The sequence below is a fragment of the Daucus carota genome, chromosome 2 (assembly GCF_001625215.2).
Source record: "Daucus carota subsp. sativus chromosome 2, DH1 v3.0, whole genome shotgun sequence".
Taxonomy (NCBI): Eukaryota; Viridiplantae; Streptophyta; class Magnoliopsida; order Apiales; family Apiaceae; genus Daucus; species Daucus carota.
The window spans coordinates 28672320-28743889 of NC_030382.2; the positions used below are offsets into that span (position 1 = coordinate 28672320).

At 33.7% G+C, this 71570-nt stretch overlaps 7 protein-coding genes across 11 annotated transcripts; 3 read left to right on the top strand and 4 right to left on the bottom strand.

The window, feature by feature from the left end:
* Positions 1 to 879: 879 nt before the first annotated feature.
* On the top strand, positions 880 to 5267 carry LOC108206581 (auxin response factor 18). 3 transcript variants are annotated; one of them, XM_017376927.2, is made up of 14 exons: positions 880 to 1057; positions 1922 to 2037; positions 2125 to 2220; positions 2318 to 2374; positions 2444 to 2596; positions 2772 to 2856; positions 2933 to 3023; positions 3109 to 3273; positions 3387 to 3500; positions 3575 to 3647; positions 3737 to 3884; positions 3963 to 4549; positions 4626 to 4813; positions 4898 to 5267. In XM_017376927.2, the coding sequence occupies exons 2-14, from the start codon at positions 1924 to 1926 to the stop codon at positions 5037 to 5039; spliced, it is 2013 nt and encodes a 670-aa protein (XP_017232416.1). In that variant the 5' UTR covers positions 880 to 1057; positions 1922 to 1923; the 3' UTR covers positions 5040 to 5267. The 3 variants fall into 3 exon arrangements, with proteins under 3 accessions (XP_017232416.1, XP_063943142.1, XP_017232415.1); XM_064087072.1 differs by lacking the exon at positions 880 to 1057 and adding an exon at positions 1109 to 1480 and having other exon boundaries at positions 3987 to 4549; XM_017376926.2 differs by lacking the exon at positions 880 to 1057 and adding an exon at positions 1112 to 1480.
* A 1957-nt stretch (positions 5268 to 7224) lies between these two features.
* Positions 7225 to 8289, bottom strand: LOC108207299 (glutathione S-transferase T3-like). The gene is made up of 2 exons (XM_017377757.2): positions 7587 to 8289; positions 7225 to 7439 (listed from the first exon to the last, which is right to left on the bottom strand). Exons 1-2 carry the CDS (start codon positions 8287 to 8289, stop codon positions 7225 to 7227), a joined length of 918 nt encoding a protein of 305 aa, XP_017233246.2.
* Positions 8290 to 15657: 7368 nt separating this feature from the next.
* On the top strand, positions 15658 to 17907 carry LOC108206656 (uncharacterized protein At4g00950). The gene is made up of 2 exons (XM_017377027.2): positions 15658 to 16392; positions 17610 to 17907. The coding sequence occupies exons 1-2, from the start codon at positions 15784 to 15786 to the stop codon at positions 17685 to 17687; spliced, it is 687 nt and encodes a 228-aa protein (XP_017232516.1). The 5' UTR covers positions 15658 to 15783; the 3' UTR covers positions 17688 to 17907.
* A 334-nt stretch (positions 17908 to 18241) lies between these two features.
* Positions 18242 to 21468, bottom strand: LOC108206587 (uncharacterized). The gene is made up of 3 exons (XM_017376934.2): positions 21290 to 21468; positions 19352 to 19434; positions 18242 to 18447 (listed from the first exon to the last, which is right to left on the bottom strand). The coding sequence occupies exons 1-3, from the start codon at positions 21366 to 21368 to the stop codon at positions 18412 to 18414; spliced, it is 198 nt and encodes a 65-aa protein (XP_017232423.1). The 5' UTR covers positions 21369 to 21468; the 3' UTR covers positions 18242 to 18411.
* A 1762-nt stretch (positions 21469 to 23230) lies between these two features.
* On the bottom strand, positions 23231 to 26699 carry LOC108205667 (uncharacterized). Of its 2 annotated transcripts, none has more exons than XM_017375671.2 (3): positions 26396 to 26699; positions 24223 to 25267; positions 23231 to 23912 (listed from the first exon to the last, which is right to left on the bottom strand). In XM_017375671.2, exons 2-3 carry the CDS (start codon positions 25245 to 25247, stop codon positions 23444 to 23446), a joined length of 1494 nt encoding a protein of 497 aa, XP_017231160.2. In that variant the 5' UTR covers positions 25248 to 25267; positions 26396 to 26699; the 3' UTR covers positions 23231 to 23443. The 2 variants fall into 2 exon arrangements, with proteins under 2 accessions (XP_017231160.2, XP_063943143.1); XM_064087073.1 differs by having other exon boundaries at positions 24223 to 25285; positions 26396 to 26698.
* A 1969-nt stretch (positions 26700 to 28668) lies between these two features.
* Positions 28669 to 35163, bottom strand: LOC108208085 (kinesin-like protein KIN-14I). The gene is made up of 19 exons (XM_064087074.1): positions 34704 to 35163; positions 34352 to 34518; positions 34122 to 34265; positions 33745 to 33987; positions 33588 to 33659; positions 33223 to 33291; positions 32942 to 33019; positions 32688 to 32810; positions 32532 to 32613; positions 32351 to 32446; positions 32072 to 32248; positions 31867 to 31973; positions 31600 to 31780; positions 31339 to 31498; positions 30872 to 31125; positions 30605 to 30768; positions 29980 to 30111; positions 29211 to 29626; positions 28669 to 29092 (listed from the first exon to the last, which is right to left on the bottom strand). The coding sequence occupies exons 1-19, from the start codon at positions 34810 to 34812 to the stop codon at positions 28960 to 28962; spliced, it is 2907 nt and encodes a 968-aa protein (XP_063943144.1). The 5' UTR covers positions 34813 to 35163; the 3' UTR covers positions 28669 to 28959.
* Positions 35164 to 49054: 13891 nt separating this feature from the next.
* On the top strand, positions 49055 to 54003 carry LOC108209187 (uncharacterized). Of its 2 annotated transcripts, XM_017379971.2 has the most exons (5): positions 49055 to 49176; positions 50025 to 51935; positions 52050 to 52697; positions 52856 to 52904; positions 53592 to 54003. In XM_017379971.2, exons 2-4 carry the CDS (start codon positions 50025 to 50027, stop codon positions 52856 to 52858), a joined length of 2562 nt encoding a protein of 853 aa, XP_017235460.1. In that variant the 5' UTR covers positions 49055 to 49176; the 3' UTR covers positions 52859 to 52904; positions 53592 to 54003. The 2 variants fall into 2 exon arrangements, with proteins under 2 accessions (XP_017235460.1, XP_017235459.1); XM_017379970.2 differs by having other exon boundaries at positions 52050 to 52904.
* Positions 54004 to 71570: the final 17567 nt, after the last annotated feature.

The window sequence follows — 71570 nt, forward strand, 5'->3', positions numbered from 1 at the left end:
TTGTGAAATGAGAACTTAAAAGCATAAGCGGTGCATAACGCATCGGCTCGATATTTGAGACTCAAAGTACTTGAGGTTGATATAGTTTCCGGTGTTTTTAGTTGATTTTATATTGTTCTTTGTTGATTCTTTGGTTTCTTTTATGTTATTAATACTCGTTCGGGAGGGGTACTCATTTTTCGTCATTTGCAACCACTTGCAACTTATTATACAATTTTCTATGATTTGCAACAATTTTTTTCAAAGTTGCATTTATGGTTGTATATAGGGTTGCTAGCAGTCATAAATATAGTTGCAAATGCAACCACGATATTTTTGTAATTTTTTGCAAAAGATAGTATTTTAGCAATTTGTTTTTAAAAAATGACAATATTTTGCAAAAATTCTCTTATATACGGATATTTATGAAAACATCCCGAAATAAATATAAACAATGAGAAGTATACCAACATGTATCTTCTTAATTATAACGTGTTCTCCCAGAAACAAAGACGGAACATCATATAACTCTTTTAACAATAATGTGTTCAATTTGAACACAAACACGTGTTCTTCGCATAAAAATATGAAATATGATAAAAAAAACACGTCTTCTTCGTATAAATATGACTCATGATATCTCTCTTTTTAACTCTGACGTTGTCAACACAAATGTGAATTCAATATATGATAATAATATCTTTTTCTTGTAAAATGAAAAATATGATTTAAAATTAATCGAAAAACACATCATCACACATTAATATTAGAAAAATATTTATAGTTAAAAATTAGAATATTTATTATTTATACTATCAATTTAAGATACAATAGAAATATTGTAAAATAAGTATAAATTTACAAGAAGCCCTCCTGAATCTACACTGCACTTAATTGTAGTACAGTACATCATGGTTAAACTCAACTCCCAACTCACAGAAGCTCAAGGGACGTAGCACGGTCCCAGTAAGCATTTGGAGAGAACTAGAAGCAGAGCTTATACTCCTCCTAGATGGTGGTGTCTTAAAAAAAGGGGTGTTCAATCTGTTACTAACTTGTGAAAGACAAAAGAAAAGAGGTGTTGTTTTTTTGTGTAACTGATTACTCACACCATTTATGTACATACTGCTTTCCTTTTTTCAACCACATCATTATCTTTAAACATTCGTTACATTTTCGATTGTTCATTTATGCTTCGTTTTTCTTGTTGCTCTACTCGCATTTCTTTTTCTTGTTTCATACAAGGCCGGTTTTTTCCCTTGTGGATTAGTGTTATTAATAGATGATGATATACATGTATACTATATGATGATGAGTATAAATGGTGTACAGTTGGTTCAACTCTCTGTGTAAAAAAGAGTTTCTTCTTTCTCCCCTGTTTTTATTTCTTCGTCTTCTTCTTTACTTGTTCTTTCTCTCCTCTTGATTAATTGTGGATCTTGGTTTTCTTTTCTGCAACATTTTGATGTTATCAGACCCTCCTCTGCTTCTCGGCATACTGGTTTGCGCTCTCTCTCTCTCTCCCTCCCTCCCTCCCTCCCCCTCCCTCTCTCTCTCTCTCTCCCTCTCCCTCCCTCCCTCTCTTTTTTGCGTGTGTGTTTGTGCTTTCTAGTTCTGAACTTCTGTCTGTTTAGCTAACTTGCATGTGTGTGTGAAGCAAAGAGTTTTTTTTTTGCTAACCAGCAAAGAGTATTTTGAATTTCGCACTAAAAAATCTAGGGAACTTGGAAACACCCAAGTTCTTGATCACAATCTCAGTTATGTATATCATGTGTTTCTCTTAGCTAAACACAGTAAAGTTACGGTCTCTTGTCAGTTTCACATGTTTTAAGGATTTAATGAGTCGAAGAATGTTCTTTTTTCCTAGTCCTGTGGATTTCCGGGAAGTTGATAAAACAATACTGGCATTTTTTACTAAAATTATTATTTTGATGTTGTGTAGGCATGGAAAAAAATGATCTTTACACAGAGTTATGGAGGGCATGTGCAGGCCCGTTGGTTGAAGTCCCCAGTAGGGGAGAAAGGGTGTATTATTTCCCTCAAGGTCACATGGAACAGGTACGCTTACGAGTTTATATTCCATTTATGTTCACTGTCGTTATGATATTGGTTTTTGTTATATTCATCTTTATGATGTTTCTGCAGTTACGAGCCTCTACAAATCAAGAACTCGATCAGCATATACCCAAGTTTAACCTTCCTCCCAAGATCCTCTGTCATGTTGTTCATGTCCAGTTAATGGTAACTCCTGCTTTTAGACTGCGATTGCTATTTTCTGTATTTGTTTTTGTATTTAAGTCAATAATTTGTTCCCCACTCTTTCCGATGCTATTAATAGGCAGAACAAGAAACGGATGAAGTTTATGCACAAATAACTTTGCACCCAGAAGTAGAGGTAAAGGCTTATATTGGTCTTGTAATTATTCATTTTGCCAGAATTTTTATTTATTGAATAAAATTGCAGCAAGCTGAGCCTACAAGTCCTGATCCATGTGTTCCTGATCCACCAAACCCGCCTATTCACTCATTTGTTAAGATATTGACAGCTTCGGACACAAGCACTCATGGAGGGTTCTCTGTTCTTCGTAAGCATGCTAATGAATGCCTTCCTCCGTTGGTAGGTGACTTTGATTTATTGCTTACATGTTTTAAGTTAACTGCAAAATGAAGTATTAATTAACTAGTATTGTCGGAGTTCAGAAATTATTAGGTTCCTTATTTACCCTTAAGCTGCTTAATGTTTCATAGTGCTGTATGAAGTATCTTATTGTAATCTGTTCAATCCTCTGCAGGACATGGCTCAGGCTACCCCGACCCAGGATTTGGTTGCAAAAGATCTTCATGGCTTCGAGTGGCGATTTAAGCACATATTTAGAGGTAGCTTCAACGGTTGCTTGCATTGATTTGTCGCTTGATTTAATATTCTGTTGTTCACCTTCGCTATAAATATTAGGGCAACCTCGTAGGCATCTGCTTACAACCGGATGGAGCACATTTGTAAGTTCAAAAAGATTAGTTGCTGGGGACGCTTTTGTTTTTCTAAGGTATTTTGTTACCAAGTGCTTATGTATCATGTCATTTAGGATGTAACTGTATATCATAGCTCATGATTTCATCTTTTGCGTTAAGAGATGATGTGGGGGAACTGCGTGTTGGGATCCGTCGTCTTGCAGGTCAGCAAAGTTCCATGCCTCCATCTGTTATATCCAGCTTAAGTATGCATCTTGGCGTACTTGCAACTGCATCTAATGCAATTACAACACATACTTTGTTTGTGGTGTTCTACAAACCAAGGTTTTGCTCTTTATCCTTGATATTGTCTGTTAATCTGCTGAATTTATTATTTATTTCCTAGCACTTGCTGGAGTTCAATTTAGCAATTTGATTTGATTATAAAATGTCAAAAGGACAAGCCAATTCATCATCCGACTGAATAAATATCTGGAGGCTGTCAGTCATAAATATTCAGTTGGCATGCGATTTAAAATGAAGTTCGAAGGGGAAGATCCTCCAGAAAGAAGGTAATGTCAAGTTAATTAGTGTGTTCTTTATTATGAGATACTTCTTTCTTCATATTTGGTGTTTCTTTTGTCAGTTTTGCAGGCACTATAATTGGTGTCGGAAGTATCTCCCCACAATGGTCAGATTCTCAATGGCGGTCTTTGAAGGTTGCTCATAGTTTAAGACATTTAAATTAAGAGTTGACAACATTTTTATATGGCTTTAATTTCTTCTTCAACAAATTATATCATTTTAGATTCAATGGGATGAACCTGCATCCATACATAGGCCTGAGAAGGTTTCAGCTTGGGACATTGAGCCGTACACAGCTTCAAATTCCATAGACCTTCCTCCACCAGCAATGAAGATCAAAAGGCCCCGTCCCATTGAGATACCTTTAACTGGTATATTTATTTATCGTTTATATGACTTTCAATAAATGTACACAACTGTGTTTTTTATGCATTTCCAATTCATTGTAGATGCTACTTCCTGCGCTGCTACAGCACCTTTCTGGTATTCAGGATCAAATACGACTGTAGAACATTGCAACTTAGGTGGTGCCCCCGAAAGTGAACGCAGTGAAAGTCAAGCTGTATGTCCTCCAAAGCAAAAAGATAATAATGGAACTTGTATTATCTCCGGAGGCCTTACTGATGGCAGCTGGAAGAGTTCTATGAATCTATTTCGTGAACCGGTGGGAGACAAAAAGTATGTGATTCATCCTTCTGTCATGCCAGAGTACAATTCCGCTGTTTCGTCAAGGGCGAGCAATAACCTGTTTAAAGACCAATTAGAACTTGATACAAGAACTGAGCCTAGTAATAGTTGCCGCTTGTTTGGAATCGATCTCAGAAATTCCAACATTCCTTCACCAGCAAAGGAAGTCAAAGACTCATCTGCTGCAGCTGATAGTGGCAAAAAAACCTTTTCTGCTGCTCAGTTGGAAGCTAATACAGCTGCAGATTTAGACCTTAACAAGGAAAATGAGAAAGTCTTGTTGGAGACGATAGAAGAGGAAAACATGAACAAGCATGGTACTTGTGCTTCAAAAAGGACCCGTACGAAGGTGGAAAGACACACTTCCACTCATGTTTTTATTCCATTTCTTAATTATATGTGGATGCTTAATTCAACATATTCAGGTGCAAATGCAAGGGATTGCTGTTGGCCGAGCTGTTGACTTAAGTTTGTTGGAAGGGTATGCTGAGCTCGTAACTGAACTGGAAAAGATGTTTGAGATCAAGGGAGAGCTTAAGGAACGAAAAAAGTGGCAAGTTGTTTACACTGACGAAGAAGGTGACATGATGCTCATGGGCGATCATCCATGGCCGTAAGTAGCTTCACACCTTTGATTGATTCATTTGTCTGTCTGTAACAAAAAAATTCTTAAAGTACGTTTTTATGATTTTATCAGGGAATTTTGTACAATGGCAAAGAAGATCTTCATATATACGGGGGAGGAAGTGAAGAGAATGTGTCCCAACAGCAAGGTGTCATCTTTAGATGGTGATAGAAGAACAGTAAGCATAGAACCGGCTATAAAATCTGACATCTAGAGTTATAACTATTTTGTCTTCGGTTATACTAAAGTTGATTGGGCAAAGTTACGTGGATAATAGGGGTTAAACTGTGTGCTTTGGAACTCGAAAGATGACAGTGGTATCTGAAATGTAGTTAACAGGTAAGGTTTGTATTTGATGGTGTAGTGAAAAAACTTGGAGATCAAGCTTTGGATTATGTGAATAGTACTTTCTTTTTGGTTTGATGATCCGGTATTTAATTGATGTGTCTGTATAAAACTGTAGCATATGCTCCTAGATTGCGTTTTGGATTTAGACTACATGTAATTTTCTTCAATGTAAGAGCATCTCCAGCAGCATCTTAGCCTATTCCTTAAATATAATATAAAATATTGGATCCTAGTGACTTAAGATAATAATAGCTTTTCTCACCTCCAACAATATTCCTTATATTCATTCCTTATATACTATTTTATTATTAAAAGTTACCATTATTGTAATAGGTGAAGAGAGAGAACATGTTTGTATTCAAAATTTATTATAAAATAAGATTTAGGAGAGGAGAGAGGTTACCTAAAGATAAGGCATGGCTGGTGGATCTTAGTGATTTAGGGAATCACTAAGATACTGTTGGAGTGGATTATTTTCCCATATTCCTCATATTTTGGTTTAAGCCTCCAAATAGGGAAGCTGCTGGAGTTGCTCTAAGCCTGTGGTTTATATCTTTTGTTATATAATTATGTATGAATGGGAGAATATTTGACTGTGGCCCTGGGGCTTGTCAAGTTGAGCAGGTGTGTTTGCAAGTTAAATCCCCACGGTTATGAAATGATCTTTTATTATAACATTCCGTAAAAAGAGGAAGAGAGATTTCAATAAGAGGAAGAGAGATATCATTGAAGTACTCCCTCCGTCCCACCAGGTTCTTTACAGTTACCTCTTTTGGACGTCCCATCCATTTCTTTACATTACAAAACTTTCCCAAAATAGTTAATGGGTCCCACCACTTTATCACTTTTCCTTCCTTTTCACACTACTTTTACTCCACTATCTCTCTTTTATATATTAAAAATCGATAGGTCCCACCACTTCACCCACTTTTCTTCCTCTTTTTCACTACTTTATACATATTTCTTAACCTCCGTGCCCAAACCCAATGTAAACAATTGGGTGGGACGGAGGGAGTAAGAATTTGTTGATGGATATGATATGATTAGTATTGCAGAGTTATTCAGACCGGAGACTGACCCAAGCAGTAGTTGGGTTGTCCTTAGAGCAAGTCCAACGGTGTCCTAGTTGGATCCCCAAATATAATATAAAAAATTACGTCCTAGTAGTTTAGGACATATTCTACTAACTTCAACTCCAACAATGTGCCCTTTTTTCACTATATGTTTAATATTTTATTATTAAAAGTTCACTTTCATCATTAAAACATAATATAAAATAGAGAGAGAAAGAGAGTGTTAGTAAAAATTTATTATAAAATATGGTATAGGGCAAGGAGAGAGAGTGCCTCAAAAATAGGGCTTGAATGGGTTGTCATAGTGATATAGGGCATCACTAGGACATTGTTGGAGCAAGTTTTTTCATCAAATGCCCTATATTATGACTTAGGACATCAAATAGGGCAGCTGTTGGACTTGCTCTTAGAGCAACAACAACGCAGGGGGCCATTTCTCTGCTACCGCCTGACACGCTTTTGCCACCTCAGCCCCAAGTGGGTTTTTAAAAAAAGTGACCCCCACCCATCCAATGCTATAAGCCCACTTCCCATATTTTGTAGTACCCCATAAATTATTATTATAATATATATGTAATAAGATATTATATAATTTATTTTTAAATTTAAGTTACTAGTGTTAAAATTGTAATAATCAAATAAAAGTGATTAAAAAATTTGAATACATTATTATATTAAAAAATGACTCATAATTAAAATGCATCATATTATTAAAAAAACATGAAGTAAAAACAACACACTAAAAACATCAAATTTAAATGTTACAATATAAAAGAAATTAACGATTGGTGTGAAACTGCGAGATATGCTCAACCAAGTCATTTTGTAGCTGACGATGTGCCCGTCTATCCCGCATCTGCATACTATTTTGAATATAAGTCTCATACAAAGAGATAAAACAAGCACTAGCTTCCAACGGCTAGTTTCTTGCCATAATTTTCTCAAGCAATTTTGCATGAGCCTTCCTCTGAGCATCATTCATTTTTCCAGTATTGCCAAAACGACTTGTAAATCCATTTCAGCTTGCTTCGCCTCAAGCTCCCTTTGTCGCGTCTCAATATCTTTTTGACGAATTTCATTCACAGTTTCCATTATAGTTATTTTCCTCAAGTCATTAGCTTCGAAAGCTTCATATTCTTCAACTTCGGCAGCTGTTGCATTTCCCTTTCCTTTCCTTTTGGCTGCTTTTGTACCTTTAGGACGAATCGGTTCAAATTCATCAGATGTTGGTGTATCATTATTTTCCTCCGATGAGTAAGCTCCAGAACTACTTAATTTAGTTCTTTTAGAACTTGCACTAGTTGTAGGGGTTCTTCACTTGGGTTGTCTACGAAGCTCACGCCAATGATTGTTAAAGTTAGACTTCTTCTTGTAATATTTTAAATGAAGTGCATGAGCTTTCTCAATTATGTCGTCCAAGTTTGAACCGCTCCCGACTAGTCGTTGAGCCTCATCATGACACGATCCAAATTTTTGAGCACCTTCATTTATTCGTTGCCACCTTTTTTTCATTGCCATAACTCCTCTCTTAATGACACCGGGATTATCTTCTTCACAATATTGACGGATTCGGTCCCAAAATGCTTCTGCTTTTTGATCAGTTGCGATTAGTGGATCAATTGACACATTCAACCATGCACTTATTAAGAGTTTATCTTCAACCCACTTCCACTGACCAACCGTTTCTCGTGTCTCTTCGGCTTCTTCACAATCATCATTTAAATCAATAATATTTTCATGACCAAAGGCCGGAACTTGTGTTTCCGGAGAATTTTGAATATTGATAGGTGTTTGTTGTGTTTCAAATTGTGGATTTGAAAATGGAGGAAAAGGAAATTGGTATGGAGAATTTTGAGGATATGAAAATGGAAATTGAGAATTTTGAGAATGTGGAAATTGATATTGAGAATTTGGATTTTGAGAATTAAAGGTAAAATTTTGTGGGTTTGAAAAATATGAATTTGGATATGGATATGGAAATTGGGGGTTTAGATTTTGAGAATTTGGATTTTGGTTTGAAGATGGGGTATTGTTTGGATTCATCTTTTGCTAATATTTTTTTTTTAGAACTAGAGAAGGTAAATGATAGGAGCTTGGGGATTGGTATTTATAGGAGAAACAAATATTACCGTTAATATATACGTTATATTACAACGTTAATATTAATAACGATAACATAACGTATACATTGAACTATACTACTCAGTTACTAAAGCAGTGCACACAAAAGCAGCTTTAACATTTTTTTTGTTAATAAAAAACAATAAAGAAAGTAAAGTGGCCGGGGACACGGAAGTGACCCTGGACCATTTCTGTGATGTTCATCCAGTGGTGTCCAAGGACACTTTTCACCAGCCAAGTCATTTGTCGTGCATCGAGACATAAACTGACCCCCCGCTGGGGGTGCTCTTAGGGGCTCTTGTTGCTGGTCTTGTCCATTGAATAATGTCAACTTTGATAGATATACCATATTTTACAGCTGACTAATGGGCTCTCCTTGCCTGAACTACATAATTGCAATTTTATATATGGGGTGAGATTGATTTTAATCATGATAGATGTGTTGGTTATATTGAAATTTTTTTTAGAACAAATCTGATGCAGACTTAGTTATGATAGATATGTTGGTTATATTGAAAATGAGAACGAATTTGATGCGGACTTAGTTATGGCCGGTCCAATCATCTCAGGAGTCATCGCTTAATTAGTTTGGAAAATGTGAGGTACAAATTAGTAATAAAAAAATGGGTACAGAATAACAATAATAGACCTATATATTTGCATCAATAGATCCCATATATTTGCAATCTCATATATTTACATCAATTCTCTCAGTCAAATCATTCTAAACTGTCACGTCATGTCATTTTATAACAAATTTTATACTCAATTTGATGAACTAACCCTTGCTTAATTGACTTAAGAGACGGACCGGCAAAATTTTATACTCAATTTGAGCTTAATTGACTTAAGGGACGGAAAGGCCTCGACGTAGGGACAGAGATGGGTGGTGTTTGTTAATTGAGGCAGTTGCATAGGGTGTGTTCTTTGTTTGGGGGTCTGTGATTAAAATAAACGAACAGGCATGGTTTGCTTGCTTGCAAAGAAAAGTTTGTTACACTATATTTTTCTACTCCCTTCAAAACAGGTGGTAATGTCAAATGTGTGTACTCACACACACAGCTAGAAAGCCCACGGCCCAGACCAATTATCTACTAGACTGTGAGCCGTTGTTCATTGATGTCTGACTAGTAGTCCAAATATACACTGTGGACCAACACAAAAACTTGATGAGCCCAACACAATGCTCCCTGCATTACCTAGCCCCTAGGTTGGTTTTAGCTGCTGTGACTTGTATAATTCATTTACAAAATACCCCTTCAAACTTCCTTTTACTTTATCAATTTCTATATTGACAGTCCACCAATTTTAAATTCTTACATGTGTCTTCCGTAAACATTCAAAAACAAAGACGGCAGTTTAGAAATAGGATTATAAACCTACCCCCATCAAATTAAATTATTAATATAGTAATAGCATAGATAGATGTTCATTATATAGTATTTTTCAAATTGTTTTAAGCAGTACATGGGAGCATATAGGATCTTCGATCTTTACGTGTCATGTACATTTAACTTTAAAGTTCTAACTCCAGACTACAACTATGGTTGAATTTTCAAAAATTCTGAATGATAAAAAAGATATAATTCCAGTAACTTTTTATTTGAAAATTAGTAAGATCTTGGTAATAATCCAGATGGGCCCCAGAAACAACAAACTTGGAAAATAAGTGTGTATGAATAAGTTGAATATTGATGTATGCATTGCATGCAGCTTTCGAATGGGGTACGATTTGATATTTGCTTTCGGGAGACATGATTTTGAAGAAAAGTCCAACACAGCTTTCTTATCATCACCCTGTTCCGGCATCCTATGCATAGAAAACTTGACAAATTTCGTCCCGTTTATTTCCGAATTATTTAGCAAATCAGTATATATAAAACTACGTTAACGTTACCGGAACCTATTTTTAATGTAGTTAACATATATAAACTTTTTTGAGTTATAAAATACTTACTCTAAGAATTTGTAATTTAATTAATACTGCAAAGTAAGAGCACTCTAACAATTTGTAATTTAATTAATACTGCAAAGTAAGAGCACTCTAACAATGTCCTAGTAAATGCCCTATAAATATAATAAAAAATAGTATCTTAGTGATTTAGTACATCATTTAGATAGATAACCCAACAAAATGCCTCATAATTGTGTCTTATTATTAAACTAATAATTTATTTGAATTATTATCGGAGGAAAGTGAAAAAAATGATGGTGGTGTCTGTTTGCAGGAAGCAGAAACTGCTTCTGGCTTTTACTTTTCTTGACCCGTTTGTGTAAAGAAGAAGTACTTTTAAAAAGCTGGGAATGCTAGCTTCTCTCTCAGCTTCCAAACACTTTATTAACTTATTTACTTGTCACTTTTACTCCATCTATACTATACTATTAAAGCCGAAATATTAAAAGTTTGGTCGGTCGGTACGCGGGCTTTTATACGGACTTTTATAATTAATGAGCTTTTATACGGACTTTTATAATTATTAGCGGGTTTCAAACAAAATTAGTGGGCTTCAAACAAAATATGAACAAATCAAAACATAAAACAAATATACGATCAAAACATAAAACAAATATAAAACCTATTTGACTATCTATCTATACTTCTATACTATACTATTAAAGTCGAAATATTAAAAGTTTGGTCGGTCGGTACGCGGGCTTTTATACGGACTTTTATAATTATTAGCGGGTTTCAAACAAAATTAGTGGGCTTCAAACAAAATATAAACAAATCAAAACATAAAACAAATATACGATCAAAACATAAAACAAATATAAAACCTATTTGACTATACCAAAACTAAAGTCAAACCTTAAAAAATACTGTATTATTAAAGCCGAAACATAAAAAATTTGATCGGTCGATACACGAGATTTTATATGGACTTTTATAATTAGCGGCTTCAAACAAAATTAGTGGGTTTCAAACAAATATAAACAAATCAAAACATAAAACAAATATAAGATCAAAACATAAAACAAATATAAGACCTATTTTATTATACCAAAAGTTAAAGTCAAACCTTAAAAAAATATATACACATCTATACTATAATATTAAAGCCGAAATATTGAAGTTTCGATCAGTCGGTACTTGGGCCAAAATACAGGCTTATCTATATACTAATTATTCTTTTTAACTAAAATATGTTTTTTTAATATTTTCTAACTAAAAAAACTCCATTATTTAAAATAACATCGAAAAACATAGTAATTACCTTTTAACTAAAACACATTATCTTTTTTATATATTCTGACTAAAAAACGAATCTTCTACAATTAACACGGGCTACATATATCATAATTTTATTCTCACAATAATATTAGTTTATTATACTATTAAAGCCAAAACATTAAAAATTTGATCGGTCGGTACTTGGGCCAAATTATGGGCCTACTTATATAATCAATTATCTTTTTAACTAAATTTAATATCTTTTTTTATATGTTCTAACTAAAAAACCTCAATTTTATAAAAATAATACTCCCTCCGTCCCGAAAAGATTGAGCTGCTTTTGACTTTCACGGAGATTAAGAAAAAGGTAGTAAAAAGGTTGAAAAGTTGGTAAAGTGGTGGGACCCATCAAAATTTTAATAATAGATTTGAGATAGTGGAGGAAAGTAGTGGGTGTAATAGTGTTTATATTATTATAGAATAGAGATAGTGGAAGAAAGTAGTGGGTGTAATAGTGAAAAGTAGTGTTCAAAAATAGTAAGTTTAATAGGTTCATTCTTTTTGGGACGTCCCAAAAAGGAATAAGTGTCAATTAAAATGGGACGGAGGGAGTATTGGACAACATAGCAACTATTCTTTTTAACTAAAACACATTATCTTTTTTCAAATCCTAACTTAAAAATCGATTTTCCAAAAATAACACATGCAACATTCATATAAAGAAGATATTATATATCTAGGGGAGGGTTGTGGTACAAACTTACAAACTCTTTTTGTTCAACACATATATAACTTGAGTTCAAAATTTTTTAAGATATTTTGTTGAACGTCGATTAAAATTGTTTTGGAGCAGTACATAAACTAATTTTTCAATGTAAGAACTAAGTAAAATGTATTAAATAACCAATATTTATCTTTCGAGACCCAACCTAAACCCCAGAGCTATAGTTTAAGCATCTCTATAAATATATTCAACACAATGATAATTAATGTTCTACCCACAATGTTGAATCCCGGTTACAAATGTGTTGAATGCACGATTTATTTACGCGTTATTTTTAAAAACTGTGATATTTTTTCGATAATTTTCAACATGGATACTTTTTATAACTAAAGATTAACACGTTGAGAGAATAAAAAAATTCAAAAAAAAAAAAGTTTGTAAGTTTGTAACTTAAAAATGTTTTTATTTGATCCTATCCCTATATATCTATATTATTATACTATTAAATCCGAAATATTGAAAGTTTGGTCGGTTGGTACTTGGGCCAAAATACGGGCCTAACTATATACCAATTATTCTTTTTAATTAAAATATGTTATCTTTTTTTTATATTTTCTAACTAAAAAAACTCCATCATTTAAAATAATATCGAGAAACATAGTAATTACCTTTTTAAGTAAAACATATTATCTTTTTTATATTTTCTAACTAAAAAACAGATCTTCTACAATTAACACGAGCTACATATATAAAACTATAATATTATTATATATAAGTATAAATAAATAACTTGTGATATTTTTCAACCAAAATACAATAACATTATTTTTAAATACACTAATGGACTCACTTTAGAAGTAATATTATAAATCTATAATATACTATTATACTGTTAAATTCGAAACATGAAAAATTCAGTTAGTCGGTAGGTCAGTTGAGTTTGGTGAGCCGGTTGGTATTTGACCCACGAACCTCTTTATTTATAACATGTTGTAATATATTTTTTATTATCTATTAAACCAAAACATTTAGGTTAGTATGGTGGATCGGTATTTGGTTTTACACGTCTTTTTTTAACTTAATATGTTTCATGCTATATTATTAATTATCAATAACGAAATATTAAAAGATTGATTGGTTGATTTATATCTGATTTTATAGATCTCCTTAAATTATAACATGAAAAAAAACGGATTTTAACATTTTCAGTAAAATATATATGTTCGACCTAATTTTTAATTAGCCATTTGACAAAATTAACTATTAAGAATTTATCTTCTATTAAATAAAAAATTTATTTAATCATATTATTCTATCAAAATTTTATTCTCACAATAATATTAGTTTAAGTTAAAATATATACGATAAAATAACAAATATTATAACCGCCTGTGCATTGCACGGATTATAAGCTAGTTTATTTATAATAAGCAAGAAGTCTCTTCTTTTAATTTAACCCCAAACGATCTCATGATGATTTAAGGCACCATTAGAATATTGTTAGAGCATCGAACGATTTAAAATTTTTACTTATACATTAATTTAGGGCATTGATGGACTTGCTCTAAAGCATAATCACTCGGTCTTGTCAGGCTAAAAAAACGAATTGAGTTGGGTTAGGTCGTGTGATTTCCGTTGTAAAAGATTCCAAAACTGAACAGAAGTTAAGAGGGTTCTAAATTCAAAGTTCAAACAAAATTTGGTGAATACACGGCACTACGAATTATATGCAAAACAAAACGAGCTCGTATTTGGCCGCATTATATTTTTTATATATAAAAAACATAAATGATAAAAAATCACCATAGATTAGAAAACTTTTTTTTGTTTTTATGACATAAGCCAACCGACATCTACTTGCATATTTATGATTTTTTTTATTTGAAACAAATTCTGTCTTTTACATTTTTATGATTTCTTTTCTTAATCCAAAACAAATATTATCTACCAATGTTAATTATTGAAGAATATAAATCTCACCGTTACAAAATTACTTTTATCTACTATATTTTTCTTCAACAACACACTAAACAAAATAATTAATATCTCAAAATTGTGTTAATCAAAATAGTTAACATCAATTAACTAAAAATATTTCAAAAATAAAAAAAATAAATAATTAATATCTCAAAATTGTGTTAATCAAAAAATTTCAAAACATATTCAAATTATCTGGCACAAACAGGAAAAGACCTAAGTTGACTGAGAGCCGTTTGGCTGGATAATTTTAACTTATTAATGACTTATGAGCTATTAAAAATATAATAATAAAAATAAAAATGATTTGTAGACATTTTATGTCTTATCAATAATTTTTGTCAAAACAAAAGTTTAAAAAAATTAAGTCACTAAAACAATTACCTCAAACTAACTTTTGACTTTAAGTCAGTTTCTAGCTTATTTTCAACTTTAAATCAGCTTCCGATTTATTGCTAAACAAATATTTATCAGTTTATAGTTGAAAATAGCTTAAAGTCCCGACAAACAGGCTTTAAAGGGGAAAATTATTCTTTGATTTAGAATTAACTAAAAAAAAAAAAATGTGTTCATACATGTGGTTATAGACAGAAGTTCAGCGCTAACATGTGCAGCAGATGTAGGAATGAACACAAACTCATATTCTTAATTCCAAAATAAACACATTTTCTTAAATCCAAAATAAATTTTGCTTCCAGCTCGCATGTTTTTAATTTATTTTTTAATTCAAAACAAATTACGGCTATCAATTTTAGTTTTGAAACCACATAATATAAAACACATTCATAAATTAAATTAATAATCATAAAACACATAATAAATGTAATCTAATAGAAGTTGTCATCATATATATAGAACATCGTTATATGAATCCATATCAACAAAAAAGTGTAAGAAAAAAACGTGAAAATGCCAAGTTGAAATTAGATATAAAATTCACCCACAATAATATAAATCAACTAAAAATATTGCACGAAGTTGAAACTACAATATCCACTGCAACCCCCAAATCTTCCAAATATAAATTTGATCAAGATTTTGAGCATAAATAACTATATATTAGCGTTATCAATTTTTCTCGTCATCTCTGTAAAATCATTATATAAATTTTTGCTAATATCAAAATATGAATATGTCATATGAATAAAAAATACACATACGATTTCATAAAGAATATGTCAAATATACTTAAAAGAATCAACAAGAAATAATCATAATAAACAATGTCGCAATAGATAATGTCGAGAACAATACAACAATTCAACTAAACGAGCACGAAATAAAGGGTCAAAAATATGACATGACTAAAAAACCGGACAAAAGTTTATTAACTTTGAAAAAAATATTATTTTATATCTATGTAATTCAAAATTATAGTTTATTGATAAATATTATGTGTCACTTGTCAGTGTGTTTATGTTTTAGTATGGTTATGAGCTTGTGACTCAGTAGCAGGCTACAAGTCAAGTCCATCATTTCATTTTCTGCACTCCCTCCCCTTCCCTCACTCCATGTCTATGTCCAACTAGAAACACACACAGTCATGACCTCCAGAGCAAGCTCCTCCCCACAACTCCCCCTATTCTCAGCCTCACCAAAGCTCTCAGCTGAGCCCTCAGGGCTCTCAACTCCACCCCTCCAAACTTCAGCCTCAGTTCCATTCCTGTGGGAACAAGAGCCTGGAAAGCCCCTCCCATGCACTGCCTTGATCACTCTACCAACCCACAACAAATGCCTAGACCTCCCTCCAAGGCTACAGCCCACAGAGCACTCTAGGCTAATTACCAAAACACCCTCCCCCACCACTGTTCTTGATGGCCCGTATAATGTCATCTCTTCAGCCTCATTCAGACTGTTCAGCAGCAGCAAGCGCCATGATTCTTTTCACACCCCTTTTGGTCCTGAGAGGCTTCACATGGGTAGAAAAGGTCTGTTTGGTAATTCTTGGGGCCAAAGATACAAGTCTTTCAAACTTAAGGGTAGCAAAGAGGAAATAGGGAGTGAGGCTAGTTCTGTCTTTTCACTGTCTTTGGATGAGAAAGAAGATGAGAATGAGAGTGACGTCAACAGGACATCAGCAAAAGTGAAGAGGCCTAAATTTAGGAGGAGGGGAAGCTTTTCTACTTTGTCTCATGTCAAATCTCACTTTTGGGTAAGCTTTTCTATTTACTACGGAGTATTTATTTACTGCAGTTATTTTTTATAGTTCAATCGCTTTTTCTAATTTAGCTACACTACTTCTTGCACTTCATAACGGAGAGTAACTATGGGGTTAATTAGGTACTCCCTCCGTCTCTCTGATTTATACATTTGGGATGGACACACATTTGAAATGGACAAAGAGATTAGAAAAGATGTGTAAAGTAGTGTAAAGTAACGAAAAAGGGAAAGAAAAGTAGGTAAAATGATGGGACTCATAAATATTTAATTGATAGATTTGAAGAAATAGATGAAAGTAGTGGGTAGATGGGATTTTTATATTATAAAAATTTACTATTTTGAGAAAGTTTTGAAATGTACGAAAAAAAAACTGTATAAAAATAAGAGGGACGGAAGAAGTATACTGCTGCTAGTGATTAGGGAAAGAGGTTATTTATACAGGGATAACATTTGATTGTTGGCAACCATATTAGTTATTTTTTATCAGTGAAAAGAAAATATATTCTAAAGTGGGTATGTAAAGAGTGGATGAACTTATTATTTGAACACATTTTGCTATAAAAAAATGGCTGATTAACAACTAACTGGACCTATTAATATATACTCTATGCCCTATAATATGCCCTTAATATTATAATAAAGTGATTGTGATTCTGTGCGGTCTTGTGTCCTTGTCATATGGTTGGTATCAACAACCTGAAATATGTGAAACGTTTTTCAACAAGTAAATTTGTGTGGATGGACCGAATCAAATTGGGAGCCAGTTGTTTGGATGATGGAAAAGGAAATACTATTAAGGAAGGTCTTCACCCATAATTCCATAAACATTTAAATAAAGATGATCAATGCTTTTCGTTACAGGATGCTCTTTAGTGTTAATTGTAAGTAATTTAATATAAGTAGGTTTTCCATTTTCCATTGCATCAAACAAAACATTAGCACGATGACACTCGACTATCGCATCAAACGTTACGATGACACTTGACCGTCGCATCAAACGTTACCGGTATAAGTTCCATAAGTTCTTTCAGACGTTATAACTTATACCTCAACAAGCTGTATGCATTTAGATCCATGAAAGTGGCCGAAATTTTCTGAGTCTTTGTTTTCAGAGAGAAAGAGAAAAGGGAAGTGTGGTGAAATTAATAAATAAGTCTAGATAGCAAAATGTGAACTCTATTTAACTCTTTGGGTTGGTTTGTGTTGCAGACAGCAATGTGCACGGGAATAAAGCACGCCATACCATGGAAGTCAAGAAAATCGAAGAAACAAGTTCACGTTGTCTAATGCATTCTCTTTTCTCGATACTGCTCCGTTTTCTTGGCTGCATAAGCTTCTGTAACATAAAATCCAGCTTCTACGTGTTTGCCTGTATGTCACATTACTAGGTTCTAAATATATCAACTTTGTGTGTTGGATTCTCTCCACCAAAATTTTCTCATGTCCGGATCCTTACAATCTGACTTACACTGGTCAATTCGAATGTTTAGAGTGTTGTGTGTTATTACATTGTTTGGTCCAAACTCTCAAATTTTCTGCAGAAGTTGAGCACAATGTTACCTACTTGCTAATACCTACTGCAAATTACAAAGATGGACCAAAATGTTTAAACCATGCTACATCAGGAAATGCACATAAAGATTAACTTTCACATCAGTTCTTGACCAATAACCAATCTTCAACATACAAATAGTATATCAACTAGTCATACAAATCTACTTGTGTCACAGTGTTTACGTATAATTCCAAGAAGGAACAACACATGATAGTTTTTATGTAGTGGTTAAGTCATTGTCACATGCAGTGGTGCAATCATAAATTCAACTGGCAAGATGATTATAAACAGAAAATCAAGTAGCACAAACTTGTTATTAATCAAAAAGATGTTTAATTACAAAGTTCTTAACAGGAAACAGAGAGAAGGCGCCGGTACTTATTACTCCTCGTCATCTAAGATTTGAAGAGAAACAAATGGGTGATGAAAACAGATTTTAAACATCTGCTTTCTACATTACCCCTGCTTTTTACCCGTCATACCTGCAACCACCTGCCAACAATACACATAAAGCACTTAAAAACTAGAAAGACTTCAAGATGAGATGGAAAAAGAAGTAAAACAGAACTGTACAAGTTAAAAAATGATACCAAATAGACTGTTTGTCGCATCCGTGCATGCACTAAAGCAGAAAAAATCTATACATATCACATTCAGGAGCAAGTTGCAAGCCTTATAAATGACACAGACACTGAGGTCCAGTAGGACTATGTCTCTGCTCTTTCAGCATTAAAGATTACAACATACCTAATATGGGCCTCACTAAGATTGAATAGAATATATTTAAAAAAAGTAGTTAAGATACTTAAGCATGTGATCTAAATGAATCAGCATATTAACACATTTTAGAGAAAAAGATAGCAGAGCAGTGCGTAAATATATACTTGAATCAACATTTCTATTGTTTAGGTGGCTGCTAGCCCTTCAGTTGTGATCAAGGCAGTGTCATAGCAACAAGTATATTTGCAACAAAAAATTGAGGATATGCCACTTAATGGCATTGCTCGAGTCTTGAGCATCCAGGTTAAAAAGTGCATCAAATCCCCAGAGTTTATATATTTGCCCCACACATCTAATGGAAGAGTTATATCCACGCAAAAATACTCTATCTGTTTCAGAATAGTAGCACTTCAAAAAAGCAAAAGTTTTCAATTAGTTGTCCAGTTCTACTTTCAATGTAACATTTGAAATAAGTTTCCGAGAGTGCCTTTTAGTTTCTATTTGCAAGATTTTCTCTATTCCACATACGATTACTTAATCTATGCAATAAATACGGGTAAAAAGAAATTTCTTTGTCAATATTATATTTTTTGATTTGAGTAATTTTTCCATGATGGACTAGCATTTCAAAAAGGAGTAATGTTAATGCATGTTCCAAATCTTATAAAAGACTTACATCACTAAGAGCAGGTTGAGGTACTTGCTTGGATGATTCATAAGAATCAAGTATGGGCCTCACTACGGCTGGAAGAAAGAGGCCTGAAAATTACAAGATAAAAACTGGTCAATAGAATACTAAACAGTTGGAAGCATACATTTACATTCTAGATTACATAACTTCTTTTCATTAGTTAGATGACTGATCCTAGTGCTATCCAATTTTAAACAAAAATGCTCCAGACAGTAAAAATGAAGGCGCGGAAACGATATGCTAAAACTTTTTAGCTAGGGAATACAAGATGAATTGATGAAAATTTCTCCGCATAGCAAATAATAGTGGAGTCTAACACATCTTAAATTTGACAAGTAAAGGAAGAACAGAAAATCACTATAATGTCTATATCTAAGAGGACTCCACCTTTTTTTAATCAGTAATCAAGATCAAACCTACTTCTATAATTTATTCAACAAGTTGATCATTGTACATATGAGGTCCAAACATGTCAAGTAGTAAAAGGCAAGCGCAAGCCAAGGCGCGACCACAGGAACACCTAGGCAGCAAGCCAGAAAGGCGTTCAAATATAAATATTCATTATCTTCCTAATACAAGCTTTTATACACCACATATAAATGTCCCTCTTCTGCTTGTTTTTCCCACGCAATATAAAATAATTTAACGGTCGACTTTTTTGTTGTATGAGCTTGCATCATTACTAATCAGAGTGCAAGAATATATTATTATTTCTAACAAATCATTTTATTTAGAAGTATGATATGAAATAATAAAAGACGTGTACTTAAAAAAATTAGTTTGAAAGTAAGAACAAAATTAATTTTGTCTAAAATTCTATAAAAGTTTATATATATTTGATTACATTAAATGCTATAATGTATTTAAAGTTACAATACAATATACAAACATTGTTATATCTTTAAAGTAAAACTACTAAAATAATAAATTTAAAACCTCAAGTATTCACCCCAGAAGAAAAAAGTTTATAACATATTGACAGACAGCAACAGCATATACACAAAAGACAACCAAGGAAACTTTTACATTATACATAAAGGAAGGATCGAATCATCAAGATCAATCGTGTCTTCATTTCCCCCTTGTGTACAACAGTTGGACTTACTATTGTTATGTTTTGTTGGGATAAAGAATTAGAGGAGGTGAAATGTAACTTGAACTACACTGATAAGGGCAAAAATTTTATAATTTAATTGTTCCTTTATCACCTAACCACCTAAAGTAGAGCTCAAATCCCCGATTTGGCAAGGAATTCTCCATTATCCCTGAAACCCATTTTCTATGCAAAACTTATCAAAGAAAGCCTGCAGTGAGTCTTTTTTTTTTTTTTTTGGCAAATCTTCACTCCTAGCTGTCCATTACTATTTCTCTCCAATTCATTCTTCCCAAGAAACCTAAAATACAGTAAGACCTCTATTAATTACTAATGTCGGGACCCTTCGATTTGATCAATTTATCCAGCTTTTAAATTAATTGAGGCTAATTATGTACTGTCCCCAATTTAACAGGACCAAACATACAGTAAAACCTCTATTGATTAATAATGTCAGGACCCTTAAATTTGATTAATCCATCCAGCTTTTAAATTAATTGACACTAAATATGTACTGTCCCCAATATAAAAGGACCAAAAATCTGAAATGAATTTATAAAATTATCATGGATTATTAATTTATCGATTGTTAATTAATCGAGATTTTAGTGTCAATGCATTCATCTAAAAAAATGATCAAAGTTTCCATCATCACTATGTCCCGATCACATATGATTTCCCAGCTTAATGATGATATATTCTACAACACATATAATCGAGTCACAAAATTAGGGAAGTAATTGGACGAGAGGCAGCAAAAGATGTAAGTATTGAATTGAAAAAAATTAGGGTTAACGAGAGGAGGGGATTGATGTATAAGAAAAACAAACCGAATCCAGCAATAAGGCAAGAAGCAGCGACGATGGGCTCTTGAGCTACGAATATCCTCAACCTCTCCATTACTGCCATGTTCGATGTATCGATTTCGATGCTCTGGTGGTTCTCTTCGTGTGGAAGGCGGACCCAGATTTATTGGGTCGGATAGTTTATCAGTTTATGTGACCTCATTGGCTCATTTTTTCTTGGAAGTCCAAAACTTACTATTTTTTAGCACTACTTTTCACTGTTACACCCACTGCCTCTATATTTTATACTCTCTTTTTATTAAATAAACACTATTACACCCACTACTTTCTTCCAACATCTCAAATCTACTATTACACCCACTACTTTCTTCCAACATCTCAAATCTATTATTAAATATTCATAGGTTCCACCACTTTACCCACTTTTCAACTGGGTTAATTATCTAGTTGGTCACTGAAGTGGGCTTAATGTATCAAGTTGATCACTGAACTCAAAACGGTATCAAGATAGTCACTGAAGTGGCCATAAATATCAAATAAGTACCTTGAAATATGAGTTGAAGTAGTAAAAATATCATTTATAAAGTTTTACACATTATTTTTGAATGTTACCAATACCAAGTAAAAGGTTATGATTTCTAATATTTATGATAATATATTCAGATTTTATCAAGTTTATTTATTATTTATTTTTAATTAAAACAAATAAATAACTATATAATAAAATATAAATAATATATAAACTTAATAAAATATAAATATATAATTTTAAATACTAGAAGTCATAACCTTTTAGTTGGTTGTGGTAACATTTAAAGATAATGTGTAAAACTTTATAAATAATATTTTTACTGCTTGAACTCATATTTCAAGGTACTTATTTGATATTTATGGTGACTTTAGTGACCATCTTGAGACCGTTTTGAGTTCAGTGACCAACTTGATACATTAAGCCCACTTCAGTGATCAACTTGATAATTAACCCCTTTTCAACTACATTTACTATTTTTTTCTTAATCTCCATAAAGTCAAACTAGCTCATAAAAAATGGGACGGAGGAGGTAATAATTATCGTATTATTTCATTAAATTAAATAATAATTTTTCTATAAATATATCTTTTTCTTTGCAATAAAAATACTTGTTTTTTTCAATTGAATTAATGATCAACTAATACAATAAGAGGAATGAATGCTTGAGGGAGGAAAAACCGGAGTCTTTTTCTAAAGAAATACGTTGAGAAAGAGCATATGTATGGAACCATTCAACGAGATAGGCCTTTTCAACTCTCTCAAAATGGAATCTATTCCAAACATGTATACCATGGTTCCTTACTTCGACAGGACACAAATATCTAAATTGAATATTTTTAGATATTTTTTTCAGGCCTATTGTCGATACACATATTGTCGATACACCGATTGCCAATACTAAGTAGCAGTCAAAAATTGCTCGTGCTAACACGTGAGCCACTACATTCGCAGGTCGAGGAACATATTCATGTAGCACTTCATCATAATGCTTAATTAAATTTCTATAATCTATCATAAATGAAATGAAAATATGTAGTGCTTAAATAAATCTCCACATTCTATTATAATGGAATGAAAATATATATCTCCTTGATCATCTTTTATTTAAATTGTACTGTATCCGTTATCAGAAACGACATGGTAGCTGGTATATCATAATTTTGAATACACCCTAGTCCCTAGATGTAGTTTCATTGTCATTGCAGTACTTTCTTTCTTTTGTAATTTGAGAAATTAATTATATCGTGTGTAGCACCAATATATTATATATTACAAGTTTTGTTAAGAAATAATTAAAAATTCTCTACATTCTTTTTGACTATGACATGTCATATTTACCTCAGAATAAATGTGAATGCTTACATCCCATTTCATTTTTATCTTTTGCCCACATTAACAAACTATAATCCAACTATGCAGGAGGATACAAAAAATAACTAATATAGGCTTAATCCCCCTTTACATTACTTGTTCAAAATATATACATATACTACTAAATTCCATTACAACATTATATACAATAGAGACACCACTTTTCTAGTGGAAATTCTTTAGGGTGTGCCAAAAGATCAAAGATCTACCAAATTAAAGACTATACATTCTACTCCTCCCTAACCCGATTCACACAACGGCACAATGATGAAGGTTTACAAAGCTGGGAGCAGCATCCATCCGATGGTCCAACCCAAGAACAAACCAGCACCTACAAGACTCATTCCTAAAGCAAACATAAGAGTATACTGGCTAATGTTACATCCAGGACGTCCTTGTTTGGAACGATTGCCCTTTTTACATATTTTCTTGATCTTTAGAGGCGTCCATGGCAACACCTCCGGTAAAAGTGAAGAGAGTGGATGGTTTTTGTTGCTCTTAATCTGGTAGTAGAAGTTCTCTAGCTGCAAAAGCTGTAACCATTGTTTATACACAAACAGCTGCGACGCCTGCCTGAAAATAAGCTTTACAACATGCTCTTTCTCGGCATATGCTTGCTTTGCGGCCATCTCTGCTTCCCTTGCACGGGTCTGAGAATGCCTCAAAGCTTCCAAAATCTGAGCCTTGCATGGGTCTTTAGCAGATATCTGTGATTCAGTTTGACCTATTTTTGTTGCGTTATACCTGCTTCCCCGCGCACCAACAAGACTAAAATTAGATATGGAAAGTGTTCACGTGACTTAAAGAATACTTTATTCATCTATCTGTTGTGCCAGAAAGTTTTTAGTGCGAACCCTACAACAATTCAATGTCATAATTAGAGCTAGTTAAAGAAAAGCTTAAACAACCTCGTGCCTTTCTGTGTCAATTGTCAGTGTTAAGGCACAAAAAACATCGACATCATCAAGGTGGTTCATTCTCGACATGACCTACTAGAGATGTAATGTGAAAATCTCAGGGAAAAATCTTAAGCAGAAAAAATCATTGTCAATACCTGATGGGCTTATCTATACCATATTTTGAGCTTCCTTCAACTGAACCATTACTAAATGCACATCCTGAAGTGCTGCTGCCACTTTTATGACCGGTTGGAATATTGAGATCAGCACTTTGAGGCTTCAGATCACCAGATAGTTTGATACTCCTAGCATGATCAGAAGACTCAACACAGGCATATGCTTCACTCTTCAAGTTTTTTTTCTGAGGCTGGGAAAGATCCCTTTTCATGTGAGTCGTCTGAAACTGGGGGAAACCCCTCTTCATGTGAATTGTCTGAGGCTGGGGAAGATCGCAATTTTCAACAAGATCAATTGATCTTTGTGCAACTAAAGAAGCTAATTCAACACTGTCAGCAGTTTTCCACCAGAAATCACTTTTTCCACTCACGCTAAATGGAGACTCTGAATCAAAACACGACACATCGGATGTTTTGAAACTTGCACTATCAACATGATCCATTTCTATGAATTCATAAGATTCTTCACCATCCTTCACCCTAACAGGTTCTTGGACGCTCTTCGTATACACTGCCTTCAGATCTTGCTTGTTAACTAGAGGTTCCTTCTTTATAAAACTTGCACACACTCTACTTTCAGTGGCACAAGAGGGCTCTAAGTTTGAATTCTTAGTAACTAATGCACCGACGTTCTTTGAGTGGACTTGACATGATTTGATATTTAAGCTTGCAAAACCAGCTCCGCAGATATTCATCTCCGCCTCCAGGTTATCTAACTGTTCATTTGACGAACCCCTTTGGGAACCATAGTTGGGCTGCAGCTGGAGCCACCATTTAGTATCAGGTGGTACACTTGTATATGAAGGGTTGTTGTTGAGGGGAACAAAACCTGGAACACGATATTCATGGCCATCTGTTGCACTTGCAGGTCCAGAATCAATTTGCTTAGTTGATGCTCCCGAAGATGGGCAACAAGCTAGTTTTGGAGCTCTTTTTGCATCTTCTTGCACAAAGCAGCGATTAGCTCTTTGCCAAGCAGCCCTTGCTTCTGCTGCTGCCATCATTCACTTATTTTTCAGACATTCTGCAAAATAGAAAGACACTTCTGAGACTATAAGAATAGTGTTTATCGTTAAAACTGAAATATACCTCATTGTCAGAGAAACTGTTTTAGTATATCATGGAAGGGACTAAACACAAAAATACTTAGACAGTTAAACAAAAAGCGATATCCATTACGTAAGAAAATATGTTAACAATCTTGTATCTAGTCTAGTAGTCTGATACTTGAGCAGGATTCTAATCAGATGAACTTTATGGGTCTCCAAATTCACAGACAACAATCAGTGCTCCAATTCAGCTCAAAATAGATTTGTTGGTCTAATTATCTCTGATACAAGGCCTAGCTAATCAACAACCATGCACGAAAATATCATAGGAGCAGAAGTTCTTAAACAACAAGACCATTGCCTAAGAAACACCAACATCTACAGACTACAAAAGTTAACTGGCCTCAAAATTAGAATGACAACGTCTGACACAACTGAGAGACCGACTCCTACTTGATTATCTACACTTTAAGATACAAAACGCTAGAAATAGATTAATTAATTCAAACATGAATGGTTCATCATGTAAGTTTTAATTCTTTTAAGCTTCTGTATCCATTCTTATCAAATTTCACTAAGTTTTGAATGACCCTCCAAAATTTGCATTCACCAAGTACAAATATTTCCACTCTTGTAAATAAAGAACTTGCTCATCCCACATTAAAGAGTAACTAAAACTAACCTGAGCTGAAAATCCAGGCTACAATTCAACAAAAATGCTATATATATTAATCATTGTGAGACACCTATCTGGGTCAAACAGAACAATTTGAATACTTAAAATCTTATGTAGCATGGTATAAATGATACACACACACACATGACATGAATAATTGAATTGACAATAATCTCAATCAAGAATCCATTTTGACCACAACCCAACAAGCAAATTCACATAAAATAGAAAATATTAAATTTCAACATAAAAATGAAATCTTGACGCATCAACTCATACCAAACACCATGAACCAAAACATATTTCATACTTATCCATTCTGATTAATAATAATATTATATATATATATATATATATATATATATATAGAGAGAGAGAGAGAGAGGGAGGGAGGGAGAGAGGGAGAGAGAGAGAGAGAGAGGGGTACCTGCAAGAGAAAATCCGAGAAACAAATGGATTGAACGAGGGAGAATGATGAAAATTAAAAGAGTGGGAGTGGGTATATGTATGTATGTATGTATAGATTCAGTGTGACAAAGATACGTGTGCGTGTGTTTATGCAAATAATAATTGAGGGGAAGAAACGTTTAAAAGACAAGGGGGTGTTGAGTTACAAAGACACGAATCCTGATCCTACTCGTCACAGATCCTCCGTTTTGTTCCTGCATCTCATTTTCTTTGCTTGCTTGCTTGTCGGTTTCTCAACCCCAATAAACGACAGCGGACCTTAAAGCAATGTAGTAATAATTATAACGATATATGGTATATCTATTCATTTCAATCTTTTATAAATGAAGAATAGTTAATACATTTTTGAGAAATTATTCAAAATACAGTATCTTTTTATAATTTTTTAAAAAAATTGTTAATTTGAACTTATTTCCAAAATTATTACTTTTAAGTTTTATTTCAAAAGATACGGTTAACAATTTCTGTAATTGAAAATGTAATATGTAACCTGAAACTGAGAATAATGTGATTCGGGGGGAGCGAGGAGAGGGCACGGAGATAAGGTTTTTTAATTTTTTGGATAAGGAAATCAAATCTACTACAATTGAAATTTATCAGTTGTATGTATCTGTGTGTACATACATACATACATACATATTTGGGTGTGTATGTGTGTTGATTGTTGTTGGCTCGAGTGGCCTGTAGCTACTGGGAAGGGAGGTTTGTCGGGAGGTGGTTGTGGTAGGTGGATGGGTTGTCGAATTTCAGTAACATCATGTTTTCACACGAAGAGGAGATGTCAGTTTTTGTTAGTAATAGGTCAACCTTGATGATAAGTCAAATCACTTAGTATATTTTTATTAGTATTTTATTGTAGATGATCAAATGATAGTATACAACTAGTAGTATCCGTTGATAAGACATCCCATCAACGGATGATGAGGTATTGTAATAAAATTGGTATTTTTCAGCTTTAGTTGTGGTTTTTTTTTGAAGCGCAAACGAAATTCATTAAATAGAAAATAAAGATACAATCCCTTGAATAGTCTGAAGACCATGTCCCAATCTTTCTTGCTTCTGAAACCCTACCAACAACTTAGAAGCTTAGGTCTACCAACTAGAATGAACTAAAAAACTACTTCAACAAAGACCAGGACATAACAAGGGAGATACAAAGTAAACACCATAGCCCATGAGGAGCAGGAACTTGCTCAATGGTCATGAAATCAGGTTCCCTTACAGACCCCTGAGCAGGCATGATTTCATGTAGTGTACCCAGCAAAGCATGATGAAGCACATCTCTTGCGTAAAGTCCATTCCCCACTGAAGCATTCAGGTCGACGACATCCCTAGCAAAAACCTCGGAAACATTCGTCAGTGTTTCCCTTCCAGCATTCATATGGCTTGAGATGAGAGTGAACCATTTTCAGCTTTAGTTGTTGATAGAGTCAAGTTAATCAACTAATAATATAATTGATCTATCAACGGATGTGTAGTCCGGATGTCAAATGTACATATTCTAAGTCATGTAAATTACACGAGTGAAATAAAGGTCAACGGCTAACCACAACATCAAAGATGAATATTAAACTGCTCATCAACGACTAAATGAAGATTATTGGTATTTTCAGGAACTCATCAACGGCTACCTGATTAGCATATGGGAGCAATAGCACTTTAAAAAGACAGTGATCACATGAGTTGAATAAAAAAAATAATGAACCTGAAGCCTGCCATTTCTAGCAAAGCAATAAGAAAATATTCGAACATGCTATATACTGGTGAGAGGATTGTAAAAATAGGAATTTTCAAGGATGATTTGTATGATAAAAACCGAAATGATATGTAAATACTTTTGAAAAGAACATGCATAAAGACAAAAAAGATATGTAAATACTTTTGAAAATCAAAAATAAATTTAATTTAGTTTTTATAAATTAAAAATAATTTGAAAGCCAAATTAAATACAAAATAATAACATTTTTAAATGATAAATTATATTAATGAAATGAAATAAAAATAAACTATATTGTTATAAATATAAATATGATTGTGTTTTTTGAAATTATATATATATTTTTGAAATCAGATATAAAAATAATTATTAAACTTATGAATAATTATGTAATATCTGAATCAGATATAAAAATAATTATTAAACTTATCATCAATAGAGATCAAACAACTTCAGTTAGATATGAAAAACACACCTCAGTTACTAACTAGTAAGATTAAGCCTGGTCACAGAAATACAGAATATAGTTTCTCACATTAACAAGTTTGTCTAGTAATTGCCGTATCCTGAAAAAATACAACCCATTTTGGCTATGTACCGTTGCTAAAAAAATTTGAAAACCAGATATCAAGTGATCACCACTGGACAACATGGCAACTCAATGTTATTGCCATTTACATTTCTCAAAAGCCACCCTACCTAGCTTATAACTATTTCACATGTAACTGATACTATGTATATTGGTGTGTATTATAGAAGACAACAAAACAATTACTTCCTGCAACATAGAAGAGATTGCAGGCTGCTCAACGTTTCTCTAACTTTGCATTTCCTGTTTTTCTCCTCCCGTCTCCAGATACGGGTCTCCTTGCATTCTTTGCCATTGTTGGAACTGTCCCTGTTGATTGTCTACGTGCTGATGGTTGTGGAATTAAACTCCTGCCGCACCAAGTTCAGGAAAATAAAAACAGAAAGGTTCAAATTATAGTGCTACCTGCCAACAAATTAAACAATTTGGTATTCCAGCAGAAAAATGTAGGTTATAAGAATAAATTACCTCGTTTCTGGGAATTTTGCCTTCTTTGGAGTTGTTGTCTTAAGTGTTGACCCCTTTAAAGTTGGGATACTGGTGGTTTTGGGAACATTAGGTTGACAAAGGAAGTCTGCCTCAGAAGAGTCAGTAGTTAAAGCATCCAACTCATCGTAATCATCAGTTGTAGTAACCTCGTGTCTAATCCTATTCATGTCATGATTTAGGATGTCACTCTCAGGGTATATCTTGGTAGGGTCAGCAAAATATTTTTGAGAAGGCATCTTTGACAACTTATGATCATCTTCTTCCCTTCCGTTCATGTTTACTCCATTTTGCTTATGGATCATATCTTCACCAACACAGGTAGCAGAACCTTCAAGCAAGTCCCGAGGATCTAAGCTATTTCGTCTCTGTAAGCTTTTTAGATTGTTATTATTGACCTGCACGAAAGACAATACAATGTGACTTGTGAGTTAGGGGCCATCAACTTTTGACATGAATTTGTCAAATCTTGTCAAATCGCTCTGCTACCTCAGTACATAATAATAACCACAGTCAAATAATCTTCGTCTTCTTAAGTTCTCTTTTTCACTCTCTTTCCTTTCCTTAAACTTCTGTAACAAATTTATCAACCTATAAGGTGAAATTAACTCTGTTCTTTTACTGGAGTATCAGTTGTGTAAATCATTTTCTGTATATCAATTCTTAAGCAAATGAAAAATTTACATGTATAACTTCACCCTTTCAAACACGAGAGATAATGAAAGTTTTCCTATATGGACAGCGTGCATACCTCAATATTCCCAACACCCTGCCAGCTAGTATTTGAGTTTGTAGACCCAGCAGACATCATTCGCGACAGCTTGGATTCCTGAGGATTTCCTTCTCCCTCTTTGTTTGCTAAGGCTGCCTTAAGACTAGCAATCTAAATGAACATGAAACAATAAAAAATCAGCAACGACGAAAAAGTAACGTGCAGCTTAAAAGAGGCTATATCGATATATGAGATCAATGTAAAAGATACTCTTATCAACGTTCAGATTAGTGCAACACTTCATTTCACTTGTTTAGAAGTATACAAATTTATATGTTAAAAGTAAGTGCTCTAAACTGATGCTTCGAAGGATGATAAAAATGAGTGAGGAGCTCCCGTGTGTATTTTCAACTTATTATATAAGTGTGACTGATCGACTTCTGTTCATATAGAAGGAAACTGGAAAAAAAAGGAATTTCTTATGGATAATGAATCCATTAAATCATCAAATTGTTTAGATACTCGACACAGGTACAATAATATCTCCTTTCCCTTTTGTATTTTTCTCAATAAGATCCTTTACTTGGCCCTAATTCTAATTCATGAAATAAATCTGTTATAGTAGGCTGTATTAATTAATTCAAGTGGTATGATTAGTGATTACCTGTTCTTTTAACTCCTTCACATCAGTACTATCTTTGTTTGCTCGAGCAGCACCTAGCTCAACAGTAGAAACCCGTTCAGCAAATTTAAGTGTGCTAATTGTTTCGCCTAAAGCATCGCTCTCTGGACTGATGTGAACAAACATTAAGGTCTTAGCCTGTCCTCCTGAATATTTTTAAGGTGAAATGACCTTATATGAGAACAACATAATATATGACTCATATATTTAAAAAAGGCATTTACAGAGATAGAGCATTGGAAAATGTACCAAGAGCATCTTGAAGCAGTTGCGTCAGTTTACTGTTTCTATATGGGACATGTGCGTTTTTCTGGGCGAGAGAAGCAATTACATCTCCAAGAGCTGAAAGAGATTTGTTAATATGTTGTGCCTCCTTTAATCTATCTCCCACGACTTCAGATTTATCAACCCTTTCACTTCCAGCCAGGTCGACCAGATGCATACAGCCACGAAGAACTGTGCCTGACGTCAAGTTTTTTCCTTTAACATGGACGGTCAGGCAACTGCAAAAAGAATGTTATGCAAGTGCAATTGGTATCCTCACAATTGATCCTTTATAGATCATAAACGAAATTAAAGAAACAAGACTATTTTGACAATAGAAGAATTATACAACTTTGTAAGGGTGAAAAACAATATAAAGATATAATCAGAAATGTAAGTAAGTCATAATATTCTAAAACAGAAGGATATGACAGAGGGAAGAAAGCAAGTACCTGTGAGAACGACTACTACGATCATTCATGGTAGTTGAACTAACTGCACGATTTTTAAATCCAAGGTCCATCAAATGCATAACATCAGATGTAGATGCAACCGGTACAAGATTTGCGTCTGGTACATTCAAACCATTCTGTGAATTGTTACGAATTTCTAATGTGGTTATAAGTTAAGAAAACAAAAACTTCAAATTGAATCTAGAGAACTATAATGATATTTAAATTTGAATAGAGATATGTAAGCTAATTAAAAAGGATATTTTTTGTGAAGACCATCTGTCACAAGGAGATCCCTGACTTGCTCATTATATATTTCCAGCATCTGAACAGAAATGTCATAATGAATAATATCTTTTCTCTGTTCTGAGATTGAAAATAAATCACTTAATGCCCTGTAGTTTACACCTAATGTTTCGTCTGTAGGATTATTCGGGCCACTCTGTAGACAAAATATAATGGACCTAAATCAGACTGAGAAATGTAACAAGTAAAAGTGTTGTTTAAACAATGTGTTACATTTCTTACCATAGTATAAGTTTTGCCTGCTCCTGTTTGACCATAAGCAAAAATACATACATTGTATCCATCAAGAACAGAACGAATTAGAGGTTGCATGTCCGAGAATACCTTTTCTGTGCAAGTAAAATCCAAAGGAAGATATTTGTTAATAGTAATTGGTGGTAAATTTAGTAACATAAAGAAAGAGCATCTCTTTGGGGACCTTAGCGACCTTGGGTTGCAGATGGACCAAACACTTGATTGTAATTAAATGACTTCCGTCCCTCTTTCCCATTTTTTGAAGGAGTAATGAGGGTTAAAACCCCATTATCTGCATTAGCCACGGTGCTAAATCGACTTGGTTGTCCAGGCAAGAAAGGTCGCACACGACAATAGACTCTAATACTCCCTGTAATAAGAGTTAATATTTTAACAATTACCATTGTTGATATTCTTCGCAGCATCATAAAAATGCCAACTGTGGTGAGTGTTAATGCAAGCAATATCTCACCTTTTAGGTCTTGCACTTGATTGTATAACTTGCGGTTTTCCTCTAGAACTTTCTGGTAACCTGCAGCAGCCTGAGCTAGACTATGCAGATGCTGACCTGTTAGGTGGACATAATTATTCCTATATCATATGCAGACTTTATAGTTTATATATTAACTCAAACTTTTTATATGACACTGTACCTAGAGAATTGATCTCCTCTTGATACTTCGTTTGCATAAGCTGTATATCCAGTCTTGCAGCTGAAACAGTATGTTTCAAATCCTACAACACATGATCATAACACATTATTCCAAGTCATGTCATATACGCTATACACAACTAAAAATCTAAAGTACCTGCAAATTCTGGTTTTGTTTTTGGAAAAGCCCATTTTTCTTTGCAACCTTGGAATCAACTTCATCACTAAATACCCCTTCACTTTCAACTTTAACCAACTTTGACATTTCTGTATCTTCCATCTGAAATATGAGATCAGTTCAAAAGATATTGCAGAAACTAGTTGTATTCAGTATGCAGCTAGGAAAATTCACTGTTAAATTTCTTATATTACTTCAGTACACATCTTGTATTATGAGTATGGTCCATATACCTTCATGTCACCAGACAGGGAACTTGGGAGGGTATTATTCGTGCAAGAGACATCCAAAGCTGTTGTACCATTTTTCATCTGCTTAAAATAATACAAATGTGATTTACATAAGAAAGCTACAATCTTGCCTTCTAAAGTTCATTCAAGTATAAGATAGTGATAATAATTTCTGTTCAACAATATGAAATGAATGGATATCTGAGTTATACAACATATTCATTAACACAGTTATAATACACCCGTAATTATGTGTGCGTGCACTCCCCCATGAAAACACATACCTCTTCATTTTGGACTGTTAAGCGGCGCTCAAATTCCTCCGTCACTTTATTTAACAAATTCTCCATTATCTGCAGTTAAAATTGACATATACTTTAGTAAAGACGACCGTTGAGTCGTTGACTGTTAAGTAGAATTGCATTCTAGTCAAACTAACTGGTGGATGGATAAGCTTGTTCTGTCTAAAGGGATATATATAGCACAAATAAAGTTCTTCAAGCAATTTCCAGTAATATGGGAAGAGTGATTGCTTCCCTTTGAACTAATTACCTACTCCTAAGATAAGTTCCTGTACGGAGTCAATAGTGCAAATGTAATTGTCACGTGTAGAATAGACCTGTAAAATAGAATAACTCTTCAAACTTACAATAGGAATTTCTTCTTGCTTCTTATCAGCAAGAAATTTGCGGATCAGAGAATAAAAGGGGCGGGAGCTATCCTGAAAAAAAACAGATGAGGGGACCGTTAACCTACAAGACACCAAACACAATATCTTATATATTCTAAAATGGGAGTGCACAAACCATTTCGGTAAGATTGTGTTCAGGATCTTCGCTAGATAAACCATCCAGAGACTTCTCACTTGACAAGCTTTTCATAAAAGAGTTCATAAATGCATCTGAATTCTTTAGTACAAATTGCTTCGTACAGGGAGATTGTTTAAGGTTTCCACCATACTTCCATACTCCATGTCCACCTCTATCTTTCCATTCACTATATGATTTCATTGCTAGGACACAATTCACTAATCTTGAAGTTTTCCCACCCTATATTGTAAAACAAATTCAAACGTTCACTAACTTACCGCTAAAGTTCACATGAATAAGCAAGAATCCATTGAAAATAGAAAAACTGAACAAAGTCAGTGAGTAGAAAGCACAATGCTTATGCATCCGCGCACCTGTTCCAGATCAGAGGCTTCAAAGGTTGGAATCCCCATTCCCTGCGCTGCTACAAGGAAGTTCCTAACATTTTCAAGCTGTTGGTATACAGACAAAGCTGCCCCGTCAGGTATAACAACAGCCTCCGAAGGAGCTGCAACTACCTAAACACAAACAAAATGTCTCAAACAGACTGAAAGTAACAAATATATAACCAGGTCCTTAAAATCGAAAAACAATAAAAGCCTACTCTTGGAACAACACCAGATTGCATCTTATTAAGAACATTGCAAAGAATAATCCCACTCCGCAACCCGATCCTAAATTCATCTTCTGTAGGTTGATCAGGCAAATCCTTAGCCCCAACACTTCCCAACATTTTTCTTATCCACCCTGCCGCTTCTTTTCTTCTTTCGGCTGCAATTACCAATCAAACCCATGTCATATACCACCAAGAAAACCTCAAAACAATCCAAAAAATTCACATATATTTTATAACCATTAACTACAACACTTATACATGCATTATACCATAACAAATTAACAACCAAATGCACAATTCTAAACATCATAAAAATAATCAAAAAAGAAAATAAACATACAAGCTTCATTAGCTTTTCTTGAGGCAAGATCAATATCGCTTAATCTCTTTCCATGTTGCTGAATAACATCATCCACCATTTCCACAACAGAAAAATCCAGCCTACTCATCTTTGCAAAAACAGAGTAAAATCTTGATCAAAATCCTAAACACAAAAAAACCCAAGAAATCAAAAGCCCATCAAGATTCAAATGGGGTGGTCCAAAATCAAAAGGGGTGTAGGTTTTATATATATATCTGGCAGCAGAAAGCAAGAAAAATCAAGAATTAAAAAATGAACGATGGCAGAAAAGATGAAGAGAGAAAAAGGGGGTTTGTTAATAATAATTTTATTCACATGGATGTAAAGAATAAAAGATTTTGAGTCCCCCCACACGCTTCTCTGGTCTGAATAATTTGGATGATGAGGTGCAAGAAATTGCTCTGTTTTTTGTGTTGTTACCTGTGTATGTAGTAATGTATAGTTTGAATAAAACCCCTCTCTTGTACCGAACCTATCTCCCGTGCCTTTCGCCACCAACACTTGGCGCTTCGTTTCAAATTTATTATCGCTGTTCAACATGCTCATTTACACTATAATTTATCATTCATCTTATTCTAATATAAATTTAATTAATTCAAAGGAAGTGTCAGATATTCCAATTTAATTATCTCAACCGATAATTTCCCGTTTCCCATTTAATTAATAGATATATTTTTCCACTAATCGACACGTATTTTAATATTTTAGAAAAATACTAAAGTGTGTGTCGTTCTCCCTCATCTTCTGGTATTGCAGTGTATATAACTCAGTGCATACAATTGAAGAGACGGAGGGAGTGATTTTCAGTTAATTTTAGTGTCGATATCCTGGAAGTATTTACAAAGAACATAATTAAAGATACCGATAAAATGAGTTTTTCTGGTTATGATACCTTGGTTTGAATAGAAAGGCCCGAATCATTCAATTGACAGAGGATTTCGTAAAACAAATAAGTCTGACAAAATCATGGACTATTTACATACAAGTTACATAATATTTTATGTTGCACTTCTACGATCTTCACGAAAACAGTCTTCCTCGCATAAGGACATTATTTGCGTATATTTTACTTTCGGATCCTGCTATAAACAAGACATATTGGGGCCGTTTGGCCAAGCTTAAAAAAAGTGATTCCGTGTTTAAAGTGAAGAAATGGATCAGAAGTGAGAAATAAAAAAGTTAATAAAGTGTTTGGAAAAGAAGCAGAAGCTGTGAGAGAGAAGCTAGCATTCTCAGCTTCTTAAAAGTGCTTCTGCTTATTTACACAAACGGATCAAAAGAAGCAGAACCTAGAAGCAGCTTCTGCTTCTGAAAACCAAACACCCCCACTATGTATGTTTGGTCTGGTTTGATTTTAGTAAGAGCTCATATGCACGTAAAATAGATCTCTCAATTAAAAGCAATCAATTCATCATTTGTTAATATAAATTACTTTGGTATATAACATTGCTCTTAATTCGGACATAACCTCTTTTAGTTTATTCCTAGATATTCAGAATATACGATTTGTGGTATTAATGTGCAAGAGTACCTTTTTTCTTGACAATTTAATAGAAAATGTTAATTAATTGTAACAACGTATTTAGAATTGATTCTCTGCACTTGTTTTAGAATTTTGCGAGATAATGACAGCTAAGATGTGCTTAATTGCCTGCTTGCATACCATATATTTTCTAAAAATTTTGAAATAACTTTTTTTTTTTATATCTGACTAATTTTTAATACTGGGTTGCTTGTCACTTCAATTCTAAAAAACACTTTTACAAAATTTTATATATAATTAAATTTGGAATTTTCGAGAATGGTTTCCCTCCAAAATATGGGCATTCATGATTCAATCTTTAAACTCTGCCATACATGATTTCAGTCGCCCAATTTGGATGAATTATATACGTGATACAAACACGATTTCTACTATTTTAGCATTCTTCTGTCACTAAAATGAGCTATTTTGCTTATTTCTGGTCCGCAAAAGGTAAGCAAATCCTTTTTTATTTTAATTTTATTTTCCTTTTTTTAATTAAAAACATCTATAATATGAGTCAAAAAAAATTCTAAAAAATGTATTCCATAAAATATTAGATACGAAACCGGATGCCTAGCAAGAGCCCTTTTCATTAAAATTTAAAATCAAGAAAATTTGGAGTAAAAGTTTAAAAAAAAATTAAAAAAAAATGGAAAACATCAATAGTTCGACCTCACGGGAAGTCGAATTGCTCCCAGGGACCTCGTTTGACGTCGTATTGAACTTCAATTAGAGTCAGTTCGAAGTCGATATGAGCATCAAACTGGGCGGCACTGTGGACCCAACTTGCTAAGATCTTAAGGTCGAACTTACCGGGATATAAGATCGATGAAAGCACGATCTAGATTGAGCTCGAAATGATTTAAGATCGAGGTCAAGATAAGCTTTAGCTTCAACCTGAGAGGTGTCATGACACAAAGATTGACCTGATTTCAGTTCGAAAATGACTAAAGTCCAGTTCAAAATTATGGTCGACCTGGGCGCTTAATGACTAAAGTTAGGGGTGAGCATCGGTCGGTTTGGACGGTTTTGAGGTCCAAACCAAACCAAACCATAATTATCGGTTTTCCAAAATTTCAATCTGAAACCAAACCGTTAAATAAAAAAACCGAACCAAACCGATCCATTTAAAACGGTTTGGTTCGGATTGGTTTCGGTTAAAACCGTTTTTCTATCAATGATAATTTTAACAACAAAATTAAACTTAAAATTGCAAAACAAGAATTGAAAGTTTGAAATATATTATAAATCTGTATATTAGATTTTAATTATATTTTAAAAAAGATATTAAATTATAAGAGCTTGTAAAATATAAGGAGCGGGAGAAAGATGATAAAAATGTAATTCTTATTCTTTTATTTAAAAAAAACAAAAAGATAATACATACAAATTAATATATCAATATTCTTTAAAAAAAATATGATAATAGTTTTATAAGTTTTATTTTTCACATATTTTGTAGTATATAATTTTATTATCAGTTTATTATTCACACATGTATATTATAATCAGTTTATTATTCACACATGTATATTATAATCTCAATATATATATATTCGGTTCGGTTTGGTTATATCGGTCGGTTTGGATGTAAAAACCGAAACTAGACCGAAAAAATTTGGTTTTTTAAATTTCAAACCGTAACCAAACCAAACCGTTAATAAACCATAAAAATCGGTTTGGACGGTTTGGATTGACCGGTTTAGGTCGGTTTGGAGAATTTTTGCTCACCCCTGACTAAAGTCCAGTTCAAAATTATGGTCGACTGGATTAAGGTCTTAACAGTGCAGCTTGATTATTTAAAATTTATTAAAATTTGATGGTATTTAAATATTGATATTTTTTTTAACTTCATAAAATGATGGAGTTTATAGGAATGTTTAATGTATTTTAAGTTTTTTGAAATTCCACCAAAACACATGATATTTTGAATTATTATAATTAAAATTTAAAGAAGTTATATTAATTCTACGATAATTTATCAAAAATCCGTATAAAATCAAAATCAGATACATTAATCTATTAAAATCCACAAACCAAAATAATCCATTAAAATTTCAAAATATTGACAATATTCCAGCACACCTCCGCGCTTTGCAGGATCAAGAAGCTAGTTACTAGATACACGATCGGTGATTAAAAAGTTTATAATATAATTTTCTGTTTAATATCTATGATTTATAATATATTAAAATCCCTATAAATTAGTAAGTCTCAGAAAATACTAAATTTTATTAATTTATAAAATTTTCATATAAACAATCTTTAACACATTGATATTGAAAAGATTATTTTATAGGGAGGTTTCCGTTTTACCGTATGTCGGTTCGGATCCGAAGCTAGAATGTAGGAGAAACGGCGGTTATGCGGGACCAAATTGGAGCCATTGCGCCGGCTGCAGGCGGGAACTTAATTCAGCGGGACCCACTTCAATTTTTTTTTTTTATTTACTAAAATAAAATGCACTCTCTCTTTTTTTGATGGTCTAGGAATATTTGTCACTTAAAACGAATTTTTTTTTTGCCAAGTAAAAAGATAAATACTAGCACTTAAACCCAACTTTTTTTTTTGTGCCTAATTTTTAATATACTGCAGTTATAGATATTAGATGCTCTATTTTGGTTTAGTTATAAATACTAGCACTGCAGGTCTACAGTGTTATTAAAAACAAAAGAAGGGAAAGGATAGGTGTCCGTGTAATCTAAATTGTAAGTTGTAACTCACTTGGATTGCACCAAGTTTACATGACCATGTCAAATGTTCCCTAAAAAAATGTAAACAATGTAGATGACAAGGCTTGGCAAGAGTTTAAACTCGGCTTCAAGTGTCGTCTATGATCCAGTTTTTATTAACATTTTTCCTCCAAGTAGAAATGGAGAAAAATGCCAAACATCAGATTAGATTTTGGATTCGAGGAGCGTGATCTTATGGAATTACAGGAACATCGTTGCATGGATACTGCTCTCTCCGTTCTTTAATATCTGTTTTTTTTGACTGTTTAACACGTGTGTTAAAATGTTGACTATATAATTAAAGATATTTTTTTATTAACATTTTTCCTCCAAGTAGAAATGGAGAAAAATGCCAAACATCAGATTAGATTTTGGATTCGAGGAGCGTGATCTTATGGAATTACAGGAACATCGTTGCATGGATACTGCTCTCTCCGTTCTTTAATATCTGTTTTTTTGACTGTTTAACACGTGTGTTAAAATGTTGACTATATAATTAAAGATATTTTTTTAACCCTTTTAAATAAAAAAATTATATTAATAATTTTATTCCCAAAAAAAATACTTCAAAATAATATTTTGTGATTAAAACACTTTAAAATACGTGCTAAAAAAAACGGATGGAGTAGTGTAGTCTTTGGTCATTCCTCAACCTCACACTACCACCAACACGCTATACTCTTTTAACAAGATGTGAATATGATATACTGTATAATACTACGTAGTGAAGTTGAGAAATAGGTTTGTTTTTTCTTGACAACGAAGCTTCGGCTAATGCCCTGTTGTTTCACCAAATGGCTTCCCTTAACAAACCCAAAGCGTGGTCTGGCCAGGCCCCTCTTTGATTAACAAACCAGTATACTTTAAAACCAAAGTCTATCTATTTTGTTTCATGAAACAAATTAAAAACCTTATCTGATGCCAAACAAACTAATTAAACAACGAATATTTATTATAAAGCATGCATGTTTTTGCATTAGCTCCATCAGTTGCCAAACTTGCATGCCATGTTCTTAAAGAGAAATGGACCTTGCTGCCATCTCTTACCAATCAAATTTCGGCCGAAATGTGTCTATTTTACTTATAATATCACACCCAACTTGCACTTTTCATTAAAGAGAAAATATGAAATAATAATATACAGTAGCCGGAGTATAATGTGTAGATGTTCCATGGTCCTGCATTTGTTTGAGATATACTAATAAATAAAAATGGAAGAAGTAGGCATATGGATGTCATAATGAAGCACCCTCCATATCAAACTCTACAACTCATCAACCCTCCACAAACTCAATCGGTGGGCAGAAAGGGTAACCAACGGCAACCCTTCCTCTTAAGTCCTAACATCTTGAGATTCCAGAAGAATTGGTTAGTTAACATGGTATCAGAGTTTAGTCTCGCGGGACTCGAGTTCGATTTCACGTGACTCCCAATATTCTCAGAATTTATTAAGCACACGAAGACAAGTTATGCCCAAAAAGATGAGCGCTCGTGATCCACTCTCGACCCTTAGGAGAATTGGTCGCTTAACATATCCACCACTTAGACCCAATACCCTGCATCGTTTCTCATATTATTACTTTCTAGTACAAGTAGTACCCCGCGGCTTCTATCCCGCATGTCAGAATAACTTTATTATTATTATTTTTATCATAAAGAAGATAATTCTGTTAATTGAGAGAATTGAAGATACAATGTCGAAGAAACAAAATTTCTTTCATTTAAAAAAATATATCATCTAACCAAAAATTAGCAAGTACTTCTCGATATTTAGAAAATATAACTTTCAATGTCTGAAAAAATAACCTATCAAATAAGGCATCGTTAAAACCCCGCAAGAGTAAAATTCTATGGAAAAAAACTTTACGGAAGGAAAAATAATGCCTTCAAAAAAAATACATCGTTTACAAACACAAGTTAATTGCACGTTTGTAATAGAGATGTTGTGACGTCCCTTACATCTGGGGGTCTAGATGTGGTGCCACTAACACAAAAGTGATTTAAAACCCGTATTTACGGAAAAAGGTGAAATATATATTTCAAAATCGAGATATTTTAAAAAGGATTTAAATTAGACTACCTTGACCGCCTAAAAACATGATCGCATATAGGTTACAACATTGAAATCAGAGACTAAAACTTCAATCTTATTACAACTTAAACTACATTATCAGCTAAATTTTGATGAGAAGAATAATCAATAACCAAATAAATAAATCTATTATACAACTGAACTGGAATAAAATAATTCTAACCAGAACTATTCACACAGGCATCTCCTTGTGGCAATCTTACCTAGCATCAATCTTACACGCAACTTAACAAGCGAATCATCTTAATTCTTAGCTGAAAAGGTTAAAAGGAATAGTAAGAGTGAGCAAAAGGTTCTCAGCAAGTATATATGAAGAACAAATGTAATAAATAAGAGGAAATTGAAATATATCATATTCTATATGTAACTTGCCAGGAATTTCCAACAATAGAGAACATCAATTATATTTCTATCAAAGTATGGTAATTACAAGAAGATATAGTCAGTTAAAACTATTTTGTGAAAAATAATCCGCTTACGGTGCGTTGTGCTGACATGGTTATCAGCTGAGCATCAAGCACCAGACAAAGGGTGCTACTTGTCCCAAGAACAAAGGGGTACTCAAGGCACACATTAGCCTAAAATAGTGTAACATGTAACTCACGACCAGCATCATGGTCTAGCAAATGAATTCCGATTGGTAAAGAGATTTTATAATCAATTAACAATTCTTCTATATAATAAGTCGTTCAATACCATTTTGATGTTACTATACCCAAAGGTATCCAACTTGTAGAGTAACTTTCTGTATATCATATTTTCTTGTTAGCCAAGTTTAAAAACACAGTTCAACATTCTCATAATGATATACCATCAAGGGAATATTGATCAAAATATTATCAATTTTTACGAGGACAAAGTAAACCATGAAATACGTTTACCCATAAAGAATTTCAAAAAGTCTCAAAATCATTCTAGGATAATTAAAAGAAACTGGAAACTTGCTTTTTAGATATAACAGAATGATAGGAAAAATTGTTCTTTAAATGTAAAAGACGGATAGAAATACTTGCAGTATATGTAAAAGTTGCTAATAGAATTACTTGATGTTAACTGGAAGAAAAAGATATAAGTACTTGCCTCTGACAGAAAAAACAGGCGACAACAGGATCACTCTACTCAAGATTCTACACTGACCTCAATTGCAAATCTATGTAATGACTATACTCTACTAGAATATATATATATCTTATAGCATAACTCCGCCTTAAAAAGACTATTTATGACTTAACTTGCAACACTTATCGCTTGTTTCTGAAAGTTGTTGAAATACACTTCTTGGTCAACTATATATGATAGCAATAATATTTCAGTTGACGATCAATTCAGAGCGTCGTTTAATTCGCAGAATCGAAATCATATTACTACCCTTCAAAATATAAATATATTATATACAAATAACATATACACATAATATCAGACAATTAAACAAGTAATCACCTCAGCACGTATTAGATAATTTACATGCTTCAATATTCACATATGTATATAATCTAATGATACTTGCATATAATCCTATGTCGAATCATATACAAAAAACTGACACATTGATAATATATCCTTCATTACAATCCAATTTCAAATTACAAGTTCAATTGTAATTCAATCACATATTCAAATTTCATATAAAAAATTATGTTAAAATAATTATGGATATAATTTTTTTAATTATCTATACTATAGTATAATAAGCAGACATATGAATAATTTGTAATACAATGTTTTGGTTGTGTTTTCTTGACATCCCTAAATTTAACTTTACTTAAAAAAGAGAAAGAAAAGAATACAACACATCCAAGACGAAAAATTCATTATTTTCCTTATATCTACATTATTTTAAAAATAAAATAGAAAAAATATATAGCACATGGATAATTATTTGGTCATCCCTAGATTACCCCTACTTAAATAAGGAAAAGAAAAAAAATCCAATGCTAAAAAACTCTTTCTCGATAACTATAAGTCTACAACATGGTTGTCTCTTACTTTTATATTATTAAATAGTTCTAAAGAATAAAAATAAAGGTATTTACTAAGTATACCTCTTTTGGACATTTTAATTGCAATAATACAATTTTCTCCCAAAAATTGCATATTCACATTCTTTTTTAAAAATCAACAACTTATTTGGATATATACAATTCTTTGTTCTTGCCTCTCCCCGTCTCTCCCCCTCTCCCTCTCTCGCTCATTCTCTATCTCTCTCTCCTCCCTCTTTCTTATGCCTCCATCCCTACTCTCTCTCTCTCTCTCTCTCCCCGCTCTTTCTCCGATCTGGTGATTGTCTCGGCCCTATTTTCTCTGATCACGAAACCCTAGGCATACTCATAGTGAGTACAATCGTTGTGGTGTTCTTGACGAGCGTTCGATCAGTGATTATAACGGTGGTGTTGGTTTGACTGACGATTGCTCCTACCGACATCTTTTTCTAAACCCTAACTCTCATCGTCTGTCCTCACCACACTTTTCTTTTGTGCTTTTGAATTTCGGTTGGTGCTTGTTGCTTTTGATTACAATACTTGTTGATTTTTCTTTTGGCCTCGCATGGGCGTTGCAACCAGTTACAACTTATTATGCAACTTAATATAATTTTAGCATTTTCTTAAAAAAAATTGTAATTGTGGTTGCAAGTATAGTTGATAATAGTGGCAGATATGGTTGCAAATGCAAACTCCGTATTTTTGCTAATATTTTTTGAAATATAGTATTTTTGCAATTTGTTTTGAAAAGTGATAGTATTTTTGTAAAAATTATTTTAATCTTGAGTATTTATGAAAAAAGCCTAAAAATAATGGTTATGTACTACATTACTTTAAAATCAAATAGAAAAATTTATAAATAATGAAAGTTATCAACAATTAAATAACAATTTATGTAAATAATGAGAGGTGCCTTCTATTCCAAGACAAGTAGGATATAAAATATATATAAATAATGAGAGACTAACCAAAGCGAATCTTCTTGCCTGGTCTAATGTCTAATATTTCAAAACAAAAATCATCATGTATCTGTTACAAGATAAATAATATTTTCTTCTTTATAAACGAAGAAATAAAAAATTTGAAAAAGAATAATTTATAATTAGTTAAAAATAAAAAACTAAAAATACTATCATTAAAATATATTAATATTAAAAAAAATACTTATATGATTAAATATATATTAATTCTACTACGCATTTATAATATATAAAAAAATCTCTTAAAAGCTAAATCAAACTATAATTTATTATCATAAAATTTACCATATAATAAGAATATATTATTTTAAAATTTAAATACAAAATTTTAAATTATATTCTCATCCTGTGTATAGCACACGTTCAAGACTAGTAACTTTTTTTTTGAAATGAAATAACAATCATTAGCATAAATCCCTGAGGACAGTCTCCACCAAATGAGTAGGAGGAGATGAAAAAATAATGAAATAGTTTAACTAGTATGGAATTCTAACTAGGCTATGATCCACCTTGTTGGCTTGTTTCCTTATATGTTTAACACAAACACCCGATACACTATGTAACAACATCGGGATTTACATCATATTTGATTAAGATATAGTATTTTAGATTATTTTCGATTAAATTTTTGGTACGAATAATTTTCGGATATTATCAAATCGATTTTCATATTATTTTCGGGTTTGATGATATTGGGTCATGATAAAAGTATGCATTTGAAAGAGAAATGAAATGTAAAAAATAAACTGTTAAATTGATACAAACTGTACAGTGTGAATATATATATTATAGAAGACTCTAAAGCCACATCAACCAGGGCTGGATAAATCAATAGCCCCCCTCCCCATCAAGTTGGAGTCTGTAGAACATACTCCCAACTTGGACATCAAATTCTGCAATTGTGGAGACGGTATAGCTTTTGTGAAAACATCTGCCAGCTGATGTTTGGTAGGCAAATATGTTAGCTGTAATAACCATTCCAAGACTTTATCTCTAGTGAAATAACAATCAACTTCTATGTGTTTTGTCCGCTCATGAAACACAAGATTCTTTGCTATATGTAAAGCTGATTATTATATTGTCGCAATGTAGAGTTACTGGAGCAAGACTTTCGAACCCCATTTCTTGTAGAAGCCTAACCATTCATGTCACTTATGCTGCTGCAATAGACATGGCTCTGAATTCATGATAAAAACAAGCATTTGAGAGAGAAATGAAATGTAAGAAACTAAACTGTTGAATTGATACAAACTGTACAGTGTGAATATATACAAACTTATGGAGGGAAAATTAGTTACAACTAACTAACTCTAACTAGAAGTTTCTAGAAGACTCTAAAGCCATATGAGCCAGGGCTGGATAAATCAATAAGTCATATTCCAGTTCAATTCGGATTATTTAGATTCAGTTAAATTTCAAATTATCTCTCTCCGATACAGTCTTCGGTAAACGTTTGTTTACCAAAGCAGCGCTGCTTCTAGGCGTCTGCTTTTCTTCATCCGTTTGTGTAAATAAGTGGAAACACATTTAAGAAGTTAAGAATGCTAACTTCTATCTCATAGTTTTCACTTTTTTTCCAAATACTTTATTAACTTATTTACTTCTCATTTCTAATACACTTCTATATTTTAAGAAATAAGTCAATTTATTTAAGGATTAATTATCAAACTCACTAGGCAAAACCTCTCCACCTCTCTCTCCCCCTCTCCTTCCCTCCTCTCTCTCCATCACTCTCCCCCTCTCCCCCTCTCCTCTCTCTTCAATCTCCGCACACATTTGGTGATCCTTCTCTTATTCACATATTCACAGAACTTTTACACAAGAATCCGATATAATTTTTGGCTTGACACGGGGTTAAGTTCAAAAAAATGAATGGACATACTATACCTTTATTCTTTCACGGATTTTGTTATTATTATGGTTGGTCGTCTCTCAATCATGAGTTTCTCCTTAGATATGTATATTTTGCATCCTTCACATGGTCAACAAGTGCAAACAACTTTCATACGTTTTTTGGTCGGAGATAGCGCCGGAGGAAATATTGCTCATCATGTGATTGTCAAAGCCGCTCCGTTTCAACAACTCAAGGCAAGCGATGATTCCATCACTTTCTTTATATCACTCGTAATTTACATGCATGCATTTTAATTACTTTATTATGATTATTTTACTGATTTCTGACAAAAAATTGTTAGTCGTCAAATATTTGTATATATCGATCAATTGGTTCTCATGTTTCCCACCGGCAAAAGCCTTCAGCGGTTGAATTTTTTACTCAAGTATTTGATTGGTTTTTGTTTGTTTGATGTTTGGGATGACCGTATTGGGTGTCGGGTCGTGTCGGTTTTTATTTTTCTACTCAAATATTGTTACAATTTTCATATCATGTTTTTTTGGAAATACTAAAAATTAGCATTATTTTCTTTTATGCTAATAATGATATTTTAGGCAAGAAATTATTATGATTTATATGTTTTAAATGTGTATTTACTGCTCTTTAAATATGTTGAATGTTGGTCAACTATTATTTATATGTTGTAATCAGTTAGTTTCTTAATTTGGGAACAGATTCCTTTTATTTAGTTTCTAAGTTTCAAATTTTGAATACATTTTGAATTTTGAATTTTGAATTTTAAATTTTGAATTTTGAATACATGTTGAATTTTGAATTTTGAATAAATAATATCATATAATTTTATTGTTCATAAATGATTTTTAATATATGTGGTCAAGCCTTATGGCTTGTTTAGTGACTTTTAATAGTCTGAGTACTATTTTGGGGGCCATAATTGATGGCATGATTGTGCCTTTAAGAGGTATTTTGGGGTCATATTTGATGACTAGTATATATTAGTATATTATTTTATTGATAATTATTTAGAGTATTATTCATTGTATTAAATTGCACTTATCGCTTGTTAGCTCTATCTTAATTTTTGTGTATAAATCTAAATATCAAATACTACTAGTAAGCTTATATGTACCACTAATGGAATATTTATTTTATTATATTTATAATTTAATGTTCGTATTTTGCAATTTAGAGGTTAAATATTAGTAATATATTTTTATATTATAATTTTTATCGACACGAGAATGATTAATTTACCGACAAAAATATGAAATTTTTAGTCTATGTTATTATTGTTCTCATAAGAAAAACTTAGAATGATTTATGAATTTTCTAGTACTTGTGTGTCTAACCAAAGTTCTCGATTTGGTTAGACATTTAATTTTTTTATTATTATCTCATATTTTTCTAAGTTCATAACTTTTTGTTAATAAGATGTTATGTGTTTGTTAAGATTTATATGAAATAATTGGATTAATTTTTCCTCCTAATATATATACTTTTTCCACTCAATTAATTTATCTTTCTTATGTTTCTCTTTGCTTGTTTTGATTTTCAGGATCATGGAAGGGGACTTTATGGGTTTTCTTATTCAGACTTTAAAGTCTTATTATCTAAACGTCCGGAGATACTTTCGTATCTTTCGGTTAGATGATAAACTTTATTGGATGAAAGAAATCCTTATTGCAGTTATTGTATCTATGATACAACTCATCTACGAGTATGTAGATCCTGACAAAATTTTTTTTTTATCAAACTCACTGAAATCGACAAATGATATCAACTTCATCACTGATCTCCACGGGGTCTCAAGTGGCTTATTAAACTCGCTTGCTAGTATCAAACTCATCACTGCCGTTAACTTTTAAATTAAAACTAACAGAAGCATTTGACGGAAGTTGATATCATTTATGGACTTTAGTGATGAGTTTGATAAATTACTTAAGCTTGGGCAGGCGGAACAATGAAATTCGTTGGTTTTCCGAATCCAGGCCCAATTCGCCAGGTCCAGTAAGAACCTCATAATTGTGGGTCATCAGCAGCGGCTGAATGGATTGCACACCAGTACTCCTACACCCCAGCGCATTATATCTAAACCCTAAAAAGTCAAACAACTACAGCTATATTAGTTGAGCTGCTTTAAACAAAGGCAAAGCAAAGCATATAAAGGGCAGTATTGTAATTCCGTGTCAGCTGACAACCTTGGTTGCGTAACGCGTTATGATACATCTCCCCCTTTCACACGGTGGAAACTGGAAACAGTAATATTCCCTTTCCTCGAGTATTTCTTACTTCCAATTTTCATTATTCCAATTATCATATGAATTTCAATTTTTACGATTTACGCTCTGAATATTATCATTATATAATATAATACTCCCTCCATTCCAAAATAATAGTCGCTTTGACTTTTTGCACGTATTTTGAGGTGCATAAAAAACATATTTCTAAATATTATTTTTCAAAATTTTTTTTGAATAAAAATAGGAATGTTAAACTTTTATTCAGGAAAAAAAATTCAAAGATAATATATAGAAGCATGTTTTTTTACAACTTAAACTACGTGCACAAAGTCAAAGCGACTATTAATTTGGAATGGAGAGAGTATTATAGAATCATGTGGGTAGTTCGTGCATAATATGTTAAAAATAATATTAAATATCATTTTTTTATTTGTAATCAGAATTTGAAGAACTATTTATATTAATTATGTATACATATATAGATTATATATTAAAGTTATATAAAAAATATTTAAAAATATTAAAAAAATTTAACATCGTTTTAATAATTATTAATAGTTACAGAGTTCCTGTACATGATTATCATAATTTATTGTCAGCCATTTTTTTCTAACTATATATTCTTAATGTTTAAATTTTTTATATGAATATAACGATTATCATGCCATTAGAAAACAAAGAAAGTATTTTAGGATTTTACTATTAATTTCTTTCTCTTAATAAATATATATTAACGATCATTATTTTGAATTTTTAGACGAGTATCCTATTAATAAACCTAAAATAGGAAATTATGGCATATATTTACCGTTTCTTTGTAGTAATTCAAATTGAAGTCCGCAGAATTGTGATATGACGCTTAACCCCTTGAGCGGTGAATAACGAAATTACCAGAACCTACACAAAGTTTCAGCAATTATATATTGAATAAAAAATATAATACACGCACATTATTTGTATTTGTATTTTGTATCTATCTGTTATACATAGTGGTGCGGTGTTTGTGCTAATTCATCTCATCGTTTTCTGCTGCTTCATCCTCATCACAGGTTCATTTCTTATATCTCTCTCTTTGTTTTTCTTTCTGTATTTATATATTTTCATTTTTTTTTATTTTCATAATTCAAAATCTCAATTTAATGCTAATTCAACCTCTGCTTTTCATTGCTTCTTTGTAAAGTTCAATTCTTTTTTCTTGATTGTGTAAAAGTTTCAATTTTTATCATGTTTTGTACTGTTAACTATGAAACCCATGTTTGAAATTGATTTGGGTCTCACATATTGTGTAGATTTTAGGAGATTATACTGATCTAGGGTTTTAATTTGTTGGTTTATGAATTTTTGTAGTAGATCAGAACTTGTGTTTTCTTGATTTGTGTTTATGTTGGTTCTGTTTGGATTGTGCAAAGCAAATTTGGGTACTTTGGTTTATGATTTATGTGCCAAGTGGTTTTGATTTTTTTTTTTTTAATTGAGTTTGGATATAAAGATTGAAATTTTATGTATTTACGATTCACTGACTTTCATTTTTGTGAAATAATATCTTAAGGGACTCGATTTAGACTATCTTGAGTTGATTTTTGGATTTTCTTATTATGTGCACTTGACTATTTTGTTGATATGGTATCGGTTCGCGGCAATTTGTGTTATATAGAAGGTTGTAGTGATCTAAATCTTCTATCTTGACAATATTGTGAATCATTAGTATCATTTCTTTCTACTTATTTTTCCCGCCTAATATGTCTAGCTTGTAAATTGAGGTGAAGATGGAAATTGCAATCTTTTGACTTTATCTTTTGTTTAATGTGGTTGATACGGTTCATTTAATTGAAGCATGTGGACTGTTTTTTGTTAACCTTGACTGAGACTTTACTCTTGTAATTTGATATGATATCAGATGGTGAGGGATGACAAGTCAGGGCTCAAGCGCGGGAATGCTAGAAGAAAGGCGCGAACAAAAGATCGGGGTTCTGATGAATCTGATGAAGATTTTATAATATCTGAGGAAGAAGAACGTGAGTCGGATGAGTATTGTTCTTCTTTAGATCCAGATGAATCGGAGGAGGCTTTAGGGGAATTTTTATCCGAGGAAGAGGAGGTGACAGTAAAGGTGAAAAAGCCTAGTAGATGCAAGACTCGTAAAAGTGGTTCGAATAAGAGGAGAAAAGGTTTCAGGAAGACGCAGAAGAAGAGAATTAGGTTTTCATATAAACAGGATGATGATGATGAATTTACCGAGGGTGACGATGATGTGGAATTTATGCCAGATGAGACTGATTATGTAGATTCTGAAGATGAAACTCCGGTAAGAAAGAAAAAGAGGGTTTCTTATAAAGAAGACGATGGTGACGGTGATAACGAGGAGGATGATGACGTCAAGGAGGATGACGACGTCAAGGAGGATGACGACATCAAGGAGGATGATCGTGAATTTACCCTGGATGATATAATTGTCAATGATGAAGATGACGACATCAAGGATGATGATTGTGAATTTACCCTGGATGATGTTATTGTTGATGAAGATGATGACATCAAGGAGAATGATTGTGAATTCACCCTGGATGAAATTTTGTTAGACGAGGAAGGTGACATGTTGCAAAAGAAAAATAAGTTCAGAAAGCCTCGTTCACGGGATAGAGATATTGTCGAAGGACGGAAAAGGGAAAAAAAAATGACGGTGACGAGAAAACCAAGATCAGCATCGAAAAGGAAAAGGACTAACCGCAGGCTGGTGCGGAAAACCACATCTGGTATTGTTGACATTTCTACGTCAGCGCAGATACCATGTTCAGACTCTGACGAGGACTTTGCTAAGAAGAGCTTAGAGGCAGAAGATAGGGGTAAAAATATTCCTGTTCAGAGGCGAAGAAGATTAGTGGCGGATTCAGATTCAGATTTCCACTGTTCTTCACCATCTGATGATGTATACACTATTCCGGAAGAAAAAGGGCCAGATCAAAGGCTGTTTGGTACTACAAGTTCTGGTATTGTACCAATTCCTAGGTTAGCGAGAAAACGAAGTTCTGGCAGTGATGGAGAATTTGGAAAAAAGAGCTTAGTGCTGGAAGACAGGAGTAAGAAGAAGATTCTTGGCCAGAGGAGAAAAAATTTCCTGCCATATTCAGGTTCAGAATCGGAATCAGAATTTTTAAGATTTGAATCATCTGATGACGAGTACACTATTCCCAAGGAAGAAAATGAACATCAAAGACTGGTGGAGCAATCCAGCTCCATGATTGTTCAAAATCATTGTTCAAGGAGAAAAACAAGTTCTGGTTCTGATGGAGCAAACAAGAGCTTAGGCACAAGTAAAAATATTACTCTACGGAGGAGAAAATTTGTGGCAGTTTCAGATTCAGATTTCATGTGCTCTGCATCATCTGATTACGAATACACTATATCTGAGGAAGAGAGAGAAAATGCGAACGAAGCTGATGAAGTTGGCTATAGTTTGAAATCTAATTTGAGGAGTTCATCTTCCTTGAAGAAAATCAAGGAAGAGAAAGACACTTGTAAGCAAAGAAAAAGGCCTGGAAGAAAAGGTAAGGAGAAGATGGAGGATATCAACAAAGTTATAAAGCAGGTTTGTGGGATTTGTTTATCAGAAGAAGAGAAGAGAACTGTAAGAGGAACACTAAATTGTTGCAGCCATTTTTTTTGCTTTGCATGTATAATGGAGTGGTCCAAGGTTGAATCTCGTTGTCCTTTATGCAAGCAAAGATTTGTGACCGTAAGCAAGCCTGCTTGGTCAGACTCGGGGTATGATTTAAGGACTGTATCAATCCAGATTCCTGAACGTGATCAGGTATGTAATTGCAATTGTAAGTTATATTTTTTATGTGCCAAGAGCCAACTTTTTGTTTTGTATTGGTGTTTATATATCTTGTAGTTCTGATTCTAAGAAAATATTACTCTGCAGGTATATCAACCATCTGAGGAAGAGCTTAGGGGTTATCTTGATCCATATGACGGTGTGATATGTACCGAATGCCTGCAAGGCGGGGATGATGCTCTCATGTTATTATGTGATATATGCGACTCACCTGCACACACTTATTGTGTTGGTCTTGGGCGTGAAGTACCTTCTGGTGATTGGTTTTGTGAAGGCTGTCGACTAGGTGCTTCTAGTGCCCCACATTCACATGGTCTGAACTCTGTGCTTGGTCAAAGGGAAAGTAACAACTTATCTGGCATGTCATCCCCTGTTCACAATGTTGGGGAATTAGATCTTAACTCATTATATGTACCTGAAACACCACTTACCCAACAAACTGGATCTTTTCCTATTCCAAGACGTTTTGGTAGTGAATCTCATGTCGCTTCCCCAACATCTGGATCAGGAGCATTTACTGTATTTGATAGACGAAGGATACAACGTCAGATACACAATCTTCTTAACCACAGAAGGATAAACTCTAGCACTCAACCCAGTGGGATGCCGTCTACAACTTCAGGAATTAGATTATTTGGCTCTCAAATTGATGGAGGGACAGGACTAGCAATTCAGGGAGGTTTAACACCAGAAACAAGAGCACCACAATTTGCATCTCGTGATCAAAGGTTACAGGTTAGTACCACCAGACCGCTGCCTAATATGGACGCTTCCTCTGCAAGGTCATTTCAACTGAGTGAACTAGGAAGACAAAATTCTGAACATGTAGGTGGTAGTATGTCATTCAATCCATTTGATCCAAGATTAGCTTACGATCACCTCCATTTGTGCAGTAGCAGATCTAATATCGATTCAGATGGCCCGTCTCATGCATTTAGAGAGGTAAGCCACTTTACTATAGACAAGGACAAGTGCAATAAATTGTTAAAATACACTTGAGAATTTTGTGCAGATAAATTGATTTTGTATTCCTTGTGATAGTTAAAATTTCAGAATTAAGTTGCATGACACAACACATCGAATTTAAGTTGCATGACGCAACACATCATAAACTTGTGGAACGCAACCAGATAATTGGGAGGACGGGGAAACTAATTAATATATTTTTCTCCACATGGTACTGTTAATAAAATAATGATATGCAATGGCAAACAATTGAACCCTGGAGTCAAACCAAATGACCTACTAGTGTTTTTTTATGCAATACCAGTATTGTTCAATCAGCAAACAAAGAATAAAATTTGTTGCACTTACAGGAGTTGGAACATAAGGAATAGAAGGCTTGATTTGAACAGTGAGCTACCAAAGTTGTATAATGTCTGCTGTCCAATATATATTGGTAGTATATGCTCACTTAGTCACTTGCAAAATGGGGCATATGCTCTCCTTTGCACCCTGTTATTTCCATCGGTTAGACGTAAATTCTTTACATTCAGAGAGATGTGCAATACTCTGTTGATTTGCTAGTGTATATCCACAGCATTGAATTCTCTTTACATATTTTATTAGTTAAAAAAATTGCTGGAGTACTTTCTGATTGATTAATAATAATGAATTTATTTGCTGCAGACCACAATACCTTCAAGGACATCACAGTAAACATCACACACCATCTTTATGCTGCTTAGGCCATGAGGTCACAAGTACAGGGCAAACAAAGTCTACTCTGTGCAGTGACCTTAAGCTCCCACCCATATTGAAAGACTGGAAGGTCAGCTGATGAGTTTAGTTGGACGCTGCTGCTACTTGTTTCAGTTTATTACCGAAGGTTGCGGTGAGAGAAGTTACGAGTACCGGTCTCCAGTGTTTAGAAGTAGATATTGATGCAGTAGATTAGTTGTCATACCATTGTTTCTGATTATCATTTGCTACAAATGAATGTCTCATTATTATATTTGTTCTTATACGCTAATTTGTTACCAGTTTCTTCGGAACAAAGACATCATTTTATTTTAAAGAAATATTCAGTGGTTAAACTCTAGTATCTTCTTCTTTGTTATCTACTTTATACGACGTTTCTATCACGCGGATCACTGAACAGAATAGCAGTGAGGCAGCAGTGAATTTGTCGTGGTAGAGCTAATGTTACATTATTTGTATGGATCCTGGTCCACAGCCATCGATGACTGTGGACAGGTTATGCAACCATCAATGTTCTGGCCGGCGCTGTGGACAGGTTATGCAACCATCAACGTCCTGGCCGGCGCTTTTTAAGTGTTGGACGAGGCTCTTCTAGTGCTTAAAAAGTGGTGGACGGGATAAAATAACCTCATCCAGCTTTTTAAGTGTTGGACGAGACTCTTCCAGTGCTTAAAAAGTGGTGGACGGGGTAAAATAATCTCATCGAGCTTTTTAAGTGTTGGACATATTAATACTTTGTTATAATCCTGGCCGCTGAATATTTATTCTAACGGCATGAAAATAGTTGGCTGCCTAACCTAGTGTTGGACGAGGCTCTTCCGGTGCTTAAAAAGTGGTGGACGGGGTAAAATTACCCCATCAAGCTTTTTAAGTGTCGGACATATTAATACTTGTTATAATCTTAGTCGCTGGATATTTTTTTAACGGCCTGAAAATAGTTGGCTGTCTGACCTGTCCACAGCCATCGATGGTTGTGGACCAGGGCCCTGTTGTATATAAGCTGTAGTTTATATGCAGACACTCTTGAGCAAATTTGTGTGTGAAGTTGGTATGTGTTGGAATAGAATTTGGTGGATATTCCAGCTGTTATATATTGTTGTCTTTTAAACTACTAGTTGTGGTATGATTGGATTGCAATATCCTTTGCTTGACCTGCCAGATGTGGAGTACAGCCCATATATGACGTGTGAATTCTAGTTTCTGATTTTTAGTGACTGCAATAAGTAAATGAATTTTCCCATTCATTTATTACGAGAATGTTATTAGCATGTTTAACGGTTAAAAATCGTTCAACGTATAGAATTAAAACAAAAACAAAAATAAAAAGTGAATGCCGATTGTGGTTGTCAAGCGATTTCAACGGTCGATTACAAGATATTTTTCAAGCGATTTCAACGGTCGATTAGAGAGTATTTATCGATTACAAACTCTGGTGGTCTTTTTGATCATGACATTTTCCTGTTCGAGACACTCTCAAGTTTTTTTAGAAATCATCCTAGTTTTCTAGAAATTTTATTATAATCATATATATATTGGATGCATCATCTAACGATATAATATCAGTGCATTATACAAATTCTCCGTGACATGTAATGTTAGAGATCAAGATCCTTTAGAGAATGCAGGTCCTCAAATCACTATGTTATACAAATACTTCCTCAAAATATATCACGAATGATGATCCTTCAGAGGATGCAAGTCTGTATCAAGATGATGCGAGTCTGCATCTTAAATAAATTAAAAAAGAATCTAAATAATCTGAATTATTTAATATTTATAATTCATATTCGAATAAAAAAGAACGAATTCAAATATAACTTAATAATTTAAATGAGTACCAATACAATATTATAGAAACTTTAAGTCATTAATGTGAGGAATATGCACAAAAAGTAAGTTTTCACTGAGTATTTTTGAAAGAAAAAATTGATGAACTTTCAACATGGACTATATCATATTAATTTTTTAGGTTTTTTTATACATAACAAAGTTTAAAACAATTTATGCAAAAATACTATCACTTCTTAAAATAAATTGCAAAAATACTATATTCTTGAAAATATTTGCAAAAATACAGTGGTTGCATATGCAACCACATCTGCAACTGCTAGCAACTTTATGCAACCAGAAATGCAACTTCTGAAAAAAAAAAATTGAACATTATATTTATTGGCATAATAAGTTGCAACCGGTTGCAAAACAGAAAAACGCCCCTGTGGGACCAATTCTAATATGCAACCTAAAAAGCTACAAATACTTAAAAGCCATCACCACTTACACACGGCTGTTACCAAATTTTTATAAACAACACTGACATTCAAATAAGCACAAACAAAAGAAAACAGAAAACAGGACAGGCGATGAAATGGATAACAAAGAGATTTGGGGATCAAGCGTTAAGCCTCTACTACACTTGGGTTTTCAACTTTGGGTATTCAAATTAATTCAAGCCTGAGATAAAATCATATACGTGTATGTACAAGTGTATCCTGGATTGATTGTTGTGTTCATGACCGTGTTGGATTGATTTCGGTGACGGGTTGATTGTCGTTGGGGGTTTATGGTGGCTGAAGGCGGTGGAGTGGAAAATGCGGTGGGAGTCGTATAACAGGAGAAAAGGTGCATGAGGCAAAGACTCGGCCAGAGTTATGTCGTCTCAGGCAGTAGTTGCAACGGGATGTAGAGCGGCGGAGCCGCTGATTTGCGCATGGAGGGAGATGGCGCCTGGGTGAGTATACGTAGGTGTAAGAGTTGTTTTGGAAATGAAAAAGTGAATTCGAGAAGGTAGTATAATTGTAAATAAGATTGAAAAAGAAAAAAAATTATAGCTCGGTGGCAAATTTCTAAACAAACAATAAGTTGGGTGACGAAAAAATCTAGTTTTCCAAAAAAAAAGTATATTTGAAATATTTTTGAGAAGGTATTATATTTGCAAATAAGATCCAAAAAGTAGTATACTTGGTAAATTCCCTCTTTTTATTATAAAAGGTGATTTATAGAGAGGTTAAAATAATTTGGAGAACTGGAAATAAGGTAACTGAAAAAATATACTTACTTATATTATTTTTTATTTTAAACTTATAAATTTTGAATTCGACGTGTAACTAAATCCTCTTAAAAATTTATAGATACTAGCCTTAAACCCGTGCAAAGCACGGGCGGCTATATAATTTTAAACTAATTATTAATTATTATATAATAGCAATATATATATATATATATATATATATATGTTAATAATAGTAAATTTACTTTTTTTATTTTTTAACTAATTATAAATTATATTTAAAAGAATAACGGTGGAGTTTTTATCTTATAGTATATCAAACTGTTTAGAGATGTAAGACTATGAGAACTCTATGTGTAGCAGATTTTTAGTTATAAAGTGAATACCAAATCAACATGACCAAACCAAAAATTTGTACGACGACAAATTATACCCATGTTGGCTTATTATAGTATAGTATAGATAAGAATAGTAACAAAGCATCAAATTTGGTGTCATAAAATATATCTAAATGATGTAATGTTGATGATAAATGAATTTAAATATTATAACTTTTGATATAGAGGTGAATTTAGGGAAATTCTATATTGTTAATCAAAAGTCAATTAAAAAATGTTTACGAGACCTACTAAAAAGAATTGATTTATAAATTTTACTTGATTAAAATAAAATAAAACAAAGAAATAAGTTATTTATCTTAACGTCTTAAAATATAATTTTTAATATGCCATCAATCAATATATAACATACTAGTTAAATTAAATGAGTCAAACAACAATTAAATTGATTAATAATTTATAAATCAAACTAAAAAAAAATCATTAATTCTGAAACGGATAAACTGACGCGATATAGTTAAAACTAATATATGAATAAACGGAACCGGAAGGATAATAGTTTTTTCACAATCCAGAATATCGAAAATCTGATTTGATCTTTAAGAACTGAACATGATATGCTACATTGCTCACCCTAATATATACAAGTATCAAAATATTTAAAAAGGTGAGATTGCTCAAAGGTAAAAAAGTAACTACACGACTAATTGAGCTAAATATTTCATGTGTTTATGAACTTGATGGGGCCTAACTCATATCTACTTTGTTTTTGCTATTTGAAATTCCAGAAAATCATTTGTTTGAGATATGTTATATAACAATTACATAAAAAATTATTAAAAGTCTTAATCATCAAGCTCGAAAAACTAATGATAAAAAATTAATATTCTATAACAAGTTGATATTATAACATACCGTATCAAAGTAATAATCTAAGATATTAAAGTAATATACAGTTGATATGAAAATTAAAAGGTTAAACCACATCAAAGGTGTCAGAATTTTTTTGGATATAATTACAAGGTTAGTAGTTGAATCGATACTTTTATAATAAAATAAAGTATTGGTCTTTTTACATATAACAGGTCAATTTCTATTTATACTAAGTGTGTGCAACATATGTTAAAAAAGACTGTGTTAATGATCTGCCCCATCATGTATCACTTAATTATGACGCTAAATCTACGCGCAAAAAAGAAGAAATAAATGTAAAACAACGCAGACCACACATCTTCATCTAATCACGATTTAGAATATCGTATCTTACATATCAAAAACAAGTTTACATAAATCATGTTATATTAGATGAAATGATTTAATAGTTTTCAAAATTAAATTACAGGTACTTTTAGTGAGGAATAATATATTTAATATCTAAAAATTTTAATATTCATCGTGAATGTAATTTTGAACATGTTGATAATATGTTAATGACCTTTGTACCCTAACGAATTTGATTTAAAAAAATTAGTTCAAATGTAATTTTTCATGCATAATTTTTTAAAAAATATAGTACTTATTATTATTATTATTATCATAAATGCTATTAGATTGCAAATAGAACATTTTCATATTAATTTATTTTGTCAAAAAATAATAAATAATATTTATGCTCGAAATAATATGATGGCACATTAACATTATTTAAAACACAACATAAATTAGAGGCTCGTGTCTCGCACATGCTTTTATGCTAGTTAGAGTTTTATTTGATAATAGGTTCTGTCCTCCTAGCGCTTGACAAGATCCAATAGTCAAATTTGTTATATTTATAACTTTAAATCGATTTCTTGATAATTACACAAACATACATTTTTCTTCTTAAAATCAAAAATGACCTTTTTAGGATTTATGGGTGATAGACAGCAGTCAACTTAACATTTTTATGTACTTAGATTTATCTAAGTAGAACATACTGTCACAGCCAGAGTATGTCTTTGTAGTATCTTTTTATTACTGTCAATTGTAATGTTTGTACACTAGGAAGAAGTTCAATTCACATTGTTCATGCCCTAAGACACGAAGATGAATGACAGCAAGAATAAAAGTCTATTACACAAGGCAGACAGTTGCAAGGTCATGACAGCAAGTTTGTATTTGACAACAACATTGGCTGAAGCTCCGCAGACAACAAGTTTCCACTCGCATGACAGCAGAACATTGGCGTTCCTACCAAAAGCGTATTCAGGATGCCACTGTCATCCCAATCATTGTTTGACAGCAAGTTCTGGTGTCCCTACGTCACTGTCGCTGGAGATCTTGGATTAGATTTGATTCAACACAAAGTCAATCTTGTGGCAGAGACAGATGTTCAACCTTAGGAATGCTGCAGAAAAGATGTTTTGCAACTGTTAGGTCCAGATACGGTTGTAGAAGGGGGGAAGGGGTTGAATACAATCGATACCAAATAATCGCGGAAGTGAATCTGATTGGAATATGACTTGTTAATCAGATTATAATTAATTAATATAACAATGTTTTAAGTCGTTATATAATTAATATGGTTCAGTTTTAATGTCGACTAATGTTCGTAGAATTAATTTGACAGGGTATATTCTAGATTAGTGATTAAAACAACCGTGTTATCAAAGCACAGAAAACTGTGGATATAACGATCAAGCAAGTTACGAACAACTTGAAAGCTTTACAAATGCTTTGATTTACAAAGTGATGAACACTTTCAAATGAAGAAACTAAGCCATATATATAGGCAAAGGAATGAACTTGTATGCATTCGGTAAGACAAACTAGGATTGTCTTGCTGTGTTGCTTTGGATCATTCGGTTGGACAATCCTGAATTGTCCTACTGCCTTCCTTTTCACTTCGGTAAGACAAAGGAGTTGTCTTAGCAGTTGGTTGTGCACTCGGCAAGACAATCTTGGATTGTCTTGCTGAGTTGATTTAGGTGATTAATAATGTAATTTTGTAGTATATATTAAATAGAAAATTATCCACTTAATTAAGTTAATCATATAAATTCATAAATTAAATTAATTCGAGAGTGAATTAATTTAATAAATAAATTACATAATTAATATAATTATTTGAGAAGTGAAATAATAGTCTATTAAATATTTAATCACCCAATCCTCAGTAGAACTGTTTCCTGTCTTCTTTAAACTTTAATAACTTCTTCTTGATTTGTCGATCGACCGAACTACCCTTGACTTGGAATATTTAATTTGAATAACTGATACACAGATGTACTGTCTGGTTCATCTGTATCTAGTTAAATCAAATATTCTCCGTCAAATAAACAATAGAGATTTGGCTTGGTCGTCGAGTCTTCGTCTTGTAAGTTCTTCTTCATTAATTGGAATCTTCTGAATAAATAAAGTATAGAAACTTTATACCTTCTGAACTCCTGGACGTGCCACAAAAGATTATTTGTGCACTGAGGCTTGAACATATTAATGAACTTCTTTCAGTGGTGTGCAGCAGCATCCTGGAATTCTTCTGACATATAATTCCCATAAGTCATTTGACGTTCTTCGTACAAATTCCGATAACTTGCTATTTATTGAGCTTTCTTATCTGAGTTGAGTTGAACCTCTTTAAATACAAATAGGCTGAACATATGCCTTTCAATCTCCCCCTATTTGTTTGTTTAACACAACATGCAAATTTCCCAGAGGATAACTCAACTAACAGATAAGACAAAGAATTAAACATTGGAATGTAAATAGCAAAAGTTTATGGCTTTACATTAAACATTAAACCAAGATCATAGATAGATTACAAAAGGATGTTCTTTGAACATATCTAACAAATATCCTAATCAATCTATTCACTTAGAACGAGTGACTTCTCCTTCTTCAGTATCTGAACAGTGAATGATTGGAGTGGAAGGCTCATTCTGAACAGGTACTTCAGCTGTAGTGGATTCTCCACGCTTCTTTCTTTCACGAGCCAAAGAGAGATAATATTGAACTTCTATGTCCACAGGGTCTTCGATAAAATCTGCTGGCTGAGATTGGTTAATATACTTCATCTTTCTGAAGTAGTGTTGAATATTTCTCCTGGTGCAGTAACTTACAATCTCAGCATCAGCATCAGCTTTGGCTTTCGTAGCGAAGCCCTTAGTATGTGGAAGTGTCGAAACAAGAACTATCTGATTAACATCATACCTGAGAAGATGTTTATAATCCAAGTAGAAGGTTCCAAACTTGCTCTCGTGAATGAGCTTGACACAGTAAGGAGTTCTGACGACTTGTGGACTATTATGAACAACATTTTCCATCAGTCGGTCATGAAGAAGTTCATTCAGATTTGAGCTGCATCTAATCTTGTTACGAATCACCCAGATTTCAGTAAGAGATAAGAACTTGAATAGATCAATTGAAACTCTGAAAGTTCCGATTCTCTGAGTAGAAATAATGATCTCCCAAAGATCGAGAAGATTCTTGACACCTATAGTCATATAATCTAACTCGAGAGCAAGAGCACGCATAAACATATCCTCATTAAGATTAGCCTCTCTCAGGTCATAGATGACAGATTTGAACTTACCATCCTCGAAAGGTTCCCTTTGAGGTCCAGAGAAGATCTGTCTTGCAATATCCCAGCTTTCACCAACTTTTCTGGAGATATCTTCTCTCTTCTCCTTGCATTTAGCATCCCATAACTTTTGTTTCTCCAGCTTTATAAGATCATCAGTGATCTTCTTCTCATCCACCAGTTTCTGTAATTCCTGAAGCCTTGCTTTGCTAGCTTCATGTTCAGCTTTAAACTTTCTGACCTTTTCCAAGTGCTCAGGGTCCACAGACTGATCTTCAGTGAAGAGTAAGCTTTCCTCGAAACGACCTTCTTCCTCAGCTTCAAAATAAGCAGCATCAAATGCATCGTCATCATTAACATCTTCAGGAATGTTATCATAATCCTGATTAGTGAAGATGTTCTCAGACTAAGGCATTTTGCCTTTACCCTTGTCATGACCTTTGTCAGCTGCTGAAGAATCTTTTCCACTTGCCCCTTCTCCACCCTTATCTCCACCCTTATCACTACCATCAGCATTGTTTTCTCCATCCTTATTTCCACCTTGGTCAGCACCATCTTTGTCTTTGTCCTGATCTTTATCTTTCTCCCCCTTAGTTGAGGGATCCTCTAGAGTTGACTGAGATGTAGACGTAGGAATCTTGAAATGTGCAACAACTTAGGCCAATGTCTGCTCCAAGCTAGCAAGCTTTGTCATACTGAGCTCATGGTTCTTGTCAATCCTGTCAATCATAGAGTAGATACCCTTGACATGTTCGTCCATTTGCTTCTGGAGAGAAGAGATAGAAGCATCAACAACCTTTTCCTGTAGAGACACCAGCTCTCCACTTTTTAATCTGGCATTCTCAGTATTTAATCTTTCCAGTTCAGCTCTCAGAGCAGCCATTTGTTCCTGTAACAGATCTGTGTTGGTGTGTGCACTCACCTCACGAACACTCAAAGATTTGTCACTATCCTCTCGTGCATGTGTTTCGTTCGGTGTTTGCCTGATTTCACTCGTATGTTTCACACCGTCACCAGAACCTATATAAACAACCATAGTTCCCTGAGATGGAACATTAGGATGTGAAGGAACAAATTGTCCTTCCGATGCCTGTGAAGGCAGGTGTACTTGCAAGCTGCCAAGTATATCCTGATCCAAAAATAAAGAGAGATCAGAATAGTTTTCATAAGACATGTTTTGAAAATCTGTGCGCTCTCTAAGTGAAGAAACATAAGACACAGGTTCAGTGTTTACTAGCGTAGATTGTGTTTGTGGAATGTGATGTGAAGGTATTGGTTCAGATTGTGAGGGAAAGATGGATGATTGTTGTTCAGGGAAGAAGTTGTAATGTTGAGGTGATTGGTTTTGAGATTGGTGAGGAGAGTTGTATGGTGACTGGTAAGGTGATTGATATGGTGAGTTGTAAGGAGGGTTGTAGGGAGAGTGATGTGAGGATTGGCTGGATGATTGGTAGTCCTGGATGAGGAGTAGTGGTTGGAGGTTGTGTTGAGGGGGTTGTTGTTGTTGTTCTTCAGGTTGATGCATTTCTTGTTGATTCTGTTGTTCTGGCTGTTGCTGTTCTGGAGCCATCTGTTGTAGAGGATCAGGGACTTGAAAAGGCTGAAGTGGAGCGCTAAACTGCTCCAGCATGAATGGTGTCACAACTAGAGGCACATTCTCATGCTGCTTCTTGTTGACCAGCCTTGTCTGGATCTTGGCACAAGTCCTCAGAATAGGAGCCACAGGAGAATCAACATACATGTTCCTATCTGTCTCATTCATCTTATCATTTAGAAACAGCATCAGGAACCTCGGATAATAGCATTCAACTTTTTCATTCTGATGGATTGATCTCTGAGTAACAGAACCCATCTTCCTAATAATCTCCCTGAGCAATATCTTCCCAAAGTTGATCCGACGATTATAAGCTATGCTGAATCCAAAGATTTGCAGCATCGAAGAAACATTGCCAAAATTCTTCCGATTAGTGGGAGCAAACACCTTAGCCAAGGTGTCGAAGAATACATCCCATTCAGCCTTCAAATTTCCCTTAGACATTGTAGGGAGAAATATCTGTCCTTGATAGTTAATGTCCTGGAAGAATTGCTAATTTCTGTATATGTGGGAACCTCCTCAAAAGTGTCCCTTGGAAATCCCAGGATTCTGTTCACATCATCGGCAGTGATGACAATCCTATTTCCGTTAGGTAGATCACCTATCAGCTTGAAGTTATCCAGAGTCGTTGAGTTGACAGCATTTGAATAGTAGTCGAACAGTGGTTGCACTTGGATTGGAGTATTAGCTGTCAGTGCGGTACTGGCTAAACATTGTCGTGTAAGGAATCTGACCCATCTCTTGAATCGATCTGAGCAGTCATCAGGGTTCAGATTTGCAAAATAATTGGTCTCAGCGACAACAAATTCTCTGGCCATTTTTAATAATTAAAAATTGAATTAAGCGAGAATATTTCAAATGAAATATTAATTCTCAAATTTCTCGCAAATTTCAACTAATAATTAATTAACAATTGATTAATTAATTAATAATTCGAAATATTAGAATAATATCAAATTAAAAGTTAATTAATTTTAAATGGCACTAATCAATATGAATCCACTTAGCCAAACGCAGCCTTAGTCTCAAATACTCCAAAAGCTAGCCAAACAGTCCCTTAGGATCAAAAACCCCAAATTCAAATAACTCCAAACCAAATGCAGCCTTAAATTAAAATCCAATTATCTCCAAATAACCACACACCAAACAATGCCTTAAATCACCAAAACCCTAAGTACCAAATCCAAGTAATCGAGGCAGATACATAGAGCACACGGAGAGCACCTTTTCTCTTCGACTTGAGTCACAGAAATCGGTGAAAAACGAGTCGAAATCTCTCCAAATTCCGGCAGAGGTTCGACTTAAATTCGAGCAAAATCGCAAAACCCAGCAAGCAACTATGGCTTGAAATCGAAACCAAGCAAGTTTTTAACCTTAAAACTTGAAAAACGAGGCCGAAAAACGTGTGAAGAAAGTGATCGAGTGTGTGTATATCGCTTGTATATGCGGTGGAGATGATGAAGTGAGGCAAGATAATCCTGGTTTGTCTTACCGAAAATAACACGAAGATGAAAGACCAAGTCAGTAAGACAATTTAATTGTCTTATCGAATGATATAGCTGCGTAGAAAGACAAATTAGGTAAAAGGGACTCAGCAAAGCAATTTAAATAAAATTGTCTTACCGAGTGAGATTTGAGGGAGTGTCAGCAAGACAAAAGAAAAACGGTTTATCAAGACAAAGACAATTGTCTTACCGAGCCAAAAAAAAAAAGAAGACAAAAACATTGTCTTGCCGAAAAAGGTAAAAATAAAGTAATAATAATATGATTTTTGATTGATTTAAAAGGTAAAACATTTTGCAATTAAAACAAAAAATCGATAATAAAATAATAATATATATTACACAAATATTTTATAAATTTCAACTTTAATTAAATATAAATACTTATGAGTTTAACTTTAATTCAATAAAATGAATTAACTTAAGCTCAAATATTTATGCTTAAATAATTTTGAAAAATACAAAATAAATACCAATAATTATCTAAATGCCTAGAGAATATTATAGGGGAGTATATGAGCACTTCGAAAATTACAGATTAATATACAGGCATGCATAATTACTCAAAATATTATCTGGATAATATACAAAATATGATATAAAATCTAATAACACAGATATAATTACACAGAAAATTCACAAAAAATATATAAAAACATATAATGCATATGAAAAATATATACAAGGGAACTATGTCATATTTAACATTCCTAACTCACAAACCATCTTAGAGAAAGTGGATTCATCTAGTGGTTTAGTGAAGATGTCAGCAATTTGCTCAGTCGTGGGTACAAAATGTAACACCACTGTCCCATTCGTGACATGTTCTCGAATAAAATGATACCTGATATCAATGTGCTTGGTTCTTGAATGTTGAACCGGATTGTTGGAAATGGCTATGGCACTTGTATTATCACAAAATATAGGAATTTTGTTTACTACAACACCATAATCATTCAGTTGATTCCTGATCCACAAGATCTGAGCACAGCAACTTCCAGCAGCTATATACTCAGCTTCAACAGTAGAAGTAGACACGGAGTGCTGCTTCTTGCTATACCAGGAAACCAACCGACGTCCTAGAAATTGACAGCTTCCAGACGTACTCTTCCAATCAATCCTGCGTCCTGCATAATCAGAATCTGTATAGCAGGTTAAGTCAAAACCAGTATTCTTAGGGTACCAAATACCTAGGCCAGGTGTACCTTTAAGATATCTAAAGATTCTTTTGACGGCTATAAGATGTGATTCCTTAGGATGTGCTTGGAACCTAGCACACAAACATGTTGCAAACATGATATCTGGTCTACTTGCAGTAAGATAAAGTAAGGAGCCAATCATACCTCAATAGCTTGTGATATCAACTTTCTTACCAGATTTATCCTGGTCAAGCTTTGTGGCAGTGGCCATAAGTGTCTTTGCTGGTGAAAAGTCTTCTAGATTGTACTTTCGAAGAAGATCTCTAACATACTTGGATTGGCAAATGAATATTCCATCTTCCTTTTGGCTTACTTAAAGACCAGGGAAGTAGGATAGCTCACCCATCATACTCATCTCATAGTTACTCTGCATTAACTTAGCAAATCTCTTGCACAAGTTATCGTTAGTAGAACCAAATATAATATCATCAACATACATTTGAACAAATATCATATCCTTATCATGCAATTTGTAAAAGAGAGTTTTGTCTATGACACCTCTAGTGAAATTGTTTTCAATTAAAAACTCAGAGAGAGTGTCATACCATGTTCTTGGTTACTGCTTGAGTCCATAGACAGCTTTGAATAAGAAGTATACAAAGTCAGCAAACTCTGGATTTTCAAAGCCAGGGGTTGTTCCAGATATACTTCTTCTTCCAGCTTTCCATTTAGAAATGCACTGTTCACATCCATTTGATAAACCTTGAAGTTGGAGTGTGCAACAAATGCAAGAAATATTCTGATGGCTTCAAGACGAGCAACTGGAGCATAGGTTTCATCGTAATCAATTCCTTCTTCTTGTGAATAACCTTTTGCAACCAGTCTGGCTTTGTTTCTCACAACAATGCCATTACCATCTAACTTGTTACGGAAGACCCATCTAGTTCCAATTATAGATTTACCCTTAGGCCTTGGAACCAGGGCCCAGACTTCTTGTCTCTCAAATTGATTGAGCTCTTCTTGCATGGCAAGAACCTAATCAGGATCAGCAAGTGCTTCATCCACTTTCTTTGGTTCTAATTGTGATAGAAAACCATAGAATAGACATTCATTTGTCGTAGCACTTCTAGTCCTTACACCAACATCAGGATCACCAATAATTAAATCAAAGGGATGATCTCTGCTCCAAATCCTTTCCCTTGGAAGATTTGTCCTTAATGATTCAGCAGTATTGTCAGTAAGCTGAAATGTGTGACTAGTTGATCCACCAGCTCCCCCTGAGTTGTAGCCAAGTTGACTTGATGATCCACCACTAGCATTAGTGGAATCTCCAGTGTTTCCACCATTTCCTCCACCATTGCCTAGATCATCACCATCATTGTTGTCATCTCCTGTTGCAACCTCAGGTGGCATATCATCATCTGAATCAGAATCTGGATAGTTGTTAAACTTCAGAGACTCAGATGGATCAGCAGATTGTAGACTTGGAAGTTTAGTGTCATCAAATGTAACATTGACACTAACTTTCACTGACAGAGTATCAATCACAAAAACTCTATAAGCTATTTTGGTATAACCAACAAAGATTGCTTCATATGCATCTGGTTCAAACTTACTCAAATTCTCTTCACCATCTTTAAGAACAAAACATTTGGCTCCAAAGACATGAAGATGTTTGACATATAGTTTCTTGTTGTTATACAGCTAAAAGGGAGTTTTCATGTGATCCTTATTGAACAAAGTTCTATTCTGGGTGTAACAAGCAGTGCTCACAGCTTCAGCCCAAAAGTACAGAGGAAGCTTTGCTTCAGCAATCATTGTTCTAGCAGCTTCAATCAGTGTACGATTCTTTCTTTCGACAACTCCATTCTGTTGTGGAGTCCTTGGTGCTGAGTGCTGTCTGTTGATTCTCTTTTCAGAGTAAAAGTTGACTAAGGTTTGATTCTTGAACTCCGTTCCATTATCTGACCTTATTACTTTTGCGGGAACACCCTTTTCTAATTCAACTTTCTTGATATGATCAAGTACTGTCAGGGGAGTTTCATCCTTGGAAGCTAGGAAGTAAACCCAAGTAAATTTTGAGAAGTCATCCACAATAACCAAAGCATATCTTCTCCCATCAATTGACATAATATTCACTGGGCCAAATAAATCCACGTGCAAAAGGTGCAATGGTTCAGTGATACTATTGATGGTCTTGCTTTTGTGAGATGCTCTCTTCGCTTTTCCTTTCTGACAAGCTTCACAGAGATCATCAGATGTAAATTCCAGGGAAGGCAGTCCTCTCACCGAATCTCTCTTGACTAGAGAGTTCATAGTTTTGAAGTTGAGGTGTGAGAGTTTCTTATGCCATAACCGACTATCTTCAGCAGATGCTTTTGCATAGAAACAATGATATTCATTTCTTGGTCCAGTAGATAAATCATCTTCGAATATGTTGCCTAACCTGATGCCACATAGTGAAGGACGTTTATCTTTGATATGTTTGATTATACATATTTCCTTTTTAAAGTGAACATAATAACCCTTGTCACAAAACTGGCTGACACTAAGGAGATTATGTTGTAGTCCTTCAGCTATTGCAATTTTATCTATGATGATCCTTCCAACTTTGTACTTGCCATATCCAACAGTACGACCCTTGCTATTATCAGCAAAACTAACTGAAGGTCCAGTTGCCTCTCTCACTTCTGTCAGCAGGGATCTATTGCCAGTCATGTGCATTGACGCTCCACTGTCAAGCACCCAAACAACTCGAACAATTCCACTGGCACCCTGCAAAAGACAACTTGATTAAACATTCTTTTGGACCCATACTTGATTGGGTCCAGCAAACTTAAAAACTGATTTCTATTAGGTGTAACAACAGAGCCTCTTGGACTGATACTTGGTTCAGATTTGACTGAACTTACTTCCTTAACAACAGCCTTATAAAACTTAGTTTTAGGCTTTGGAACGTAAGTCTCCTTCCTAACACGAGGAGGACTAGCAGTCTTTGCCCTAGCATACTTTTTGTTTGTGTGTTGTCTTGTTGACGTGTTTTCATTTTTCGCATGCAAATTCTTAAAATAAGCAGACATAGTATTGAAAGCACAAAGCATACAATTATCAACACCACAAAATTTATGACATGCATCAAATATAGGAGTAACAGGAATATCAGTCACAATAGTAGGAACATCAACAGATTCTACTCTAACATTATTAACAGTTTTAAAGTTCTCAGTAGAATGGCATCTATTGTCTCTGTTCTTACTATTCACAAAGTTATTAGGCTTGTTGAACTTAGTTCTTTCTGAGTTCACACCTAAACCAGCTTTAGGCAACCTAACATTGCCTTTCACTTTGATTGGTTTTAGGTTTGTCAGAATCTCATCTCTCTTCTCATTACTCTCTTTCATTTTAAGGTCTTCCTGTTTGAGTTCATATTTAATGACAACAGGAGTTTCTAAAAGAGGTTCAGCTTCTGAGGATTTAAACAATGGTTGAGGGGAATCTTTCAAAACAAAAGGAATCCTTCTCTCTTCAGCACTCTTCTTAAAGGGAGTAATGTTAGTAGCCTTACCTACAGATTTGTTATAGTCAAAACCTATTCCAACAGTTCTCTTGATCTCTTGTTTATCATTAAGCTCTTTGACTATAGTGGAAGCATCCTTAAAGGCTTTACATTTCACTTTCTCTTCGTCTAGCTGAAGTCTTAAAGCAATCTCACCTTTCTCTAGAACTCTGACTTTAGCAACTTGTAATCCTAAATCCATAGTCAGTTGTTCAATTATAGGTTTTAATACATTCATCTCATTCATCTTATAAGCACGAATATCTAAGACTAAAGTATCAATTTTAAGATTGGCAGCTTTCAATTTTTTAATAGCATCATCTCTTTCAAGTCCTAATTGCATAAAAAGTTTAGGGCATGTGGGATCTACCTGAAAGCTTCCAGCAGGAGGAGGTGAAGATGATCCAGTATTATCCATGAAAGCAACATTCCCTAGCTGCTCCTCTTCATCACTATCTGTATCATCCCAGCTTTTGTCTTCTGCCAGATATGATTTGCTTTTGAAGCTTTGACCTCCAGAAGTACCCTGATGCTTTCTCACTAAGGCATCATACTTCTGCTTCAGCTCATCGTACGAATCCTCTCTCTTTCCTTGAACCTTGGGCTGCTTGCACTCAGTTGCAAAGTGTCCTGGTTCACCACAGTTGAAACATTTAAACTTGCTTCGATCCACCATCCCAGTCTTGTATCCTCCTTTGCTTGTAGAAGATGAATAACCTCCCTTCTGAAACTTACTAGCAATAGGTTTGTATTTGTAGGAAGGGTTCTTCCGGAATCTCATGTTTCCAAATTTCTTGGCAAACAGTGATAGAGATTGATCTTCTAACTGTTCTAGCTCTTCCATTGTATAGAACTCATCATCACCACTGGAAGAAGCAGTTTGACCCATCTCAGGTACAACAAATTCCTGAGTAGTTTTAGAAGGAACAACAACATCCTTCTTTTCTTCCAGTGCAGGTGATTCAACAACTAGAGCTCTCGAATGGTTCAGTGTTTTACCCCAACCATATCTCTGCTTAGACTGAACTTGTTCTAGTTCATAAGTTTTCAGAACCCCGTAGAGTCTTTCCAGAGATATCTCATTCAAATCTCTGCTTTCCCTGATTGCAGTGATTCTGTGTTCCAGATGTTCAGGAAGTGTTAGGAGAAACTTCATGTTGACCTCTTTATTGTCGCAGTATTTCCCATTCAGATTTAAATTATTTATCAAATTATTAAGTCTGATAAACACTTCTGAAATCCCTTCTCCGTGATTGGAACCAAACTATTCATACTGATCCATCAGTATCTCTTTCTTGTTTTCTCTGACTTCTTCTGAGCCTTCGTTGATAATCTCTAACGTGTCCCAAATTTGCTTCGCGTTCGTACAATTAACAACAGCATTGTACATGACAGGATCTAGGGATTCAACTAAGATCAGTTGAAGAGTATCATCTAGGTTCATCTGTTCACTCTCTTCATCTGTGTACTTCGAAAGTTCTTTCGGAACAGTTTTATGAGGCATTAAGACACCATCCTCTTCGTGTGCTATTATAAGCTGTTAGGTCCTATTAATTCACTATATATAATAATATAGTGATCACAATATGTAATACAGTATGACAATATAAGAGATCGAAAGCAGTAAACTCTTATATTCACAAAACTCGATGGTTACAAAAACTCTCTCAGTGATTTATATTCTATCACCAAGAGCTGCTAGGGTTCTTAACAATATACTTGATAACTCAACTCATATAGAGTAACCCTAATCTGTGTTTATATAGACACAGTTACAAAATCAATCTCTGATTCGATATCCTATAAATCAGCTAATAAATCTATCAATCAAAGATTGCTCCAGTTTTCTGTTTAGTTTCCATAGTCAGCAAATCACTCCTCAGCTTCTATCCTTCCTTGAAGTATATCCGCTTCTGAGCTCTTTCCACGTGTAAACTCTGTCGAGTCTTGACTATGTAAACTCTGATCAGACTTTATCAAACTCTGTCAGACTTTACTAAACTCTGATCAGCTTCCAGTTTAAACTCTGATGATTCCTGTTCTAAAACAAACCTTAAGAACATTAGTAATCATCAATTATATCTAACAATCTCCCCCAACTTGTGCATGAATAAGTTATGTGCAAGTTAACAGATAATTGATGATGTCAAAACATTTAAGTCAAATGCAACAGAGTTTAACTATATAACAGAAAACTTTTAAAAACTTACAGATACTTTACTCCTTAGCTGCATAGATACCATTTGCTGTCTTTAGATACTCTCTGAGGAGTT

Coding starts and splice junctions, on each gene's coding strand:
- LOC108206581 (XM_017376927.2), top strand. CDS start 1,924: ATGGAAAAAAATGATCTTTACACAGAGTTATGGAGGGCATGTGCAGGC. Junction 3,648..3,736: donor CTCAATGGCGGTCTTTGAAG/GTTGCTCATAGT, acceptor ATATCATTTTAG/ATTCAATGGGATGAACCTGC. Junction 4,550..4,625: donor CAAAAAGGACCCGTACGAAG/GTGGAAAGACAC, acceptor CAACATATTCAG/GTGCAAATGCAAGGGATTGC.
- LOC108207299 (XM_017377757.2), bottom strand. CDS start 8,289: ATGAATCCAAACAATACCCCATCTTCAAACCAAAATCCAAATTCTCAA. Junction 7,440..7,586: donor TAACTTTAACAATCATTGGC/GTGAGCTTCGTA, acceptor TTCGTCCTAAAG/GTACAAAAGCAGCCAAAAGG.
- LOC108206656 (XM_017377027.2), top strand. CDS start 15,784: ATGACCTCCAGAGCAAGCTCCTCCCCACAACTCCCCCTATTCTCAGCC. Junction 16,393..17,609: donor ATGTCAAATCTCACTTTTGG/GTAAGCTTTTCT, acceptor TTTGTGTTGCAG/ACAGCAATGTGCACGGGAAT.
- LOC108206587 (XM_017376934.2), bottom strand. CDS start 21,368: ATGGCAGTAATGGAGAGGTTGAGGATATTCGTAGCTCAAGAGCCCATC. Junction 19,435..21,289: donor TTGCCTTATTGCTGGATTCG/GTTTGTTTTTCT, acceptor TGTAATTTTCAG/GCCTCTTTCTTCCAGCCGTA. Junction 18,448..19,351: donor CTCAACCTGCTCTTAGTGAT/GTAAGTCTTTTA, acceptor TATTGTTGGCAG/GTGGTTGCAGGTATGACGGG.
- LOC108205667 (XM_017375671.2), bottom strand. CDS start 25,247: ATGATGGCAGCAGCAGAAGCAAGGGCTGCTTGGCAAAGAGCTAATCGC. Junction 23,913..24,222: donor GGTATAGATAAGCCCATCAG/GTATTGACAATG, acceptor GCGGGGAAGCAG/GTATAACGCAACAAAAATAG.
- LOC108208085 (XM_064087074.1), bottom strand. CDS start 34,812: ATGAGTAGGCTGGATTTTTCTGTTGTGGAAATGGTGGATGATGTTATT. Junction 31,974..32,071: donor TGGTCCATCTGCAACCCAAG/GTCGCTAAGGTC, acceptor TTACTTGCACAG/AAAAGGTATTCTCGGACATG. Junction 29,093..29,210: donor GCAAAATTCCCAGAAACGAG/GTAATTTATTCT, acceptor TTGGTGCGGCAG/GAGTTTAATTCCACAACCAT.
- LOC108209187 (XM_017379970.2), top strand. CDS start 50,025: ATGGTGAGGGATGACAAGTCAGGGCTCAAGCGCGGGAATGCTAGAAGA. Junction 51,936..52,049: donor AGATTCCTGAACGTGATCAG/GTATGTAATTGC, acceptor ATTACTCTGCAG/GTATATCAACCATCTGAGGA. Junction 52,905..53,591: donor CGTCTCATGCATTTAGAGAG/GTAAGCCACTTT, acceptor TATTTGCTGCAG/ACCACAATACCTTCAAGGAC.